This window comes from Dama dama, chromosome 19 (assembly GCF_033118175.1).
Source record: "Dama dama isolate Ldn47 chromosome 19, ASM3311817v1, whole genome shotgun sequence".
Lineage (NCBI taxonomy): Eukaryota > Metazoa > Chordata > Mammalia > Artiodactyla > Cervidae > Dama > Dama dama.
This window is the reverse complement of record NC_083699.1, coordinates 5888478-5957783: the sequence shown is the minus strand read 5'-3', so window position 1 is coordinate 5957783 and position 69306 is coordinate 5888478. Positions and strand designations below refer to the sequence as shown.

Genomic DNA, 69306 nt, shown 5'->3' with positions numbered 1-69306 from the left:
TCCTTTTCGTTCTGTCTACGAAGTTCTCAGTACCCTATGTACTTCTGATATTTCCACTCAGTGACACTTAAATTGCCATTTTGCCTCCTTCTTAACTGGGGTGAGAAGAGCCTTACCTGCCATATCCCAGAGGGAGAAGGGGGATCAGCATGTCTTCACCTGCCAGTCAGCATAGCTGAACAAGAACATCACATGGTCCGAGACTGTTTCTCCCTTAAAGTCCATTCTGCCTTGGTGGGCTTGATCAGGTGCGGATGAAAACACAGATGGGTTAAATATCTCATGTCCCAGGCCATCTCCGGAAAAGCCAATTCATACTCACTTCTGTTTCCCCCTCCTTCTAGCCTAACAATTCCGAGGGGGTCAAGAATTTCACAGCAGACGGGACACCTCCTAGGGGAGGGCAGAATACGAGCATACAAGGACCAGTTTCCTATCCTAAAAATCCCCTGGCGATCGTTTGGTAATAATTTTCCCCGAGACGGCATGGACACACCTCCTAAATGACCTTCACAAATTTCCTTCCTAAACCCTAGCACGCTCGCCGACTTGTGTACCAAGCAGTCGCCGCCTGCCTATTCCAGGCTCCTGTGGGTCCCCGCTCCTTCTAGTCCCTCCCAGGGGGGCGATCAGGCCCCTCTTCCACCCTGCTGGGTGGGTTCCTCCTCACCTGAGCGCTCAGTTCCCCTGCTGCCGTCCACTACCTGCTGACGTGAAAGGTCCGGGCGTTGAGAAGCAGAATCCTTCCAGAGGGGCGAGGCGCCTTCCCCACTCTAGGAGATTTAAGCTACAAAGCCTCGGGGTGGCCTCAAATGAGACCTGTCTCCTCAAAGTGAGGAGTTTCCCGGCCAATGCACCAAATGTTATAGCCACGCTTTCCGGGAAACAGACTCACTCAGAAGGACAATGCAGATAGTGGAGTGCAGTTTATTACACCGGCGGGCCCAAGGCAGAGTCTCCTCTTAGCCAAGGGCCCCGTCCAGCATTTGTGAAAATCTTTTATACCCCATGCGTACGTGTCTAAACCCACCACCTACCCCATGTGTATGTGTCTAAACCCACCACCTACCCCATGTGTACGTGTCTAAACAGTCAATAGTCAATAAGCCCGCAGTTACATTCCAACCAGTTAATAATCGATAAGCCTGTGATTACATCCTGATAGATACAAAAAAGTTTATGACCTGTCCAGAGACAGGGGTGATTACGGTATGCTTCCTCTTAGGCAATGAGTAGCCTGGATGTGATCTTCAAGATTCCCCTGTCTGGAGGGGGTCTTATCCTTCCATTGTCGTCCCCACAGGCACTAAGCAGAGAGTTCAGAGTCCGCTGGAGAGGCAGCCAAGCACAGCCAGCACGGACAGGCCTGAGATGGAGTCCAGGCCCTATGAATTCCTTCTTCAATACTTGAATGGTCTGTTGGTTTTCCCTACTTTCTTTAAGTCTGAATTTGGCAATAAGTAGTTCATGATCTAAGCCATGGTCAGCTCCGGCTCTTGTTTTTGCTGACTATATAGAGCTTCTCCATCTTTGACTGCAAAGAATATAATCAGTCTGGTTTCAGTGTTGATCATGTGATGAAGTCCATGTATAGAGTCTTCTCTTTTGCTGTTGGAAGAGGGTGTTTGCTATGACCAGTGAGTTCTCTTGGCAAAGCTCTATTAGCCTTTGCCCTGCTTCATTCTGTACTCCAAGGCCAAATTTGGTTGTTACTCCAGGTGTTTCTTGACTTCCTACTTTTGCATTCCAGTCTCCTGTAATGAAAAGGACATCTTTTTTTGGGTGTTAGTTCTAGAAGGTCTTATAGGTCTTTGTAGAACCATTCGATTTCAGCTTCTTCAGCATTACTGGCTGGGGCATAGTCTTGGATGACTGTGATATTGAATGGTTTGCCTTAAAAGACTCTTGCTCCTTGGAAGAAAAGTTATGACCAACCTAGACAGCATATTAAAAAGCAGAGACATTACCAACAAAGGTCCATCTAGTCAAAGCTATGGTTTTTCCAGTAGTCTTGTATGGATGTGAGAGTTGGACTATCAAGAAAGCTGAGCACCGGAGAATTGATGCTTTTGAACTGTGGTGTTGGAGAAGACTCTTAAGAGTCCCTTGGACTGCAAGGAGATGAAACCAGTCCATCCTAAAGGAAATCAGCCCTGAAAGTTCATTGGAAGGACTGATGTTGAAGCTGAAACTCCAATACTCTGATTACCTGATGTGAAGAACTGACTCATTTGAGAAGACCCTTATGCTGGGAAAGATTGAAGGTGGGAGGAGAAGGGGATGACAGAGGATGAGATGGTTGTATGTCATCACTGACTCAATGGACATGAGTTTGAGTAAGTTCCAGGAGTTGGTGATGGACAGGGAGGCCTGGTGTGCTGCAGTCCATGGGGTCACAAAGAGTGGGGCATGACTGAGTGACTGACCTGAACTGAAGCATGGAGAATGAGCAGTCAGTGCTCAAAATACCTGAAATCCCCATTGACTTTCAGGGAAGGGTTTTTAAAGGCAACATTAGTGGTGTGGGTTGCAGGGTGCCTGATAAGACTTTGGATCTTTTTTTTTTTTTTTGATTGGTTGCTGGCTGAGGGAGATACTTGGGTCAACATCATCAACCTTATGGTACCAACCAGTCTGAGGTTTATGTACTTGTGGTTAACAGTTTCCTAGTGTGGGAGTCTGGTGTCTGTAAAAACAATTTAGGAGGAACTTCCCTGGGGTCCCTTGTCTAAGTCTCTGAGCTCCCAATGCTGGGCACCCAGGTTCAACTAGTCAGGGGACTAGAGCCCATGTGCTGCACCTTAACCCTGGTGCAATCAAATAAATACACACTTATTTTTTGAAAAGCAACTTAGAAATGTGTTTCAGACAGGGTTATCATGTTCTGGGAGGCATGTTATCATGTTCTGTATCCCTGCTATATGGCTGATCTATTTTCTAAAGTGTTACTAGTTTCTGGCCCAATAGCTATTCTTTGTTGCTACATGTTCACATTTTCCAAATCATTACCTTTTGAAAATTGGAGTATAATTGCTTTACAACATTGTGTTAACTTCTGTTGTAAAACTAAGTGAATCATCTATATGTGCACATATATCCTCTCCCTCTTGAATTTCCCTGCCACCCACCCCCATCTGACCCCTCTAGGTCACTACAAAGCCCCAAGCGAAGTTCCCTGCGCTATACCGGAGGTTCCCACACGTGCATGGCAGTCCTATCCCCCAATTTGTCTCACCCTTCCCCCCGCCTCTGTGTACACATGTGCATTCTCTATGTCTGAATCTCTGTTCCTGCCCTGCAAACAAAGGTTCTCAAAGACCTTTATCAAAATAACACGCTTGGTAATAGATTGAATGGAATGATACCGTGTTGGTCTTGTGGGGCGAGGGGGAAATTCACACATGAAAGGACTTTGTGCTGTGTTCTTTGTTGTGTATTTCTACCCCACCTGACAACTTTACATTCATGCTTTCTCCTTTTCTTCAGCAGAGAGCAGAGGAGTCAATGGCAGTTGATAAAAATGAGGGGTTTTATTTACAAAGTCATTTACTGACTGTCATGTACTCTGATGATTATGGAGCACAATTAAGAGTCTCTAAGTGGAATAAAAATCTGTTCTTAAAAAAGAAAGAAAGAAAAAGTAATAAAAGTAATAAAAAGTAAAAAAAGTGATAAAGTATTGTATGCCATTATGGAGTTCATCTCTGGAGTACAAAAATTAACCTTGCAGATTAAACAACCAGATAAACTGGATAAAGGGGAGAAAAGGCTTGCAATCATATCAATTTATGTAGCAACCATATTAGACAAAATTCAGCAATTATTTTCTTGTCCCAGTGAAACTTCAAAACTTGAAGGAGAAGAGAATATACACACTGGTAAAAAGCAATTCCAAAGTACAGACCTAATATCAAACACTTAAATAGTAGACTTGATATCAAATAATTAAAATCTAAACACTGGAAAAAACATAAAAGTGTCCTTTCTTGCCACTCTTTCTTTCCCTAACATTATACTGGAGGTCCTAGGCAGTGCAATAAGACAAGAAATATGCATAAAAAGTAAGCAGATTTTTAAGGATAAGTATTCACAGATGGCAGGATTATCTACATAGAAAGTCATAAATATTTCATTGAGAAGTTTTAGAACTACTAAGCAAATTAAAGCAAGGTTTTGAAATATAAGATAGATAAATAAAAGCAATTGTGCTTCTATATTCCTGATATCAATAATAAGAAAATGAAAATTGCAAATAAAGTATTGCAATTTGTAACAGCCTTAAATATGAAATAAGAAGAAAGAAAGTGAAGTCGCTCAGTTGTGTCTGACTCTTTGTAACCCCACGGATGGTAGCCGGCCAGGCTCCTCTGTCCATGTGATTTTCCAGGCAAGAATATTGGACTGGGTTGCTATTTCCTTCCCCAGGGATCTTTCCAACACAGGGAACGAACCTCGGTCTCCCGCACTGCAGGCAGACTCTTCACCATCTGACCACCAGGGAAGCAGGAAATACCAAATCAGGTCAGTTCAGTTCAGTCGCTCAGTCGTGTCCGACTCTTTGCAACCCTATGGATTGCAGCATGTCAGGCCTCCCTTTCCATCACCAACTCCCAGAGTTTACTCAAACTCATGTCCATTGAGTCAGTGATGACATACAACCATCTCATCCTCTGTGGTCCCCTTCTCTCCCACCTTCAATCTTTCCCAGCATCAGGGTCTTTTCAAATGAGTCAGTTCTTTGCATCAGGTGGCCAAAGTATTGGAATTTCAGCTTCAGCATCAGTCCTTCCAATGAATATTCAGGACTGATTTCCTTTAGAATGGACTGGTTTGATCTCCTTGCAGTCCAAGTGACCCTCAAGGGTTTTCTCCAACACCACAGTTCAAAAGCATCAATTCTTTAGCGCTCAGCTTTCTTTATAGTCCAGCTCTCGCATCCATACATGACCACTGGAAAAGCTATAGCCTTAACTAGACAGACCTTTGTTGACAAAGTAATGTCTCTGCTTTTTAATATGCTGTCTAGGTTGGTCATAACTTTTCTTCCAAGGAGCAAGGGTCTTTTAATTTCATGGCTGCAGTTACCATCTGCAGTGATTTTGGAGTCCCGCCCCCCCCCCCCCCCCCCCCCAGTAAAGTCTCTCTCTCTTTCCATTGTTTCCCCATCTATTTGCCATGAAGTGATGGGACCAGATGCCATGATCTTAGTTTTCTGAATGTTGAGCTTTAAGCCAACTTTTTCACTCTCCCTTTTCACTTTCATCAAGAGGCTCTTTAGTTTTCTTTGCTTTATGCCAAAAGAGTGGTGTCATCTGCATATCTGAGATTATTGATATTTCTCCCAGCAATCTTGATTCCAGCTTGTGCTTCACCCAGCCCAGCGTTTCTCATGATGTACTCTGCATATAAGTTAAACAAGCAGGGTGACAATATACAGACTTGACGCACTCCTTTCCCTATTTGGAACCAGTCTCTTATTCCATGTCCAGTTCTAACTGTCGCTTCCTGAGCTGCATACAGATTTCTCAAGAGGCAGGTCAGGTGGTCTGGTATTCCCACCTGTTTAAGAATTTTCCACAATTTGTTGTGATCCACACAGTCAAAGGCTTTGGCATAGTCAATAAAGCAGAAATAGATGTTTTTCTGGAACTCTCTTGCTTTTTCGATGATCCAATGAATGCTGACAATTTGATCTCTGGTTCCTCTGCCTTTTCTAAAACCAGTTTTTGAACATCTAGAATTTCATGGTTTATGTACTGTTGAAGCCTGGCTTGGATAATTTTGAGCATTACTTTACTAGTATGTGAGATGAGTGTATTGTGCGGTAGTTTGAGCATTCTTTGGCATTGCCTTTCTTTGGGATTGAAATGAAAACTGACCTTTCCCAGTCCTGTGGCCAGTAGGGAGTGTTCCAAATTTGCTGGCATATTGAGTGCAGCACTTTCACAGCATCATCTTTCAGGATTTGAAATAGATCAACCAGAATTCTATCACCTCCACTAGTTTTGTTCATAGAGATGCTTCCTAAGGCCCACATGTTTTCGCATTCCAGGATGTCTGGCCTAGGTGAGTGATAATATCATTGTGATTATCTGGGTCATGAAGATCTTTTTTGTATAGTTCTACTGTGTATTCTTGACACCTGTTCTTAATATCTTCTGCTTCTGTTAGAATGTTCAAACTACCACAGAATTACACTCATCTCACATGCTAACAAAGTAATCCTCAAAATCCTCCAAACCAGGCTTTGACAGTACATGAACTGGGAACTTCCAGATGCTCAAGCTGGATTTAGAAAAAGCAGAGGAACCAGAGATCAAATTGCAAACACTCATTGGATCATAGAGAAAGCAAGAGAGTTCCAGAAAAACATATACTTCTGCTTTATTGACTATACTAAAGCCTTTGACTGTGTGGACCACAGGAAACTGTGGAAAATTCTTCAAGAGATGAGAATACCAGACCACTGACCTGCCTCCTGAGAAATCTGTATGCAGGTCAAGAAGCAACATGAACATGGACATGGAAGAACAGACTGGTTTCAAATCAGGGAAGGAGTATGTCAAGGCTGTATATAGTCACCCTGCTTATCTAACTCATATGAGAGTACATCATGTGAAATGCCAGGCTGGATGAAGCACAAGGTGGAATCAAGATTGCCGGGAGAAATTTTCTAGTAGTCATGTATGGATGTGAAATTTGGACTATAAAGAAAACTGAGTGCCAAAGAATTGATGCTTTTGAACTGTGGTGTTGGAGAAGACCCTTGAGAGTTCCTTGGATTACAAGGAGATCCAGTAAGTGAAACATAAAGGAAATCAGTCCTGAATATTCATTGGAAGGACCAATGCTGAAGCTCCAATAATTTGGCCACCTGATGCGAAGAACTGACTCATTGGAAAAGACCCTGATGCTTGGAAAGAGTGAGGGCAGGAGAAGAAGGGAATGACAGAGGATGAGACAGTTGAATGGCATCACCAGCTCCATGGACATGAGTTTGAGTAAGCTCTGGGAATTGGTGATGGACAGGGAAGCCTGGCACACTGCAGTCCATGGGGTCACAAAGAGTCGGACACGACTGAATGACTGAGGTGAGGCATAAATTTTAGAGAATGTACATAATAATGATATATAAGTTATGCTTCTGGGCTTCTGTTCTTGTCAAATTCATATTTATTCATTTATTTAGCAATGATTTTGCTTGTTTTATATAAACATCCTCTGCTTACTTTGCTATTTTTGGCTCAATAGTTTTGGTGCACGAGCTTAGTTTCTTGGCAGCATGTGGAATCATCCAGGACCAGGGGCCGAACTCGTGTTCCCTGCGTTGGCAGGCAGATTCTAAACCACTTGACCACCAGTGAAGGGAAGACCAATGACAGTGTTTGGGCTTCCCTGGTTGCTCAGGGTAAGGAATCTGCCTGACAATGCAGGAGATGGAGGTTCTAATCCTGGGTCAGGATGATCCCCTGGAGAAGGAAATGGCAACCCACTCCAGCATTTTTTGCCTAGGAAATCCCCTGGTCAGAGGAGGGTGGCAGGCTAGCATCCATGGGTCACAAGAGTCAGACACGACTTAGTGACTAAACTGCTACTGCAGCAACAACTTCATTCCTGCCATCAATAAATGGATCTTCTCCAAGGACCTGAAATCATGCTGAGTGAATCCTTTGTAATAAACAAGCACATATTTCTTCTAGCTGAAATAACATTTATCAAGCAAGGAAAATGAAAGGGATGTAAGAAACCTAGATGTTTTAAAATGATAAAAAATATCAGAAAAATAATACATTCTGAGAAACAAGAGTGAATCCACTCTGAGACTAATGTATAAAAAACATTCTTTGACAATAACAACAATGACATGCCTGTGGATTTAGGAAGACTGATCTATAAAACACACATTCTTAATGTGAATTCTTTGCAGGCTTTTCCTACAACACTGGGGTTTACATTTTTCTACATTGATCAGATTTTTACTACAGGTTTTCATGTAGCCAACTAATATACTGATTGACTGCACTCTAACCAACTTTAGTAAAAAGAAAAGAAAGTGTTCCATGGAATGTACCCTCTATGTGGTTATGCACCACTCGAACTCCAGAATTCCAAAGTCGAGTAACATACATGTGGCCATAATCTCTTAAGACATCATATTGACAAGTGATGACATAGGTCAGGGGTAAACCACGCAACTTGTGGTTATCAGCTAGTGAGGGTCAAGTGTCACATCCTGAATCCCTGGATATTTTTTAGCCAGCTCTGAACTACCATGAGTTGGAGTCTTATAAATGTGGCCTTTCTAAAACGTCTCAGGGAGCAAAGAACTCCAATGAACAAATTTGAACAGATGGGCTTGATTCCGGAGGAATGAGTTGTTTGGAAAGCATCTCTTTCTTAACTGACCTATCTGTAGTAAAATATTCACTCCAGAATCTGACCATGAGTGATTTAGACAGAACTGGTTACTGTGTATATTCTCAATATGATGGTAAATCGAAATCAAAATTCTGAAGAACAGGATATATTAAAGATTGGACCTTGAGTTTGATCTTGACATGTGGATCTTCTAAGACCTGAAAAATATTAGGATATGTTGATTGTATAAGTCATTTTAATGGAAAAAAAAACCACATTGCAAAAAAGGCATACTTAAATTTAAAAATCCTTAAAAATATAACATAATTTACACAGTTGGTAAAAGAATAAAAATATTACGATCAAGCAAATTTTAGTGGTAGATGTCCATAAACTAAATATAAATTTTAATTTTCAAAACAAAAATAATCAGGACTCTCTGCATAAACCTTGTTAAAGAATCTTTTATTATAATAATAATTGCATACTTATGTAACCTGCAGGTATTTGATCCTCTTTTTCATTATTAAGACTATTTTAAATATCTAAGTATGTCAAGAAGCATTGTGATGGGAAGGAGAGAGCTCTCATACTGAAGAGATGTTTGATCTTGAAAGAGTATAAACCATGTGAAACTATTAATTTTTAATTTTTTTCAGCACTGCTCTCTCTTTTCTAGGTCTAGTCCTTGTCTTTCCAGGAACAGTAAAATTTTATCGTTTTCTTCCAAGCTAATTTTCCTGCAATGTGCTTCTGAGCACAATGAGACAAAATGATTATTCTACCAGTCATAAGATATGTATCTAGTAACCCAAGTTTTTTTTTCTTTTTTGTTGCACAGTAATGTTTGGATAAATTAAAATTTTCAGACTTTCAAAAGGTTGTTTTTCCAAACACTACCAACTTTGTCTTGGATATACCTGAAGTGCTGGCCTATTTAATAGAAGGCAAACTGATGATCACACTGAAAAATGGTATTGCTCACTCATCATTCAGAGGACTGGCCAGGACATCAGCTACAATTTGGTAGTGGTAGTGTGCATCCAATTTTCAAGAGAAAACTTTTAATAACTACCCAATAAGAGTGATGTTTCTTCCAAGTGTTTTTGTTTACATACTTTTTTCAAAGTTAGGAAATTCTCTTCTATTCACCATTTCCTATTTGTTTCATCTTTATAGATGCTAAGTATTATCTGTTTAAACAGTTCATGCTTATTAAGATAACCATATGATTTTCTTCTTTAAATTGACTTCTGGGTCAAGCTCACTCATCGGAACTTCCAGGGTTTGATCTGACTGATTGATTACCCAACTCTCTGGGAAATCCAAAGTATACAAAATACCAACAGTGAGAATTCCTGCGTCCCATACAATATGCTGTTTCATTTGGGAAAACTGCATTAACAAAGTCTATTTTTGCCTGGAAATTCCTGCGGGGGGTACCCTTGGTGAGACAACTTCATGAAATTCTTATGAGAATAAAAGAAGCTTTAAATTAAGCCAAATTCACTGTAATCCCTAGCAAATTTCAACAAGGGAATCAGTGCTTGCAGCAAGAGGATGGTACCACATGTCTTCAAAATGAAAGGGTCTCTTAGAGACAAAGATGCCACTCTCACTGAGTACAGAAGCTTCCTGCCTGTCAGTTTCTGTTACAGGACTGAACGCTGCACAGTCTTCAAAAACACGACCCAGTCTGATCTCGGTATGGTGAGAAGATCCCCAGATCCTTGGTTTGTGATGGGCTGCTGCGTGGAGAACCAAACTTAACAGCAGTTTCTCGGTGTTCCTGCAAAAAAATGAGCAGCTTCCATAACTATGAGACTAGTGACCCACCAACCACCACAGAAAATCGATTACGTTAAATCTCTGTTCCCACAGAGGACGCCGCCACTGCAGGTGGTTCCACCTGTGTTAGGAAAGTTCAGGTTCAATTTTGCCATAGTTTTATATTCACTTTTAAGAAAAAGGATTAATAAACATTTCCTGGCTTTTTTTTGTTTTTTGGTTGTGAGGGAGCCTGAACGTGAGTCTGTTGGGAACAGCCGTCTCTTGAGGCTCGCTGTTTCCCAGTGAGAAAGTGTCGCTCACGTCGTGGACCCGCACTGTGAGTCCTTCCCTGCCCTTTCGGTCCTCCGTCTGGGGTTGATGTTCTTCCGCCTGAAATCATCCTCTTTAAAATCCAAAGCGACAGTAGGCTGGGCAGTGAATTCTCTTTAATTTTATTTGCAAAAATATGTCCTCATTTTGTCCTCGGATTAGAAAGATGTATTCATATTAGTCTTTTCATATATTGGTCTAATATATTCATATTAGTCATTTCATATATTGGTCTAATATATTCATATTAGTCTTAAATGTCTTTTCTCATGTTGCATTTTCTTTTAATCTAGCTGTTCAGTATTACAATTTTTTTCTGATCTGTCTTCCAATTTCTATATTGTATTGCAGTCAACATGATAACAAATATCTACATTGTAAAACCAAGAGCGAACTATGAACTTTGGATGATGATGATGATGTGTAAATTCAAATTCGTTAACTGAAACAAATGACTCACTCTGGGTGGGGATGTGGATAATGAAGACGGCTATGTATGTGTGACAGAGGGGAGTTTGGAAATTTTTGTCTTCTTCTCAATTTTGCCATGAATCTAAAACTGCTCTACAAATAATATTAAAGTCTATATTAAATGCTTAACTTTGAAGGCTAATATTTTTATATATTGAAGTTTTATTTCTTTATTTTTTTGAATAATCCATAATTTACAGCTTCTTCCATGAGCATATTTCTAAGTTTTAAAATATATTTTTATTTCTATTAAACAGATTCTACTAAAACATTTTTTCTAAGGATAATGTTTATGAATTGGGGTGATATTTTCCCCCTGTAACTAGTTCTTACTTTCCTCTTTGTCTATATACCTGCTTACCTTCAGCTTTCTATTGATTATTGAAATGAAAAGTTAATTTTTGGAATAAATTGAGACCTAGGATCAGGTTGCCTTCTCTCAGTAATGACCTATATTTGCTTCTAGTAAGATACAGACACATATTATAGTATGTTATAATATACAACATTCTGAATATATATTATGAATATACTCAGATTAAATAAAATATTTTGATTTCCTAATTATAGTTATTGCTATCATTTATTGATTTTCTTTCTTAAAAAATACTTATATACTATACAGGAAATTGTATCAGTATTTACAAAAGTATTAAAGTATAAAATTGTTCACCTCAGTGTTCCTCAAAATAAGTAAAAGAAAAAATACTTAAAGAGTGTATGTATAATTTAGAAGTAAGAATCAAAATTTTTTAGTAAAAGACAAAAGAAAACCCAATAAGTGAAAATGCTGGGCATCTTACCTGCTGGGTCATTCTTGCATCTAAATTCCCTCTAGTACTATCTCCAGAGATACCAATTCTCCCAGGATCTACACATCTTTCAAGAATTTTGGGGTGTAAAAAACATTTTAATGCAGTGTACACATCTTCAAATTGAACTGGAAAATGGCACTTTGGGGCTAGTCTGTAGCTGTAGACAGAAAAACAATCACTGATTTATTTACCTTTTAAATTAGTTTTATTTTTTATTTACTTTTTATTTTCTGTTGGAGTGCCCCAGGTGGTGCTAGTAGTAAAGAACCTGTCTGCCAATGCAGGAGACATAAGACACGCAGGTTTGATCCCTTGCCCTTCTCTGGGGGATCTTCCCGACCCAGAGATCAAACCTGCGTGTCAGCCAGTGGAACCTGGCTACAGTCCTTGGAGTCACAAAGACTCAGACATGACTAAAGTGACTTAGCATGCACATAGCTGGTTTACGTATTAGTTTCAAGTGTATAGTAAAGTCGTTCAGTTGTACATATATCCATTCTTTTTCAGGTTATTTTGCCATATAGGTTATAACAAAAGAGTATATAGAATATTGAGTAGAGTTTCCTGTGCTATAACCATTGATTCTTAGTCATATACTAAAATAAGGCAGGTACTTCTGATTCACAATCAGAAGTAAAATTTTGTTTTTATCAACAGGATACTTGTTGAAAAATGTATTTTTCCTAATCATAAAATGTGAGTGGCAATCTCTGAGTATCATTTTTATAATCAAAATTTAGAGTTTGAATGATCAATTTGGTTCAGTTTTGGGGGAAAACTTTCTAGCTGCTATCTTTTGCTAGCAACAAATATTTACAGAATGACTAGTTTTGGTAATTCCCATACTGTATTTAAAAAAAAAATCAGTCATTATTACTACCTGTTTCTCCAGAGTTATTTTCCAACTTTATAAAATTATTCCCATTTGACATAGTCTTTATTGCATTAGTCCATTAATTCTTTATTTTCTAAGGTTTAAATAGCTTCTCACAGAGAGTATATTCCATAGAAAATGTAAACCTTTTTCCCACTCTTTCTAAAGAGTGCCCTAAAAAAGACTTTAAGATAGGTTCTGTCTTACCTTTCATAGTTAACATGGTAATAGTTGCTTTATTCAATGGATTACTAGCTTCTAGGCACCATTCCAAGCACTGTTACAGGTATTATAACATTTAATCCCCATATAAATGATGAGTTTTGCAAACTGTTAATATTTAGAGTTTGCATCCTTTAAAATATCACACAGTCACCAATTTGCAGAATCTGCATTCAATCCCAGTTCTCTGGCCCCAAAGTCCACCTCCTTAGTACCCTACTAATTATAGGGGGAAAATCCAGAGCCAGTAGTTAAGTCCCCCTGATTCTGCAGCCTTGAACAACTTTTTAAGTCTTTGGTGTTTGTTTCTTTTTGATTTATGTGTATGTATTTTCTCTCCAACGCTGGACTGGACAGCCTCTGACATTAGATTTCTCTATTTATAGTCAGTCTCATCAGGGGCATGGATTAATTTTTGCCATAAAAGACACTCTATATAGCTGACTGTATGTTGATATGTAAGGCCTGTGGCCTAAAATCAAATGAACACAGCTCTTACTTGGTTGATGTGACAACTGCATCAATCTGTCTGCTGTCCATCTTGACAGAAGGTCAGAGGTATAATAATCTGAAATAAAAGAAAAAATAACGGATTACTAATAACAATTGAAAAACGGTACTGTTAAGAATAAAGTTTACCGTGGCAATATGGTAAATTTCTTCTCTTTATTGTGAAATACTAACAAAAGGAAAAAAAAAAAATCTGATCCTAGTTTCATGTTGATCAATGCACATATTCACATCTCAATAGAATGTGAATCATTCTCTTTGGTGATCCTTTCATTTGCCCTTTTCCATTTGAGAAATTTTTCAATTGCCTAGTCCAAATTAGCTTTGTTCACCTGCCTTTTATGCAACTGGTATGTAGTTAGAGGCTGGGAATGCAAATATGAAGAGATATATTCTCTGACTGTAAAGTGCTCACGTCAATGAGGTATACGGGCGCAGATACAGGTCAACAACAAAATTACAAAAGAAAATAAAATAGCTGCCTTAACAGAGGTGAGTGGGCAGCCCTGTTGAGATTTAGGGGAGAAATCTCTCATTAATCCTCCCAAGGGCTCTGGGTAGAATTTAGAAAGGAATTGAGTAAACGAGAGACTGCAAGTTTGTATAAATATTTTTCATGAGAATGTGTGTGTGTGTGTGTGTGTGTGTGTGTGTGTGAGTTGGGAATTAGCACTCATATAAGTACAAATCTAGCAAAATAGTTTAAGGAACAAAGCTTTCAGCATTTGGGCCCGTTTGAAAGACAAATCAGCCATGGTAAAAAAAGTTTTACTTTAGAAACCCAACTGTATCAACAGCAGTTAATAATACTGCCTATTCATTGTAATCTTGAAGCGGCACTCCCTTAATTACTTTTCATACAATCAACTCCGCATATATACAACTAACTTGCAGCCTCTCCACTGAAGTCTTCTTACCTCTCCTAGCGAGACGTGTTCCTCCTTTCGTGTGCTGGCAGAGCTTTTTGCCCTCAGATCTCTTTCACTATTCATCTACATCACATCATTCTGTAATTTCTGCTCTCATACAATCAATAGAATTGTCCATGAGGCATTCTTTAACTTTTCAGGATGCCTTTGGCGTTAGGTGTTGCCAGTGCCATCCTCTTTCCTGCTCTCCTCTTGTTTCTAGGCTTCTCGTGTCTCTGACCATTCTTAGCCCCACAGTATGGCTATCATCTCTTCCCGCACCTTTCGAAAATATTACTAGTTTCCTGCCAACACTCCCTAAGTCACCCAGCCGAGAACACTGGCAATCAGACTCCCTTCCAACCTGGGGAACTGGGGCACTGCTCTGGGTTCCACACTTTAGAAGGACTGTTTGGACTTCTTTGGTTCCTGCCTCACCCCAGGGCATAGACCCAGCAGAGCACAGTGGCATGTCTTTCCATTGCAAACCACACTCTCAGCACCTTGGACCTTGGGCCTGGAATAGAATCTTGCTACTTTTAATCCACAGCCCTATCCATTGTGATATCCTACATGTAAAAAAAAATTTACTAAAAGTCTTTTTAACATAAAAACAAAAGTATTTTTCTGAATACATTTTGATCTGGGAAAGGGATAGAAATGTTGCTGGGGGAAAAATAAGAAAGAAAACATAACTCATTATTTAGTTGTATGCTCTTAATCAGGAGATGATTTCAAGAAAGCAGACGATATTTTAACATTTAATTTTAAAAACTGAACATTTTTTGACCTCTATATGGTGCCGTTGGGAAAGCATACTTGAAATATAATCATTTGAGTCTTGAAGGATAAATAAGATATTTGCAGCAATATTTTAGTAAGCTCAAAGACAAAGAAACACTTTTATTTTCTAAGGAGCTTCATCTTCATTCTGGAAAATTCATAAGTTCTATCAGTGAGTGGTAGGATCAGAAACTCTCATAATTTTTGTAACATAAATGTTTTAAAATCCAAATGTTAATAAACATTTATTTAGGCTGAGATTTCAAAAACTCCATTAATTCATGTTGCTTGAATGAAATCAGTCTCAGAAGCAGAAACATGATATTTAACTTATATATCATAGTATGAGAGTAACCATTTATATTATATGAAGTGAATCTTCCAAAATATCACCCTTATCATTACTACCCAAACAGCAACCACCACCATGGATATAAAACAATCCCCTTCTTAATGATTTTGGCTTCCATTAGCGCACATATATATGGACACAATGTTGTTAAATGTTGTATCTTTCACAGTTACATTTCCATCTGGTATTGGTGAAATGCTTTGAAAGCCTGAAAAGAATGCCATGACTCCATAAATTGGTTTAGCCCCAATATTTCAGCACACAGGGCCTAAAATAAAACAGACACACACATCTATTCTAAATGCAAAAGGTGTTTTTGATCCAAGGAGTGCACATTAATATTCAATATAACACTGAAAGTTTTAGTTACAATCTTTCAAAAAATCTGTCATGATACCACCAGAAGATATATAAACCCAGATGCTTTATTACTATATGATGTTTTCCCATAAGTGACAGTAATTCTTTATTTATACATTCATCCAATAAGAATATTAATATGAAATATATAACTCTGTATTAAATACTGTCAATGAGTAGGAGAACCAAGCAAACTCTTTATTCTCAGAGCCAAAAGAAGGACTTAAGTTATAAAAGGACATCCTAATACAAATATGGGCAAAATTCATTGGAATAGTTGTAAAGATGCTGGTGAAGGAAAAAGTTTTTATTTGCAGTTGAACTGAGACTTGAAGAGAAAGTAAAGTTTTGGATCAGCTGAGAAGAAGGCTTTTAGGCAGATTGAACGAGCTTAGCCTAGAGAAAAACAAAAATGTGGAGATAAAGAAATGCAGGTCATTTGCTGTTCTATACGTCCAGAGTCTATGAAGATGAGTGAGAGGAAAAAATCCTGAAGAACAATTTAATCCATTCCCTTCTCCAGGAGCTCTTCCTGATCCAGGGATAGAACCCCAGTCTCCTGCATTTGCAGTAGTTTCTCTATCCTCTGAGCCACCAGCGAAGCCCCCCCACCCCCAAAAAATATATATATACATATTAAACACAAATCCCCAGAAACTATGATAGACATATTAATAAATTCAGCTTGGTTAAAATTAAGAATTTATATTTTAAAAATCTTATAAAGTAATTGTAAAGACAAGCTACAATGTGAATAATGGTATTTGCAAGACTTTTATTATGAAAGTGCTAGTTTTTAGAATATATAACAAGCTCATAAAAATGAGAGGTAGACCAACAGTTCAAGAGACAGAAGACTTCAGTGGTTGTCTCTTCAAAGGTCTAGACTGATTGGGACTCTAAGGAAAAAAAAATTCATTTTTCAAATATATAATTCATAAAGAGTAGTATATATAACAAGATGGGCTTCCCAGGTGACGCTAGCAGTAAAGAATCCACTGCCAAGGCAGGAGATGCGAGAGACAGGGTTCATCCCTGGGCCAGGAAGATCCTCTGGAGTAAGAAATGGCACCCCACTCTAGTATTCTTGCCTGGAAAATTATATGGGCAGAGGACCCTGCCAGGTTACAGCCCATGGGGCCACAGAGTCAGACACGACTGAGTGACTGAGCGTACACATGTATCAGGAATTATAAGAACAAAAGACCTAGTTCTCCAAGAAGACACAGCCATCTTAAAATGTTTAGGTGTATAGTAGCAAGTTTCATAATGCAAGAATTGGGAACTGAAAAAAAACTGAAAGAAGAAACAGAAATATCTGAAATTATTAGTTGCAAATTGATACTCCAATCTTATTAACTGGTAAAGCAAGTAAATAGGAAAACAATCAGCATATAGAAAATTTGAAAAATGCTATCAACCCAACAGAACTAATTGACCTATTGAGGGCATTCCACCCAATGACAACAGAATAACATTCTTTTCAACTGTATGCAGAACTTTCACAATGATGCACCACATGACAAATCTGGGAGACAATCTCAACAAGCTAAAAAGGGTTAAAATCATACAAAGTATGTTCTCTGTCCATAGTGTAATTAGTATAATTAAATTACATTAAATATAGCTAGTATAATTAAGTTGCAGTAATAAAATTAAATCAAAAACCCAATGATTTTGGGGGAATTGTTTATATTTGGAAGCTAAACAGCATACTCCTAAATAACTCATTGATTGAGGAAGTTATCTCTGGACAAACTGAAAAAAAAATCAACACATTTTGAAGACATTGAAAATCTTAGCATATCAAACTTTGCAGAAAGCAGACTTCAGGAAATGTATAGCTTTAAATTCATATATTAGAAGAGAATAAAGATCTTAGGGATGTGATCTAAGCTTCCTTCACTAAGAATTTGGAATTAGACTAGCAAAGTAAACCCAAAGTGTGTAAGAAAGAATAAGGGAAAACAAAGACCAGAAATCAATAAAAATGGAAAATAAAGAAAACTAAAGATGTATTCCTTGAAAAGAAACCATAAAATTGATTAGCCTCTAGTCAGACTTATGAGAAAAAAAGAGAAGATGCAGTTTACCAATATCAGAAATTCGTGAGGGACATCATTTTAGATGCCCAGGCTCATAGACATAGTAGGCAGCAGTCAGTATGTGTTCAAACCAATTGGCCTGGCCACCCAGTGAGCATGCAGTGTAAGGCATAGTGGGACCATGACTTGGAAAACTATAAGACACTGAGGAAAGAAACTGAAGATGACACAAACATGGAAAAATACACTGTCCTTACGAATTAGAACTGATATTGTTAAAATGACCATATTACCCAAGTCAATCCATAGAGTCAATGCAATCCTTATCATACTACCAAAAACATGTTTCAGAGAACTAGAACAAAGAATTCTAAAATTTGTATGGAAACACAAAAACACCTGAATAGCCAAAACAATACTGAGGAAAAAGAACAATGCTGGTGGTTATCATGCTCTCTGGTTTCAAACTATACTACAAATCTACAGTAATCAAAATAGTATGGTGCTGGCACAAAAATAGACCCATACATCAATGGAATAGAATAGGGCTTCCCATAAATAAATCAACACTTATATGGGCAATTAAACTATGACAAATAAGGCAAGAATATACAATGGGGTAAAGACAACCTCTTTAACGAATGGTGTTGGGAAACCTGGAGAGCTACATGCTAAGAATCAAACTGGACTACTTTCTCACACCAAAAAAGGAAAAAAGATAAACTCAAAATATATTAAAGACTTAAAGACCTAAAACCATAAAACTCCTACAAAAAAAGCATAGCAGTATACTCTTCAACACTGGTCTCAGCAATATTTTTTTATTTTGATACGTGTCTTCAGGCAAAGGAAACAAAAGGAATAATAAATAAATGGGACTACTTCAAGTTCAAAAGCTTTTGCACAATGAAGGAAACTATCAACAAAATGAAAAAATCTGTTTACTGAATGGTAGAAGATATTTGTAAATTAAATAACTACTAAGTGGCTAATATCAAAAATATACAAAGATTATTAAAAATTGTGATCTTATGTTTCTCAAATGCACCTATTTTCTCTTTTAATTATATGTATTAAAAATGAATAAAAGTATAGATTTTGTTGACTTGAGAAATGAATTTATAGAAAAGCAAGCCAAAAAAATCTTGTGATCAGTCAAAAAGATTATACACTAAATTGTTATTATTCATAGTAATACATAAACTACATCAAACTGTATTTATTATACACACATTGTAATTGATACAAGTTGACAGATTAAGGTTAGACTATTTTGTTTCCGTAATGAAGCATATATATAAACCATTATTATGAACACTACTGCACCTACAAACACTGCAACAAAGCTGGTAGTTACAAAAGGAGAGGCATTTGATACTTCTTTAGCTTTGTGCAAGCAGTTTCAGGTCAACAGGATGGGACTTGGCCATTGCATATACATGGATCCATTCTCCCTCAAACTTCCCTCTCATCCAGGCTGCCACATAACATTGAACAGAGTTCCATGTGCTATATAGTAGGCCCTTGTTGGTTATCCATTTCAAATATGTTTAAGCAGTATGTTTGAGATGGACATGTGAGTCCAACTTTTAAAGTGCATTTATTTCTCATCTTAATATACAACTTGCTTTTCAAATTCTATCTTGGTTAATGTATAATCTTGATTGATAGGTTGCTAGATAGCTCCACTAAATAATATCAGAAATGAAGATGCCCTACATGAAGATGCCACACATTAAAGACATGTGTCCTTAATCTAACTCTGCTGGTTTTAATGTAAATAAGTGTTTCCTCTGTTACTGTTCTGCTTTATAGAAAGCAAGAAAAAGAACTTGGATAACCACCCTTTTCTGTGTTGTCAAAGGAATTCCTGAATAAAGGGTAAGTGGTATAAGAGAAATAATTCTAATTTATAGAACTACTTACCCAGGAGAGAATTAAAAATGCTGTGCTTCACGATACTTCTGAGGCTAATTTTCTTAAACAACCATGGACATTAAGTAACACTGACATCAGTCTAACTGAATATTCTCTCCAGTTAGATCATCAAGGAGACTTGCATAGAGACCAATAGATCCACTAGTACTACATAGCCATCTAGTTTTCAATTCTTAACGACCACAACCATTGTGGAGTATGCTGTTTCACTCTTTAGTTCTTAAAAACGTTTTCCTCCTCTGAAAATAATTCAGTGAATTTCTTGCCTGGCATGTGTTGTCTGTCTGGTAATTAACTCAGCATTAAACAAATTTTCTCACCCTACTTATTTAACTTATATGCAGAGTACATCATGAGAAACGCTGGACTGGAGGAACCACAAGCTGGAATCAGGATTGCCGGGAGAAATATCAATAACCTCAGATATACAGATGACACCACCCTTATGGCAGAAAGTGAAGAAGAACCTAAAGAGCCTCTTGATGAAAGTGAAAGAGGAGAGTGAAAAAGTTGGCTTAAAGCTCAACATTCAGAAAACTAAGATCATGGCATCTGGCCCCATGACTTCATGGCAAATAGATGGGGAAACAGTGGCTGACTTTCTTTTTCTGGGCTCCAAAATCACTGCAGATGGTGATTGCAGCCATGAAATTAAAAGGCGCTTACTTCTTGGAAGGAAAGTTATGACCAAACTAGACAACATATTGAAAAGCAGAGACATTACATTGCCAACAAAGGTCCATGTAGTCAAGGCTATTGTTTTTCCAGTGGTCATGTATGGATGTGAGAGTTGGACTATAAAGAAAGCTGAGTGCAGAAGAATTGATGTTTTTGAACTGTGGTTTTGGAGAAGACTCTTGAAAGTCCCTTGGACTGCAAGGAGATCCAACCGGTCCATCCTAAAGATCAGTCCTGGGTGTTCATTGGAAGGACTGATGTTGAAGCTGAAACTCCAATCCTTTGGCCACCTGATGCAATGAGCTGACTTGTTGGAAAAGACTCTGATGCTGGGGAAGATTGAGGGCAGGAGGAGAAGGGGACAACAGAGGATGAGATGGCTGGATGGCATCACCGACTCAATGGACATGGGTTTGGGTGGACTCCGGGCATTGGTGATGGACAGGGAGGCCTGGCATGCTGCGGTTCATGGGGTCGCAAAGAGTTGGACACAACTGAGGGACTGAATTGAACTGAAGTGAACTGAAACAAGTTTTCATATAGTCTTTGTTTTATTATTTGTCAGAAGAGAAAAGTCACTGGACAGGATTAAATAGCAGGAAAATGTTTAAAGATCACCTGTCACATTTCTGTATCTCTATGTCTCTCTTTTTGCTTTAACAGTTTCTTTCTTAAGATACATACTTCAATTTTAAAAGCATTATGATGAAAATTAATAAGTCACAGTATTAGATATAATAGAAATTGCAGACAATAATTCTCTTATCAAAAAGAAAATCTTTCTCAGATAAAAGTCGATATGTAGAAATTAAACTTCATCATTAAAATTCGTTCTTTTTAGAAAAATTTCTTGAGGAAACTGCATACTGTTTTACATAATGGCAGTACCAGTTTATGTTCCTTCCAACAGTATATTAGGCTTCTCCTTTCCCCGCATTCTTGCTAGCTTCTCTCTCGTCTTTTTAAAAAATCACCATGCTAACTGGTGTGAGGTGATATTTCACTATGGTTTTGATTTGTATTTCCCTGATCATTAGTGCTATTGAGTACCCTCCATGTAATTTTTTGTACTTCCCTGATGATTAGTGATATCAGGTACTTTTCATGTAATTTTCATGTGATTTTTAATGGAAGAACTTTTCATATATTGTGATATGGGGAAGTCACCCTGTGTTATACATGATTTGGCTGAACTTTATGCCAAGTAGAACAGTCTGTCTTATGACCTGTCAAACATTCTTCTGCTTTAACCAATTTTTAAAACAAGAATGCAATTACCAAACTCTTTAGAATGTCCACCTTTGAAGATAGGAATACATGACCCCTTCTTCTGTCACTAATGCTAGTACTCCTTTGATGATGAGGTTTTCTTCCTAAACACCAGTGTCTTGCTGACTCACTATATACATGCTATACTGTCTCTTTTGAAAGCTTGAAGGAATCTGTTTTTGTTGCTTGCTTGTTCTGACAATATAAACCTCGGGTTCAGGCATCCAGAATGGAACCAGATGGCTCCATTTGTTTTTGCTTGTTCTTGCTTCTCATTGTGAATGGGATTTTGGACATGTTTCTGCATAACTGAAAACCTGAATTTTCCAAACTATGTAAACTTCAAGGACAGCACCAGCCATTCTCAAAACATCATCTGCTAGTGTTACCAAACATGGACTTGGGTATGCTCACTCAACACACAGCAAAGTCAGTCTACTGACACTGGATTGTGGTAAATGAAAGTACAGCATTTATTGCAAATGTCAAACAAGGAGAATGGGCAGTCTGTACTCAAAAGACCTGAACACCCCAATGGCTTCTTGGGGAAGGTTTTTTAAAGGCAACGTTACAAGAGTGGGTTGCAGGGTGTCCGAGAAGCTTTTGGATCTTTTTCTGATTGGTTGTTGGCTAAGGTTCCTATTTTGGGAGTCAACATCATCAACCCTGTGGGGCCAGTCAATCTGAGGCCTATGTGCTTATGGTTCATACTTTTCATCTGTGGGCATCTGGTGTCTTTAAAAAAACTTAGGAATATCTTTCAGACATTGATATCTACTGGCAGCAGACTAACAGTCCTTCAAAAGATAAATGGATAAGGAGGATGTGGTGTATATATATATACAATGGAATATTATATATATTATATATAATATATTTATATATATAAATATATAACATATATTTATGTTATAAATGTATATAATAATATATTTATATATAAATGCATATATTAAATTTATTTATTTAAATATATATTAAACAATTAAATATATAAGATTAAACATATTAAATATATTATATAGATTTAGTAAATATATTTATAAATATAATACATAAATATATTAATAATATTAATAATTAATCAACAATTAATATTATATTATTATTGATATATTAATGTTATTATATATTATATAAAATTGTAGAATACATAAATATATTTAATATATTTTAATATGATTATTATTAATTATATTTATATGTATATTTATAGTAATTTATATTTATAGAGAGCATATTAAAAAGCAGAGACATTACTTTGCTAACAAAGGTCTGTCTAGTCAAGGCTATGGTTTTTCCAGTGGTCATGTATGGATGTGAGAATTGGACTATAAGGAAAGCTGAATGCCAATGAATTGATGCCTTTGAACTGTGTTGTTGGAGAAGACCCTTGAGCGTCCCTTGCACTGCAAGAAGATCCAGCCAGTCCATCCTAAAGGAAATCAGTCCTGAATATTCATTGGAAGGACTGATGCTGAAGCTGAAACTCCAAATCTTTGGCCAGCTGATGGTAAGAGCTGACTCATTTGAAAAGACCCTGATGCTGGAAAAGATTGAGGGCAGGAGGAGAAGGGGACGACAGAGGATGAGATGGTTGGATGGCATCACCAACTCGATGGACATGGGTTTGGGTAGACTCCAGGAGCTGGTGATGGACAAGGAGGCCTGGCGTGCTGTGGTTCACGGAGTTGCAAAGAGTCGGACACGACTGAGCGACTGAATTGAACTGAACTGATTCTGAACAGTGTGAGATGGTACCTCTTTGTCATTTTGATTTGCCTTTGTCTGATAATGAGTGATGTTGAGCATCTTTTCATGTGTTTGTTAGCCATCCGTATGTCTTCTTTGGAGAAATGACTGTTTAGTTCTTTGGCCCATTTTTTAATTGGGTCATGTATTTTTCTGGTATTGAGCTGCATAAGCTGCTTGCATATTTTGGAGATTAATTCTTTGTCAGTTTCTTCTTTTGCTATTATTTTCTCCCATTCTGAAGGCTGTCTTTTCACCTTGTTTATAGATCCCTGGGTCGGGAAGATCCCCTGGAGAAGAAAATGGCAACCCACTCCATTCTTGCCTGGAAAATCCCATGGACTGAGGAGCCTGGTAGGCTACAGTCCATGGGGTCGCAAAGAGTAAGACACGACTGAGCAACTTACTTTCACAGTTTCCTTCATTATGCAAAAGCTTTTAAATTTAATTAGGTCCCATTTGTTTATTTTTGCTTTTATTTCCATTACTCTGGGAGGTGGGTCATAGAGGATCATGCTGTGATTTATGTCAGAGAGTGTTTTGCCTATGTTTTCCTCTAGGAGTTTTATAGTATCTGCTCTTACATTTAGATATTTAATCCATTTTGCGTTTATTTTTGTGTATGGTGTTAAAAAGTGTTCTACTTTCATTTTTTTACAGGTGGTTGACCAGTTTTCCCAGCACCACTTGTTAAAGAGATTGTCTTTTCTCCATTGTATATTTTTGCCTCCTTTGTCAAAGATAAGGTGTCCATAGGTGTGTGGATTTATCTCTGGTCTTTCTATTTTGTTCCATTGATCTATATTTCTATCTTTGTGCCAGTACCATACTGTCTTGATGACTGTAGCTTTGTAGTAGAGTCTGAAGTCAGGCAGGTTGATTCCTCTAGTTCCATTCTTCTTTCTCAAGATTGCTTTGGCTGGTCGAGGTTTTTTGTATTTCTGTACAAATTGTGAAATTATTTGTTCTAGTTCTGTGAAAAATACCATTGATAGCTTGATAGGGATTGCATTTACTCTATAGATTGCTTTGGGTAGTATACTCATTTTCACTATATTGAATCTTCTAATCCATAAAAATGGTGTATTTACCCATCTATTTGTGTGATCTTTGATTTCTTTTGTCAGTGTTTGATAGTTTTCTATATACGGGTCTTTTGTTTCTTTAGGTAGATTTATTACTAAGTATTTATTCTTTTCATCATAATGGTGAATGGAATTGTTTCCTTAATTTCTCTTTCGTTTTTCTCATTGTTAATGTATAGAAACACAGGGATATCTGTGTATTAAGTTTATATCCTGAAACTTTACTATATTCACTGATTAGCTCTAGTAATTTTCTGGTGATGTCTTTAGGGTTTTCTATGTAGAGGATCATGTCATCTGCAAAGAGTGAGAGTATTACTTCTTCTTTTCCAATCTGGATTCCTTTTTTCTTTTTCTTCTCTGATTGCTATGGGTAAAACTTCCAAAACGATGTTGAGTAGTAGTGGTGAGAGTGGGCACCCTTGTCTTGTTCCTGGCTTTAGGGGAAATGCTTTCAGTTTTTCAACATTGAGGATAACGCTTGCTGTGCTTTTATCTATATGGCTTTTATTACATTGAGATATGTTCCCTCTATGCCTGTTTTCTGGGTTATTTTTTTTCCCCTTTATTTGTTTATTTATTTTTTCAGTGGGTTTTGTCATACATTGATATGAATCAGCCATAGATTTACACGTATTCCCCATCCTGATTATTATAAATGGATACTGAATTTTGTCAAAAGCTTTCTCTGCATCTATTGAGATAATCATCTGGCTTTTATCTTTTAATTTGTTAATGTGGTGTATCACATTGATTGATTTGCAAATATTAGAGAATCCTTGCATCCCTGTGATAAAACACACTTGGTCATGAAGTATGATCTTTTAAAATATGTCGTTGGATTCTGTTTGCTAGAATTTTGTTGAGGATTTTTGTATCTATGTTCATCAGTGATATTGGTCTGTAGTTTTTTTGTGTGTGGCATGTTTGTCTGGTTTTGGTATTAGGGATTTTTGAATGCTGAGTTTTAAACCAACTTTTCCACTCTGCTCTTTCACTTTCATCAAGAGGCTCTTCAGTTTGTCTTTGCTTTCTGCCATAAGATGATGTATTCTGCATATCTGAGGTTGTTGATATTTGTCCCAGCAATCTTGATTCCAGCTTGTACTTCATCCAGCCTGGCATTTTGCATGATGTACTCTGCATATAAGTTAAATAAGCAGGGTGACAATACACACTCTTTACATACTCCTTTCCCAATTTGGACCAGTCTGTTGTTCCATGTCTGGTTCTAACTGTTGCTTCTTGACCTGCATACAGATTTCTCAGGAGGCAAGCAAGCTGGTGGTATACCCATCTCTTGAAGAATTTTCCACAGTTGTGGTCCACACAGTCAAAGGTTTTGGCATAGTCAGTAAAGCAGAAGTAGATGTTTTTCTGGAACTCTCTTGCTTTTCTATGATCCAGCGGATAGTGGCAATTTGATCTCTGGTTCCTCTTCCTTTTCTAAATCCAGCTTGAACATCTGGAAGATCTCGGTTCACATACAGTTGAAGCCATACTTGGAAAATTTTGAGCATTACTTTGCCAGTGTGTGAGATGACTGAAATGGAGGGGTAGTTTTTACATTCTTTGGCATTGCCTTTCTTAGGAATTGGAATGAAAACATATTTTTCAGTCCTGTGGCCACTGCGGAGTTTTCCAAATTTGCTGGCAATTTGGTTGCAACACTTTCACAGCATCATCTTTTAGGATTTGAAATAGCTCAGCTGGAATTCCCCCATCTCCACTAGATTTGTTCATAGTTATGCTTCCTAAGGCCCACTTGACTTCACATTCCAGGGTGTCTGGCTCTAGGTGAATAATCACACCATCCTGGTTATCTGGGTCATGAAGATCTTTTTTGTATAGTTTTCTGTGTATTCTTGCCACCTCTTCTTGATATCTTCTGCTTCTGTTAGGTCCATATTATTTCTGTCCTTTATTGTGCCCATCTTTGCATGAAATGTTCCCTTGATATCCCTACTATTCTTGAAGAGATCTCTAGTATTTCCCAGTTTAATGTTTTCCTCTATTTCTTTGCATTTATCACCTAGAAAGGTTTTCTTATCTCTCCTTGCTATTCTTTGTAACCCTGCTTCCAGATGGGTATATCTTTCCTTTTCTCCTTTGCCTTTAGCTTCCTTTCTTTTCTCAGCTATTTGTAAGGTCTCCTCAGACAATCGTTTTGCCTTTTTGCACTTCTTTTTATTGGGGATGATTTTGATTACTGCCTTCTGCACCATGTCATGAACCTCTGGCCATAGTTCTGGAAATTTGTCTATTTGTCTATCAAATCTAATCCCTTGAATCTATTTGTTACTTCCACTGTATAGTTCTAAGGGATTTGCTTTAGGTCATACCTGAATGGTCTAGTGGTATTCCCTATTTTCTTCAATTTAAGTTGAATTTTGCAATAAGGAGTTCATGATCTGAATTGTAGAAAACTAACCAAACTGATCACATAGACCGTATCCTTGTCTAACTCAATGAAGCTATGAACCCTGTGTGTAGGGCCAACCATGATGTGTGGGTCATAGTGGAGAGTTTTGACAAAATGTTGTCTACTGGAGAAGATAATGGCAAACCACTTCAGTATTCTTGCTTTGAGAAGAATGAACAGAATGAAAAGGTAAAAAGATACAACATTGAAAGATGAACTCCCCAGGTCAGTAGGTGCCCAATACACTACTGGACAAGAGTGGAGAAGTAACTCCAGAAAGAATGAAGAGATGGAGCCGAAATGAAAACAATGCCCAGTTGTGGATGTGACTGATGACAGAAGTAAAGTCCAGTGCTATAAAGAGCAATATTGCATAGGAACCTGGAATGGTAGGTCCACAAATCAAGGTAAATTGCAAATGGTCAAACAGGAGATGGCAAGAGTGAACATAGACATTTTAGCAATCAGTGAACTAAAATGGGCTGGAATGGGTTAATTTAATTCAGATGACCACTACATATACTACTGTGGGCAAGAATCCCTTAGAAGAAATGGAGTACCCCTCGTATTCAACAAAAGAGTCTGAAATTGCACTTGGGTGCAATCTCAAAAATTACAGAACGATCTCTGTTCGTTTCCAAGGCAAACCATTCAGTATCACAGTAATCCAAGTCTATGCCCCAACCACTAATCCTGAAGAAACTGAAGTTGAACAGTTCTGTGAAGACCTACAAGAACTTCTAGAACTAACACCCCAAAAAGATGTCTTTTTCATCATAGTGGACTGAAATGCAAAAGTAGGAAGTCAAAAGGTACCTGGAGTAACAGGCAAATTTGGCTTCAGAGTACAAAATTAAGCAGCACAAAGGCTAACAGAGTTTTCTCAAGAGAACACACTGGTCATAGACAACACCCTCTTCCAACAACACAAGAGAGGACTCTACACAACCTAAATGTTAACAAATGAATGGATCAAGAAATGTGAAAAAAAAATACACATATTTAGCCTTTACAAAAGGAGATCCTATCATTTGCAAAACATGGATGAATCCGGAATGCATCATGCTGAGTAAAATAAACCAAAAGAAAAAGACAGATACTGCATAGTACCACTTATATGTAGAATTTGTTTCTTTATTTCTTTTAAGCCAAACTGACAACAGTAAAGTGGTGGCCAGGGACTGACATGGGTGGAGGAAATAGGGTGAAGTTGGTAAAATGGTAGAGACTTTCACAATAGGATGAATATAAAATGAATAAGATCTGAAGATATAATGTGCGAACAAGATCACTATCGTTGACACTTATACAATTGAAATTAGCTGAGAGAACTTAAATGTTATCATCCAAAAAAAAAAAAAGGTAAATAAATGTGTGGGTGATGCATGTTTTAATTAAGGGAGGGAATCCTTTCACAATTTATATGCTAGAGATCAAGAAGTTGAAGTTCTGAGTAGGGATCAAAATAGAGAAAGCTAGTTACAGCATAACCTATGTAATAAAGGTATTTATGTTTAAAATATAATAAGCATATCATGTTTATAATCATAAAGATAAGATCATTGAAACCTACACGGTTGCAACTTGTATGGTCAAAGGTAAGGTTATTCTTGATGCAATAATTTCATTTATAATAAAGGCCTGTCAGTTATATACTAGGGCTGTTATTTGAATTAAATTACTGATAAATATAGAGATCTAAGCATAAATTTTGGCATCTTGGAGGTCTTCATTAAACTGCAATGTTATCATTACTATTATTATCAATATACATATTATTATTAAAATTACAGTAAGAGAGGAATATAATCAAAATTCATGCCCAGGGAATTTCCTGCCTGTCCAGTGGTTAGGACGCTGTGCTTTCACTGCAGGGCATCTGGGTTCGACTCCTGGTCAGGAAATAGAATCCCACAAGCCATGAGGTATGCCCCCCCCCCCCCCCCCAAAAAAAAAAAATTCATGCCCGGATATATATCACTTCACTCATGCCCTATTTAAAACAATTTACTCTTTGGTGCTGCCTAAATTGCTGGATTGAAATATGAAGCACAGCAATTTAATGCATGAACCCTAAAAAACCACTGCTCTAGCAAAGTAGGTGGCAATATAGAAAAGGCCAAGAATAACCAGAGCAGAAAGTATAGTAGAATAAAGGCATAATCAACTATGAGAGTCAAAATCTTCTTGACTGTTGGAGGATTATTAATCCACTAAAAAGTAGAGAAAGAATTCTAATCAGAATTCTATGAATTAAAGGAGTATAGCTTTTACACGAATATGTTGATTTTTCTCCCTACTCTTCCACCTGAATCATTCTCTCTCTTCTAGATAACACACACTCTGTAAGAAGCAAGCAAGTCAGGCTTTAAAGAGCGAGCTGATGGGGAAAATCTTCCTCCTCATCTGGGTGAAAACACTGAGGATAGACAAGCCCTGTTCATGGGGTGAGTATGCTATGAAGCAATGTTAAGCGCTAGGAAAAAGGACATGTTTCCCTTACATGGATCTATCTGTACACTAGGGAACAGAAAAAGGAGATTAAAATAATGGCACAGCAGAGCATCATACACAACACTGTAAAAATACAGAAGAGATTGTCAGTGAACTAAATTCTTGACTTTTTTTCTGACATTCACTTCTATTCAGCAAGGCAGGAGATGTGTATGATTTGCAAATTATTAGCCATGAGGAAGTTTCCAAAATGTTTGTGGAAAAGCTTTTGGAATTTAAACTAACTAAATCTAGGCTCTTATTTTTCTGTGACTTAATTAAGTGCTAAAATTTAAATAAGTTTCCAATAGCAAATTAAGGAGTTTTTTTCACATGCTTAGAGAATGGTTGTGATTTGAAGAAACTATGTGATTCTCACCAAATTCATCTCAGGTTTATTTTTGTTTTTATTTTATTTTAATTTTTTTCCCTTTTTTCCCCCCCTTTATTTTTATTAGTTGGAGGCTAATTACTTTACAATATTGTAGTGGTTTTTGCCATACATTGACATGAATCAGCCATAGATTTACATGTGTTCCCATCCTGAACCCCCCTACCACCTCCCCTTCCCCCCATCCCATCCCTCTGGATCATCCCAGTGCACCAGCCCCAAGCACTTGTCTCATGCATCCAACCTGGACTGGTAATCTGTTTCACACTTGATAATATTCATGTTTTGATGCTGTTCTCTCAGATCATCCCACCCTCACCTTCTCCCATAGAGTCCAGAAGTCTGTTCTAAACATCTGTGTCTTTTCATTAATACCAATCTTTCTTTATAAGGATTCAGTAATCTGCTCTGAAATATTGTGGATATTGTAACAGATCTCATGGAGAGAGAACACCATGAACAAAGTGGTTGCATTTACTCCCCTTGATCTTCTCACTCCATCTAGTAACAATACCTTGACCTCAAGCAATCTGTTTATCAAATAGGCTCTCATTAGTTGTTGATGGACCAAAGGGATTTAGCTAAAGCAATATTTACTGCTTCAGAAAGACACAAGCGAACATGACATAAATTATGACACATACACATAAGTCACTTGAAATAAGGCAATATTGCAAAGTAGTGTCTCAACCTGGCAGGGCCATGGGTTGTATGATGGGAAGCAGGAGAGAATTGTGAGTTAGGAAGTGGACAGATCAACTACTTCTTCCATGGACTGGCCCACATGGCTGTAGATCAAGGAACATAAAAAATCTTGGGAAACATCTTTCCCACAGTCAGGATTTTCATTTATGTCAGGCTGCAACCTCTGAGTGTCAAGACCTGGAACAATTGCATGAAGAAGAAATAGTGAATGCTATCACTGTTCTTTGCAAGTCTCTCAGTTTTGCAGCTTAGGAAATGTGATGAGTGCAGTGGGTTTACAATATGAGGTAGTATCTATGCTTCTCTGAAAAGAGCATCAAAACAGGCTGAACTCTGATCTGCGCATCCGTACCTTTACAAATTCAACTCTATCAAAGTACTTGGCATGCTTTAATTATTTTTCAAATTTATTTTTAATTGCAGGATAATTGCTTTACAATGTTGTGTTGGTTTCTACTGTATAACAACATGAATCAGCCATAAGTATACATATATCCCCTGCCTCTTGAACTTTCCTCCCACACCCCCCATCCCACCCATCTAGGCCATCACAGAACACTGGAGCTCAGAGCACAGAGTACAGAGCTCCCTGTGTTATATAGCAGCTTCCCACAAGCTATCTATTTCACACATGGTGATGTATACATGTCAGTGCTACTATCTCAACTCATGCCATCCTCTCCTTCCCCCACTGTGTCCACAAGTCCGTTCTCTACACATCTCCAGTCCTTCTCTGGAAATAGGTTCCTTTCCTTGTGCTGTGCTCAATTGTGTCTGACTCTTGGCAACCCAATGGACTGGAGCCCCTCATGCTCCTCTGTCCATGGGATTTTCCAGGCAAGAATACTGGAGCAGGTTGCCATTTCCTACCCCAGGGGATCTTCCTGACCCAGGGATCAAACCTACATCTCTTACATCTCCTGAACTAGCAGGAAGATTCTTTACCACTGTGCTACCAAATAGGTTCATCAGTGCCATTTTTCTAGATTCTATATATATGCATTAATACACAATATTTGGTTTTCTTTCTGACTTACTTCACTCTGTATAATGGGCTCTAGGTTCATCCACCTCACTACAACTGACTCAAATTCATATCTTTTTATGGCTGAGTAGTATTCCTTTGTATATATGTACTATAACTTCTTTATCCATTTATCTGTCAATAGACATTTAGGTTGCTTCCATGCCCTAGCTATTGTAAATAGTGCTGCAAAGAATATTGGGGTGCATGTTTCTTTTTGAATTATGTTTTTTTTCAGGATGTATGCCCAATAGTGGAATTGTTGGATCACATGGTAGTTTTATCCGTAGCTTTTTAAGGAATCTCCATACTGTTCTCCATAGTTGCTATATCAATTTATATCCCCACCAGCTGTGCAATATGGTTCCCTTTTCTCCACATCTTCCCCAGCATTTTATTGTTTATAAATTTTTTGATGATGGCCACTCTGACTGGTGTGAGTTAACACCTCATTTGATTTGCATTCTCTAACAATGAGTGATGTTGAAAATCTTTTCATGTGGTTATTGGCCATTTGTATGTCTTCTTTGGAGAAATGTTTGTTTAGGTCTTCTGCCCATGTGCATGTATATTTTGGAGATTAATTCTTTGTCAGTTGCTTCATTTGCAATTAATTTCCCCCATTCTGATGGTTATCTTTTCATCTTGTTTATAGTTTCCTTTGCTGTGCAAAAGCTTGTAAGTTAAATTAGGTCCCATTTGTTTATTTTTGTTTTTATTTCCATTACTCTAGGATGTGGGTCAAAGAGGATCTTGCTTCAATTTATGTCAACATGTTCTGCCTATGTTTTCCTCTAAGAGTTTTATATTTTCTGGTCTTACATTTAGATCTTTAATTCATTTTGAGTTTACTTTCATGTAAAGTGTTAGTAAGTTTTATTTTATTCTTTTACACACAGATGTCCAGTTTCCCCAGGACCATTTATTGAAGAGGCTATTTTTTCTCCATTGTATATTTCTTGCCTTCTTCATCAAAGATAAGGTGCCCACAGGTGCATGTATTGATCTCTGGGATTTCTAGCATGTTCCATTGAATTATATATGTTTTTGTGCCAGAAAAATACTGTCTTGATGACAGTAGCTTTGTAGTGATAGACTTTATAGCTTAGCCCCCAAGATGATAGCTTACACCTTGTCTCAGAATCCTGGACGCGTCCCCAAGATGATGGATGAAAGCGTATGGTGTTCCACTGGATTTGTGGTCTCTGAAGGAGAAGCTTTAACTCCAGGACCAAAGACAGTCTAAATCACCCAGACCTTTGTGTTGTAGAAATTTTATTAAAGTAATAGTGACAGAAAAATCTTCTGACATAGACATCAGAAGGGGGTAGAAAGATTACTCGTCTTGCTAGTTTTAAGCAGGGAATTATATACTTTTCTGTTAGCTGTTGAGAATAGAAAAAAGAAACGCCTCAAGACCAAGAGAGTTGCACCAGGCTTCTCTCCCACAACATACATATCTGCACAAGGGGAGTCATCTCTGGACAAAACATCTCTGGGTGAGACATATTGTATAAGTCTTAAAAAAAAGCAGAACTCCAAACAAGACACATAGTTTCATTAACATAGCTTTAAAAAAAAAGTTTTCATGAATAAGATGTATTTTTTTTGCAGGGGAGGGGGTAGTTAGTAGCTCAAGGTTGGAAAAAAGTCACTTTCAGGTGGAACCCATTGTCATCATAGCAACACAGGATTAAAGGAGCCTCCTAAATCCTGACTAAAGTTGGATCGAAGGAATGTGGGGAAAAAACAAAAAAAGGTCTGCCACTTGCAGCTTTCTCCCTCCTGTGGCTTGGGGACCTCTGGCCTCCCTAGGAGACCTGCCTAGCAGTTAACCCTTCCAGTAGTATAGTCTGAAGTCAGGCGGGTTGATTTCTCTAGCTCTGTTTTTCTTTCTCAAGATTGTGGGTTTTTTTTTTTTTTTTGCTATTTGGAGTCTTCAGTGTTTCCAAACAAATTGTAAAAATTTTTTGTTCTAGTTCTGTGAAAAATATCATTGATGATTTGATAGGGATTGTGTTGAATCTGTAGATTGCTTTGGGTAGTATATTCATTTTGAGAGTATTGATTCTTTCAATCCAAGAACATAATATATCTCTCCTTCTGTTTGTATCATCTTTGATGTCTTTCATCAATGTCTTACAGTTTTCTGCATACAGGCCTTTTGTCTCCTTAGGTAGGTTTATTCCTAGATATTTGATTCTCTTTGTTTCAGTAGTGAATGGGATTGTTGTCTTAATTTCTCCTTCTGACAAGATAGTATACCTAGAAAACCCTAAATTACTAGAGCTAATCAATGAATTTAGTAAAGTCACAGGATATAAAATTAATACACAGAAATCACTTGTATTTCTATAAACTAACAACAAAAAATCTTTTGTTTCTTTTCTAAGAAAGAAAAATTAATTATTCTCTTTCTTCTCTCAACAGAGACTTAACACTGAGAGCTTGTTTTATGGCCACATGCCCAATCTCAAACCCAGAAGCTGGTGCAGAGTAGCCGTACAGTACATGCTTGTTCAATAAATAAAACTTTCTTTAACTGCAAGGGAATTACAATGCCTCTTTCACAAAGAATTTAAAACTCTTTTCAATGTTTGCTTTCTTTTTAGTATCTTCTCTAATAATATGTTGTAATTACACATATAATGAAATATTCAACTATAAACAGGATAGTAAAATGTATATGGAATATATCTAAATATGTAAGCAAACATTTAAAATATACTCCCAAATGTTTCTTCTGAGCCCAAGATAACTTATTTGAAATACCCACACTCTGCACTTAAATGTACATACATTATTTATAATTCAATTTAAAGAGAAAATGTGTAAAAATAAACTTTCTAATAAACTGTATCCATAATAAAAATGAGTTAAGAAGAATCTATATCCTTTTTATTAGAACTATAAGAACCACAAATGCCATTTATGTAATTAAACTTTTTCTAGTATAAACATTAAAAAAGTAAAAACAACTTAAATTAATTTTATTAATATGCAATTATCAATATAAAAATACTAAGGTATTTTTCTACCAAGACTTCATAAAATTATGATTGCAACTATAGAATCATACATGCAAATTTCTTAAGAATACTTAACAGTTTTAAAATATCAAATTTTGTAGAATGCACTCAAATTTTGTCAAAATATAAAATGACCATATAAAAAAATAAATAAATAAATAAAATGACCATATCAAAAGAAAATGACATCTCAGCAATGGCAGATTAATTTCTTTACTATATGTAACATTGTTACAAATTGATAATAAAAACAGCAGTGACAATAGATATAAAGAGAAATATTATGAACTGCTATGGGAAAATAAATTAAATATGCCATAAATATCTCACACATTATGGCAAAAAATGCAAATTAGTCCCCAGTATTTGTTTTCTTTAGTCTTCATGCATTTAATTCTCTCTCAAATCTTCCATATCTTTCTCTCTCTCTTTGATGTACTCTACTTCTTTATACCTATCTGTTGTTCTAATATCCACTTCAGTTGAGTTTGATATGTTGTTAAAGCCATCTTTTAGGTTTTAATTTTCAACTGTTAATCTTCCAAGTAGTCAAGAATAATGGTGACCATGTAAATTTTAAACATAAAGAAATATCCTCCCAAAAAACCATACAATTCATTGAGTATAACAAATATTACTACACAATCTCAAACTCCAAATTACCTGTAAATAGAAAAGTAAGCTCTACATTACATCAGAATTATTTATAAAGCTCTTGTCAAAACTTTACAGAGAATGGGAAATTGGAGAGTATGTATGAAAAAACTACACAAAAGAGAATAAAATGAAGAGCCTGAGACTGAGGTACAATTACCCACTTCTTCAAAAGAGAAAGAATATCCCAAAGTTGAAACTTCTGTGAGTCATAGTAGATGTTTATTGTTGATGTTCAGTCACTAAATTGTGTCTTATTCTTTGCAACCCCATGGACTGAAGCACATCAGGTTTCCCTGTCCTATAATACTTCTCAGCAGTTGCCCAATTTCATGTCCATTGAGTTAGTGATGCTATCTAACCGTCTTATCATCTGCTGCCCTCTTCTCCTTTCACATTCTGTCTTTCCCAGCATGAGGGTCTTTCCCAATGAGCTGGCTCTTTGCATCAGATGGACAAAGTATTGGAGCTTCAGCTGCAACATCAGTCCTGCTAATTAATATTCAGGGTTGATTTCCTTTAGGATTGACTGGTTTGTTCTCCTTGTAGTCCAAGGGACTCTGAAGAGTCTTCTCCAGCCCCATGATTCCAAAGAATCAATTATTTGGCACTCAGCCTTCTTTATGGTCCAACTCTTAACATCGGTAATGACTACTAGAGAAACCATAGCTTCGACTATATGGACCTTTGTCAGCAAAGTGATGTCTCCGCTTTCTAATACACTGTTTAGGTTTGTCATAGCTAGCAAGCATCTTTTAATTTCATGGCTGCAGAGACAATCCTCAGTGATTTTGAAGCCAAAAAAAATAAATCTGTCACTGCTTACACTTTTTTTTAGTAGATCATAGAACTTACTAAAATGAAGAGACTTAATAAAATATGTACACTGCTCATTTTGGTTGAGAACTGGGGAGGAAGAAGAAATGAAACAGAGAGGGTTTATAGGTCAGGGAGTAATGTGAAAAAGAAAGGATAATGTTGGTAAATATTTTCTAACTTTTCTTCTTGTTTATATGAAGTATAAAATTTTTCATTAATTTCATATACTTTTCTAAATTTTAATTTTCTAAACACCTTTTTGCATATCTATTTTAATATTTTTTAATTTGGTTATCTTAAATTACCCAAGTCATATGAAACAATAATAACTTAAGTCCTTTCCAGTTGTTTTATCTTTAAATTTTATTTTCTTATCTAATTGAGATGGATAGGATCTACCCAGAAAATGAAATATAGTAAAGGTAATGATATTCATAAATTCTATTTAATTCTGATATTATCATGAAGTTAATTTTGGATTATAATAATTTATTTAGCATATAAAGCTCCTATTACTATTACATGAATATTGTTTAAAGGTTAAAAAGTGAATATGAACTTTTATTTCTCTTTGAGATATTTAGAGATAAGCATATGATTTTTCTCATTACTATTAACAAAGATACTGAATAATTCCTTTATTCCTAATATTAATATAAGCACTTCTTAGTCATGATATATTGTTCTTACACTCTGTTAATGTATTCTCTTTGCTTATATGTTTTTAGAATTTTTCATAGCTATGCATAAGTAAAATCAATCTGTAGGTTCTCCTTTTCTACTATCCTTCTAGTTTTGATGTAACTATCTCATAAAATGAATACAGAAATGTTTCCTTTTTGTGTCTTAGAATTGCACTTTTAAAGGTTTGATACATTTTCTCCTTTAGATCATCCCAGGAACACTACTTTTTTCTGATCAGTCAGAATTCTTTTTAAATTTCTGGTATGGTAATGTATATTGAAAATATATTTTAGATTCAGTTTATTTTGCTGTTGGATTTTCCCCAGTGGCTTAGTGGTAAAGAATCCACCTGCAATGCAGGAGACACAAGAGACATTATCTTAAATCCTGGGTCAAAATATTCCCCTGGAGGAGGACACAGCAACCCACTCCAGTATTATTGCCTGGAGAATCCTCATGGACAGAGGAGCCTGGCGGGCTATAGTCCACGCAGTCGCAAAGAGTAGGATACGACTGAGTGACTAAGCACAGAACATTCATTAATTTTTATCTGGTGTATTTTTCTTCTCAATTAGGATATATAGAGGCCCAGCAATCCCACTGCTGGGCATATACACCACGGAAGCCAGAATTGAAAAAGTCACATATACCCCAAAGTTTATTACGGCACTATTTACAATAACTGAGACATGGAAGCAACCTAGATGTCCATCGGCAGATGAATGGATAGGAAAGTTGTGGTTACATACACACAATGCAGCATTACTCAGCTATAAAAAGGAACACATTCAAGTCAGTTCTAATGAGGTAGATAAACCAGGAGCCTATTATCAGAGTGAAGTAAGTCATAAAGAGAAAGATAAACACTGTATATTAATGACTATATATGGGAATTAGAAAGATGGTACCAATGATCCTACAGGCAGGGCAGCAAAGGAGACAAGACGTGAAGAGCAGACTTTTGGACTCAGTGGGAGAAGGCGAGGGTGGGGTGATTTGAGAGAATAGCACTGAAACAGGTACATTATCATCTGTAAACTAGATGACCAACGCCAGTTCGATGCACGAAGCAGGGCACCCAAAGCCAGTGCTTGGGACAACCCAGAAGGATAGGATGGGGAAGGAGATGGGAGTGGGGTTCAGGATGGGTGGGACACATGTACACCTGTGGCTGATTCATTTTGATGTATAGGAAAAACCATCACAATATTGTAAAGTAATTATTCTCCAACTAAAAAAAAAAAAAAACACTCAACTCTTGAACTAGCTAAGTAAGCAAACAAATCAAAAAGAGGTGGGGTGGGGGGAAATTTTTGCAGCCATTGAAAGGATGAATTTGGAAGTGTCCATTACCCGGTCAATTGCAGATTGAGTCTGTGGTAGAACTGAAGTGTTGCTATCCAGTGGCATCCTTTGGGACTTGCAGTAAGCATGTTTTTGTTTCCTTTTCTCTATATTTTGCTGTTTCAACATCTGAGGTCTTTCTGACCATGGAGGGACTACCCTTCTCAGGCTCAGCTAATGGATAGAGATAAGCCACCAACTTGCCTGTGAGCACATTTTTCATATGCAAACCAACCCATTCAGAACCCATTCCCTTAAAGTCTCTTTATCTTAATCACCCCAGGGCTTAATCATCTAATCACCACAGGGCCAAGTACCAGCCAGAGACAGCCCCTATACCCAACAGTGCCCTGAAATTATTCAAATTAGCCGATCCTAAGCTTGCTTACCCTGCCTTGCCTATATTCTTTCCCATGGAAACTGCAGTAAAGCTCTGGTCCACATTTCCCTCTGCTCTCTCTGCATCCTGATCGACTCTGGTGCTTGCACGTGTGGTACCCCCATGGAGTGGCATGACTCTCGCGACACCTGTGAGAAGCTCTTTTAATCGGCAGTCATCCCCTGATCTCTTTGCCATAGGAGAATAATAAAATTTATGTTTTAAAGTCAGATTATAGATTCAAAACCTACCTTGTAAAAGAAAATTGCTTTCCGGTATCTGGGCTATGGGACAAATAGCTCCTGACACAGAAGGCGGCCTGATAACCTAAGACATGTGCTACTTATTGTCTCACTTACAATGTCAGAGAAATCTCAAGTAGGAATCTCAGGATTTGTGCTTTATGAACACTTTTGTCCCCGAACTTTCCTCTACTTTCCCCCTCAACCCATTCATAATTTAGAAAGAGTCATCGCATATTTCATTTAGCAGTTTGAGGTGTATGTACGTAAAAGTTTTCTTCAGACATCTTGGCTACTGCCCTAGTGAAGACAAAACTTCTTGGGGGACCGTGAGAAGAGGAGTAACATGTCTTTCATTTTAAAAAAGGTCATTCTGTTTGATATCTTGCAAATTGATTCTAAGGATTCAAAATGAAAAATGAGAGAGAAATTATAATTCCATTGGACTATTTCCAGCAAAAATTGATAGTCATTTAGATCAGGGTGTTAGCAATGGAAGTAAGAATAAAAAAAGGTTGGATACAGGATATATTTTCGCTAAGAGGATTTAATAATGATATCTGTGACAGAAAAATTAAGGAGACAAATAATAGTGAGTTCTTGTTTATTTGTTTTGGTTTTACTTTACTTTTGTTTGTTTTTGCCCTGAATAACTGGAAATAAGGAGTTGCTATCTGCAGACATGAGAAAGATGAAGATCAACAGTTATTTGACAAAAGATCAGAAATTTAAGTTTGAGGTATTTATTTAAATCCAACTGGGATTGTAAAGTATGTATATGGATGTATATGTATACCTAATCTGGAGTTAAGAAGGTTCAGACCAGAGATGTGGATTGGGGTTTCAATTTACAGATTATTGAAAGCCATGAGACTAGCTAATATCACCAGAGAAGAGAGTACGGGTTTAAAAACAAACAGCAACAACAAAACCCATATGCAGAAGCACTCCACTAAGAGATCAAGAAAAAAGACAGATGAGAAAATGGAATAGAGAGCAAGAGACAGAATCTGGGATGTATACAAGAAAGTGATCATAATGAGTGACTGAAGAACTAAATCTGAATAAGGAAGGAAAAATACATGCAGAATGAGGAAATTTAAAATGCTGATATAATTCAAGTACATGGTAATTAGGAGTATTAGTGACAGTGACCTAGAATGACAGCAGGTTACAGTCAGATAATAGCCTCTTTGATACTGAGATTATAGGGTGCAGTTTCGGTTAGTAACAAAGTCTAAGGCATGGTCATAAAAGCAAATGGTTTATGCAGAGTAAAAGCCAACATTATCAGGGGGAAAGAAAGCCAAACAATTTACAGTCCACACTGTTAGTTGTATCATCTATATAGATTTTGAAATCCCCAATTGTAATAGTGGAGATAGCGATGGAGACTTTAAAGGTGAAATCTTTGAGACATTAGAGTCAGTGATGCAGAAGTTGGCAAGTGACTACATAATGGAAAGGTAACTGATGATAGAGTCTACTATCATGATACGGGAGGCTGTAGGGAGAAAGAATAGTCTGGTAGCATTAATGAACAAGGAAGATACTTATGGTTTGATCAATGTGGGAGGGAAAATAGAAGCCTTGTCCTCAATTAAGTACTACATCTCAGATGACAGTTAATGGAAGGCACAGATAAAATCTTACGGATATCTGTTCATGATGATCCAGGAGTTCCAGAGAGCTCAGTCGAAGATTATAGGAATTGAGAAGGGGTTGTGGAAAGGGGAGAATCAGGGACAGGGAATACATTACAGAGATTAGAGGGTGAGAAATGAAAGTGATTAAGAGTGAGGACTGATGTAAAGAGGGGTAAAGATCAGTTAATGACAGCCAGTTGTCCCTTTGCCAGTGATCTTCCCAACGTAGGAATTGAACCAGGGTCTCCGCATTGCAGGCAGGTTCTTCACCAACTGAGCTATCAGCAAAGCCCAAGAAGTCATCAGGACACCAATAATTTTTCATCTTATTGTACTTGGTAAAAACCAAATGTGAGGATTTGGATGGACTTTTGCAATAGGAAACTTAAGCTGAGAATAGAGAATTCTTTTGTTGTTGTTGTTGCCTTGTTAGTTATTGATCCCTCCCTCTGCTATAACTTTAGGCTGGAAATCTAAGGAGACACATGCAACTGACATCAATTTGTTGCATCATTATTATTTATATAGCTTTAAAAAAGTACTTTGTGTCGTATGTTATGTCCATATTTAAACATATCTTTCTATTCCAAATTAAGACTATATTCCCACCTGCTAATTAACATACATTGTTTTGATTTATGGGTAGGTGGTTTGAAGGAGGTAAAAGAGTGGGACATACAGATACAAGTAAAAAAGTCCTCTTCAACTGAGTACACAAATATTACACAAGTATCCCAATGGTGCTCCATTTGGAACCATAAGTATGATTCATTTATACTTCTGTCTCATGTAATACATGACCACAAATATTCCTATGTATTTTCCACAAGTAATTTAAAACATTTATGCCTACAGAATTTGTGACCTAACTACTAGTTGTTTACTTAATTCCCTCTCATGGTTTTACGTGAAAAAAATAAAAAAATCTTGTTCAGGACGTTGTGCCCAGGTTAAAAAAAACATTACTCCTTAAGCAACCTTGGCAGCTATGTGTGTCCACATGAAATACAGTTCTGTAAAATGAAACATAAAATGAGACGTGTACCAGGTAGGACTTGCAGAAATGCTATTGTTTTTCTTGATAAAAACAGAAATGAAAGCTTCCGATTTCCCATTCCCCTAACCTGCCCCTCTTTCTGCCTGATAATAGCTCAGGAGGAATGGAAAGAAGCCTTGATTTCTGATGATTGGGAGGAGATGCCATACTAGCCCTGAGCTGCCTCCCTCAGTATTTCTCCAAAATTATCAAACATTACATAATATATGGTCATTACTGTTTATTCACCAGTCTATGCTATAGACTGAATGTGTCCCCCAAGTTTCCTACATGGAAACCCCACCTTCTCTGTGATGGTATTAGGAAGTGAAGTGAAGACTGTGAGAAGCAATTAGGATTAGGTGAGTTCATGAGCGTGGAGTCCTCATGACTGAAATGAGTGCCCTTATAAGAGTCATAGAAAAGCCTGCCCCCTCTGTGTTCTTTGTCACGGAAGTCACAGTTGGCAATGCAGAAGACGGCTCTCTCCAGAATCTGACCATGTTGACACTCTGAACTTCCAAAACTGCAAGCAATAAATTTCTATTGTTTTATAAGCCACGAACACTATAGTTATTGTTGCAGCAGCCCAAATTGACTAAGACAGTCCAATAACATAGCTGTTTTATTTGTCAGCCTACTAACCCCATATAGACAACAGGACTTTCAGAGATCAAAATTTTCAAATGGGTTTTGTGATTTCCTCTATGTCCTGGGCTTCACTCATTGCTGCTACATGTAGAGTTACTGCCTCCCACTTAAATGCCCCTCATTTGTCACAAGAAGAGAGCTGCTTTTTCCTAAAATGCCTATGAGATCATTGGCACTGATTCTGGTATCTGAGCACAGGAACAAGTTTGCATTAAGAAGTGAACTTTGCAGTGATAAACAAATGATGTTGCATTGAGGCAAACACTTTGAAAAAAGAATTGGCAAGAAAATATGAGCGCCTATAAGGCAGCATTTCAAGACTCCAAATCCATGCCAACTGAAGCTCTAGCATTTCACAAACCAGATGTATTCCTTTAAACTTTCTTCTCAATAGTAATACTATTAGACAAAAAACTAGGGCTATAAATTAGAGTTATGAGAAATGAGTAACAGCAGCAAGAAAAAATATAGAATATAAATATTAAAGTACACAGATGAGTAAACAACATTTAGAATAAGGGATAGAGAAGAATCTGCTGAGTTAAAAAGACAAACAAAGAAAATACAATGGTTATGAGAACTTTAGAAAGGTCAGAGATAATCAAATATCAATGCAAACACAACCTTTTATCACTAATTTGTTTTCTACTCTGAGGTTTATATATTTTTATGAACCACTGTTCAGATATTTTACTATAAATTTTCACTTAACCAACTCAAATACTGATTTTCTATTCTATATCCAATTTTAAACCCACGATAAACAAGTGCTCCATGGAATCCATCCTCAATGTGGTTATGGGTCACCCTAACTCCAGCATTCTGGAGTCTGGTGACGTACATGATTCCATCATCTCTTAATACATCATATTGACAGGTGATGACATAGGTCAGGGGCAAATTACGCAATCTGTTGTCATCAGCCAACAAGGGAGCCGCCCTCACATCTAGAAACCCTGGATACTTTTTAGCAAACTTAGAATTACCATAAGTTGGACTGTTATAAAAATGCCCTTTCTTAAACTTCTCAGGGAGCAAAGAACTCCAATTAACAAATCTGAACAGATGACTTGATTCCACCGGTACATGTTGATTGAAGAACATGGCTTTTTCAAGTGATCTGTCCGTGGTAAAGTATCCACTCCACAATTTGACCACGAATGATTTGGTCAGACCAAGAAAATTTGAGTTTTCCCGATATGATGGTAAATCCAGATCAAGAGACTGAAGGGCAGGATAAATTAAAGACTGGGTCTTGAGCTTGATCTTGACATCTGGGTCATCTATGAGCTGAAAATAATTTACAGTTGATCAAATAGTAATTTCATTTAAAAATATATTTTTAATTTAAAAATGATAACTGGTATGAGTTAAATTCAGAATCTCAAAAAGATAATCAGAAACAAGAAATATATCTCAAAGAACATTCCAGTTTCATTTATATCTAAGACTAGGTGTATTACTTAAATACTATGAACATAAACAGTGATAGAACCCAGGTCTCCTGCATTGCAGGTGGTACCATCTAAGCCAACAGGGAAGCCCCCTACTTTTCTTATGGATGGGGAAAAAGACCATCTAATCTGTGATTAAAAAGCAAAATATCTACTCTTACAGCCAAGAATGGCAATCAGAGGAAATTGATATATTTTAAATAAAGATTTTATATACATGCTAGTATATTAACAGAGAGTCCCTTGAACTGTAAGATGATCCAACCAGTCCACCCTACAGGAAATCAGTCCTGAATATTCATTGGAAGGACTGATGCTGAAGCTGAAACTCCAATACTTTGGCCACTTTGGCCACTGATGTGAACAACTGACTTATGGGAAAAGACCCTGATGCTGAGAGGAGAGGAAGGCGGGAGGAGAAGGGGATGACAGAGGATGAGATGGTTGGATGGCATCACCAACTCGATGTACATGAATTTGAGTAAGCTCTGGGAGTTGGTGATGGACAGGGAAGCCTGGCGTGCTGCAGTCCATGGGGTCACAATGAGTCGGACAAGATGGAGTGACTGAACTGAACTGATACCAACAGGCAGTAACATTTAAGGAGATCATGTCATTAGGAATTCTAATTCAATGCTGACATTAAACAAATAAATCCTGGGTAAAAGTTTAATTGATTTTAATGTTTAAGTGTTTCAAATATTCAGGTTAGTGCATTAAGACAACTGTATCTATAAATTAATATGCATATATTTGGGGTGTACTAAAATTTTTCCATCAATAGGGTGCATAACCCAAAATATTTAGGAACCAGTAATACTGAGCATGGGGCTTCCCTGATGGCTTGGATGGTAAAGAACCTGCCTGCAGCGCAGGAGACCCAGGTTTGATCCCTGGGGCGGGAAGATCCCCTTTAGGAGGGCATGGCAGTTCACTCCAGCATTCTTGCCTGGAGAATCCCATTGACAGAGGAGCCTGGCAGGCTGTAGTCTATAAGGCTGCACAGAATCAGACACAACTGAAGCGATTCAGCAAGCACACACACAATATTAAGCATTACATTTTAGGAGATGTTCCTATGTACATTTATTTGGTTCCCACGTTGAAATGGCCCAGGATGTCTCAGAGATTAGCTTCTCTAAGTGTGGTCCCTAGATGACTAGTACTCAAATCACCCAGGGATTTGTTAGAAATGAAAATTCTTACAATCTAGCCCAGACTCACTAAATTAAGTTGGGAGGAACCAGCTATGTGTGTTTTGTCATCTTTTGGGTGATTCTGATGCAAGGAAAAATTTGAGCTCCACTGGTGTAGGTCATAAACAGTAATTATTGAAGCCATATGCACTCTGGTGATGCTCAGAGTAAAGTATAATGGCTAGATGAAGGTCCTGAAAGTTTCTGAAAACTTGATATAGAGTTGAAGAGAGGACAGGACCCTGACATTCTTTCCTTTGATATAAATATGACATTTTACTCACACACGGACACACCCCCCCACACACAGGCCTGCAAAAGCAAATGGCAACAATTTTTACTTTATTTCATTTAGATCACAGGAATTAGAACTAGTTAGTAGAATAAAATATTTAAAAGTTCATCACTAGATTATTTTATGTAAAAATAATTTCCAAATTTAAATAACCAGTTCAGTGTTTTATTTCAGGTAAAATTAACACATTCCATTTATCTTGGTACCTAGAATGAAGAATGCTGTTCAGATCAGTACAAGAGTGGTAATTATTAAATGGCTTCCCAGGTGGTACAGTGGTAAAGAATCTGTCTGCCAATGCAGTAGACACAAGAGAATGTGGGTTCCATCCCTGGGTCAGAAATAGCCTTTGGAGTAGGAAATGGCAACCTGCTCCAGTATTCTTACCTGGAAAATCTCATGGAGAGAGCTTAGTGGGCTACAGTCCATGGGATCGCAAAGAGTTAGATGTGACTGAGCGACTGAACACACAATTATTAAATAGATAGCTCACAGGTGACTGACTTAGTGAGTTAAGAAGACATACAAAAATACATTATATTTGACCAATTAATTAAAACTTTACAGATAGCCAAAGTCTTTGACCTGTAGATTTAAAAAATAAACAAATCTATATTTTATTTTAAATTTTTAATGGAGTATAGTTGACTTACAATATTGTTTTAGTTTCTCTTTACAGCAAAGTGGATCAGTTTATATATATATATATATATCTCCACTCTTTTTTAGACTCTTTTCCCATATATGCCATTGCAGAGTATTAAGTAGAGTTCCATGTGCTATATAGTAGGTCCTCATTAGTTATCTATCTCATATGTAGTATTCTATACCAATCCAAATCTCCCAATTTATTCCCTTTATTCCTCCTGGTAGCCATAAGTTTGTTTTCTACATCTGTGAATCCATTTCTGTTTTAAAAAATTATACTTTATGGTTTTATAGTTCAATATAGCACATATATGTAACAGCATAAGGCAGAAATGTGAAATGTAATAAATATGTTTAAGGGTCAGGGAATTCACCATACCCTTGCACACCCTTCTTCCTCTCTAGTAACCATCAACCTTCATTTTATTACATTCAATTTTGTGTATTTCTTTAAAATTACATTAGGCATAATATTAATGCAATTAAACTGGGTAGGGCTTCCTGGCAGAGGGATAAAGAATTCGCCTGCAATGCAAGAGATGCAAGGACATAGATTTGATCCCTGCCTGGGTCAGAAAGATCCTCTCAAATAGGAAATGGCAGCCTGCTCCAGTGTTCTTGCCTGTAGAATTCCATGGACTGAGTAGCCTGGTGGGCTATAGTCCATGAAGTCGCAGAGTCCGACTTGACTGAGTACACACACATCTATTCCTAGGTAAGCAATAATTGTTAGTGTGACTTTTAAAAAATTATTTTTGTACATGAGATATGATTTTACTTCCTTGATCTCTCAATGTATTGAAACTTATTTTTATAAAATATACTTTTCTTTGCATTATTAACAGCTTGGTCATGGTATGTATATAATATGTATTTTTCTAATATTTTATTCATAATAATATCTTAGTTTTCTGAGTGTAATTGACCCATTGTTTTCCTTCCTGAAATTGTTCTTGTCAGATTGATCATAAAGATCAAGATTCTTTGAAAATAACTGGAATGTATACTCTTTTCCTATTCTTAGGCATATATTTTGTTTATCTGGAATAAAATGGCTATAAAATGGCTCAGATTTTTCTTTCTTGTTCTGTCTGTTTTGCAAGTTATATTTTCTTGGAATTTGTCCGTTTAATTGAAATATTATAACACTTTAATTTCAAAGTTCTTCAAAAAAAATTCTTTCAAGGATACAATATACATGTTTAACTCTTCAAAGAATAATTCTTTTCCATATTGAAGGGCCTGCAGTGTTGTCCTGCTCTCAATTTTGACGTTAACTAGTTGTAATTAACTTTTATTTTTCCTCATTATCTTCGAAGACATTTAAAAATTGTGTTAGTCTTCTAAACAGGACTTTTTTGCTTTTTGTTCACATCTTCCATAAGCTCATTTTGATTATCCTATTTTCTGTTCTTGTCATTATTACTATCTTCCTTCTATTTTTTAATTTGATTTTTTGGGTCAAACGTTCATCCTTCTTTCTTTGCTAATATATGCTTTTGAGGAAATACATTGTCACCCTGCTTATTAAACTTATATGCAGAGTACATCATGAGAAATGCTGGGCTGGAGGAAGCATAGGCTGGATTCAAGATTGCAAGGAGAAATATCAATAACCTCAGATATGAAGATGACACCACCCTTATGGCAGAAAGTGAAGAAGAACTAAAGAGGCTTTTGATGAAGGTGAAAGAAGAGAGTGAGAAAGTTGGCTTAAAGCTCAACATTCAGAAAACTAAGATCATGGCATCCAGTCCCATCACTTCATGGCAAATAGATGGGGAAACAGTGGATACAGTGGCTGACTTTATTTTTCTGGGCTCCAAAATCACTGCAGATGGTGACTGCAGCCATGAAATTAAAAGACACTTACTCCTTGGAAGAAAAGTTATGAACAACCTAGACAGCATATTAAAAAGTGGAGACATTACCAATAAAGGTTTGTCTAGTCAAAGCTATGCCTTTTCCAGTAGTCATGTATGGATGTGAGAGTTGGACGATAAAGAAAGTTGAGCACCGAAGAATTGATGCTTTTGAACTGTGGTGTTAGTAGAAGACTCTTGAGAGTCCCTTGAATTGCAGGGAGATCAAACCAGTCCATCCTAAAGGAAATCAGTCCTGAATGTTCATTGGAAGGACTGATGCTGAAGCTGAAACTCCAATACTTTGGCCACCTCATGCGAAGAGTTGACTCATTGGAAAAGACCCTGATGCTCGGAAAGATTGAAGGCAGGAGGAGAAGGGGACAACAGAGGATAAGATGGTTGGATGGCATCACCGACTTGGTGGACATGAGTTTGACTAAGCTCTGGGAGCTGGTGAAGGACAGGGAAGACAGGCATACTGTAGTCCATTGGGTCACAAAGAGTTGGACACGACTAAGTGACTGAATTAAACTGATTAATATAATAATAACATAACTGCACTGATATTTCAATGTTTGAAATACATGTATTTAAGTGTAGGATATTTTAAAAAATCAAATAAATCTGAGCAATATACCTGTTGAGTCACGGCTGCAGCTAAATTCCCTCCAGCACTCTCTCCAGAGATACCAATTCTTTCAGGATCTACACTGTACTTGTCAAGAACATCTTGGCTTAAGAACCACTTTAGTGCATTATAGACATCTTCAAATTGGCTTGGAAAGTGATGTTCAGGTGCTAGTCGGTAGCTGTGGGCAGAATAACAATGTTCTTTAAGTCAGTTATTGTTAATCAAAAAATGTCATGGATGTGCATGCTCTAACCTATAAATCAAAAGTAATATTTTTCTTTAGCAACCTCATATTTTAGGTCATTATGAATTCAAAGACATCTTAATCTTTATGATTGTGCTTGACATGAAGGTTTTTACAAATGCCATTTTTATATAAGTAAAATCTTGAATGACAAGCTTGGACTAGATTAAAAAGAAAAAAAAAATCCCTGGTGATAACTTCCTGAAACTAAACTTCTCCCAAAATGTTATTTTCTTTATAGTCATTACACCTTATTAGCAACCAATAAATAATGAACAAATCATAGGAATTATTCTATTCCAGTTTAATCTAATGATCAAGTTGGCATATGCAGGGTTCACTATTTTTTTCATAGTTTCTCCATTTTTCTAGTCATTCCCACTGGGTTTCTTTTCTACTGTTGGTCATTAACCTAGAATGTTTTTTGAAACTAGATTTTGTCTGAATTCCCACATGTTACTTGGTGACTAACTTGTTTTAAGGGAGGATTAGCCCGTGAAATGGAGAGGCAATGGCACCCCACTCCAGTACTCTTGCCTGGAAAATCCCATGGACGGAGGAGCCTGGTGGGCTGCAGTCCATGGGGTCGCTAAGAGTCGGACGCGGCTGAGCGATTTCACTTTCACTTTTCACTTTCATGCACTGGAGAAGGAAATGGCAACCCACTCCAGTGTTCTTGCCTGGAGAATCCCAGGGGCGGGTGAGCCTTGTGGGCTGCCGTCTATGGGGTCGCACAGAGTTGGACATGACTGAGGCGACTTAGCAGCAGCAGCAGCAGCCCATGAAATATATACTAATTTCTTTAAATATATCTTATTGGTTAATCCTCAAAAAAAAAAAAAAAAACACCGTATAATATACAAAATATTATGACTCTCAGTTTACACATGAGAAAACAGATCTAACATGATATTTAACTGGCAGCCATCCAGTTGACTCTAGCACCAGGTTTTGAACCTCATTTTCTGACTCTGAAGCCCTGCTAATTAAGAGTAGGCTAAAAGTCATTGGAGGTCCTTTGTCCATGAGATACAATAGTTAGACTTTATTATAAAAATTTCTTGACTTGCTCTTTTTGATCCCTACTTGGCCTAACTATAAAAGTCTTTTCTATCTGACTCTTTTCTGGTCATGCTCAAACTTACTTTTTCTATTCCCATCCTCTCAACTTCATTTGAACACTCCTGACATAACCAAGGAATGACCAAGACTGCTGTGAGCATCTGACTGGACAAGGCGTCTGGCCAAAAACCACACGATCCCACCGTGTTCTTACTTGGTTGAAATGACAACAGCATCTAGTATAACGGCTGTCCGTCTTGATAGAAAGTCAATATCAAAGAACGCTGAAACAAATGAAAATAAAATCAGAGACTGACAGATGAAGGGTGTTCCCTTCAGCAGAAAGCTTACTACTCTACCTTGTTCCTCAATGAAATGTTCTGGGAAAAATATTTCTAAAATTTCATCATAGCTACAGAACATAAATTCCTCTATTCAGTGGTCCTTTCACATATGCCTCATTTTCACACTAAATATATTAAACAAACTTCATTCTCTTCAAGATTAATCTCTGTTACCTTCATTTAGCAGCTGTTATGTGTTGAAAAAATTGACACAGAAATATTAACTCCCTGATACTTGGGAAGTCACTGTCTACTGAAGACAAGTATAGGGAGGGATAGCTGTATAGGCAGACAGGAATACTGCGAAATAGTAGTTGCTTTAATGGAAGAGCGTAATAAGTGCTCTCTGGAAATAGTATTAGATGCCATCAAAACTGCCAGAGGAAGATAAAGAGTAAAGGGGAAGTAGGGAGAGCTGAGACCTGATTTATACATTCCTATTTTCTAAAAGACAGACAAAAAATGTGCTTTCTGGGGTTTGTTTGTTTGGGTTTTTTTTTTTTTTTTGGTCATGTATACAGGATTGGGATGGACCACACGTGTTTGCTACCAGGCTTGGGTAAATCCTCCCTGTTGCATATAAGAAAAATTTAAGAACATCGAATTGAATTTGTCAGAAATAGGAAGAGAAAGAAATCATAAAATGCTAAAGGGCAATATCAAGATACAAAGTTGCTGCAAATGTTCCATCAAGTGAAAGGAGGAGTACAAAGCTGGGTGTTGACTATCCTTAAAATGTCAAATATACACTAAGTTTTAAACTTTTATTTAACACTTGCTACAAAAAGTTGTTGTCAACACTTCTGTTTACTGAGTCCAATTCCCTCCTACTTCTTCTAGGTGAGACAAATCTCATTCCATCCTCCCCCTCTCCACATTTCCTCAACATCTTCATGTTCGACTTATAAGCACATTCACAGGCCTTCCATAGATAAATACGAAACATATATGATAAAAAATATATTTATACATACATAAAAGTTTTTATAAGTAAAATTATATATAATAAATTTATGTATTATATACAAAAATGCATCAAATAAATTGAAATGTACATGTGTCCTATATAAAATAAAAATAAAATACCTTTTTTCAACTCTGTGCTTCTTTTCGATCTAACGCCTTCCTTCTCATTTCCTTCACAACAAAGATTACTGAAAAACTGGCATCACCATCTCCACTTCCTCATTTCTCATCTACTATTCAACTCACTTCATTTTGGTTTTCACCACAATGTTCCATTATTTCTGCAATTAACAAGTTTAATGCTGTATTTCTAAGTTCATAAAATTCTTTTCCCTCTTACCTGTTATCTGCTATAGCTTTTGATATTGATTATTCCTTTTCAGAAAGAGATTTAATATAATTCCTTTAAACTATTAATAGCATAGGTCCAAAGAATTAAACTTCAGACAGCTGAAGTGTTCTGTTATCTGTGATAATGTTTAACATATGTCAAAGTCAGCATCTTAATAAAATGTATGCTAGGTGATAAACTAAAAGTCTCAACAAGAGGCTCATACCAGCACTTCCCATACACCAACCACCACCATGAACATAAAATAAGCCTCTTCTTAGTGTCTCTGACTTCCGTTTTGGTAAATATATACGGACAGGAACATTGTTGAAAGTTGTCTCCATCACAGTGACATTTTCATCAGATGTGGGTGGGACTTCTTGAATGCTCATGAAGAACCCTGTAATGTCCATGGAATTACTGATTCCCAACAGTTCAGCAAAGTGACCCTAAAATAAGAGTGAAGGGGAAAAACACATCAAGGTTACAGATATCAAATGCCAATGCTGTTAATGACCCTAGAAGGATGCACATGTGTTCCTAAAGGTCCTGCGTCACACTGTCACAGGCGAATCTGAAGAGGTTCAGAATCTTTACCACAATAGTTGGCCTCAGATAAAAAAAAAAGATAAAGAATTATTAAAGTATTACAATTTGGCAGATTTTATACTTTCTACTTTGAGTACAAAGATAAACAAGGTAAGTTCTCTATATAAGTTCAAAAGTCAAGTGAGAGAAATGGATACAAAGTCATAAAACAACATAACCAATGTCTCATAGACATATAGAGAGAACTCTGGCAGAGTTCAATAAACTAGATGCCTGATCGTAAGACCTGGGGAGGAATTTTCAGATATTGGCGAACTCTGATATGAATATTCAAAGGGGAAGAAAAATGTGGCCAACCAAAAAGGAAATCTCACCAGAGGCCGGAACAGACACAGGGACATTCCTGTGTGAGAGAAATGCAGGTGATTTACTAAACCATGAAGTAGTAAAGCTAGTAAAGCTATTCTAACAAAGTATGATTGACAAAGGATACAGTTTAGAGGGAGTTTTCAGAAAAAAAGAATGTTTAAGACATGTGCTGGAATTACCTACCAGGACCAGACTGGGCAAAGTGGAGGAAGCACCTTTCTTAAGAACAGCTGACTGCCTTGCCCTCTTATGTAGTTGTTCCTGAAAGTGACTTTGGTTCAAGAGCCTCGATGTCTGCTAGGGGAACTTGTTCATCTCAAAGTGCAGTTCCTGACTAATCGGGATGACACCATTGCCCCATCTTCCCCACCTGAGCTTGGGAATAGCGAATGGATGGCTGGGCAGCTCTTGTAGTCTCATGAAGACCACACAGTGCCCACTTCACACTTGGGAAGGAAGCTCATGCAACTACTTGCTGTTTGAAGCTATGAGTCATGCACCCTGGCACTGGGGTATTCTGTTCTTGAGAGTTATTTGAATGAAATCATGGCTTCTGACCTTCTGCTATCCTTCTGCGGAGAGGTCAGCCTGGCCCAGAGTCTGGGCACATGGATGGTCTAGGCAAGAGGGCTCTTGAGGCTGCTGGGACCACCTCATTGGACCAGTTGCCTATCCTAAGGAACCATCCATTGTAAGTTTGCGCCAACACCGTGGTATCCAGCTGTGAGGACTGGAGAGGAGGTGAAGTTGGTCCACCATGGCCTCCGGACCCTCCTCAGAGAGAAGTGCTGGTGAAACATTTCACAACTCTAGCGTGTCTGACGGAGAAGGCAGTGGCACCCCACTCCAGTACTCTTGCCTGGAAAATCTCATGGACGGAGGAGCCTGGTGGGCTGCAGTCCATGGGGTTGCGAAGAGCCGGACCGGCTGAGCGACTTCACTTTCACTTTCATGGATTGGAGAAGGAAATGGCAACCCACTCCAGTGTTCTTGCCTGGAGAATCCCAGGGATGGGGGAGCCTGGTGGGCTGCCGTCTCTGGGGTCTCACAGTTGGACACGACTGAAGCGACTTAGCAGCAGCAGCAGCAGCAGCAGCAGCGTGTCTGAATGAGACCCCAGATTCTCCAGAAAAATGTTCCCACTTGCCTTTGGAAAATATTTTATTCTTGCCCTAGTTTAGTAGCAACTGCCAGCATCTCAAACCAGCCACTGAAACTCGTCTGTGGTGTCCGTCCTCCTCCTCCTACAACTGCCCTAGACCTCAGACCCGTGTAGTCTGAGCAGCCTGCCTCTCATCCCTGCTGTCTGCTGTCACATTCTCCAGGTCTTCTCTAGTAAGTATTTAAAGGGAAACCTCCAGCTTTCCCGCTGCCTCCTGGAGATGGGCCCATAAGGGGACAAGGGGAAGATTACCATCACAGGTAAAGGAGCCTTGCTGTCCCAGCCCATGCCCTGTGAGCCCAGGCCCACAAACTGCATAAAATGGAGTGTTGGTGGCTGTGTACAATAAATGCCAAAAATTCGGTTGTGGTTTCATTACAAAAAAAAAAAGACGTGCTGAAATTAGATAACTGACCTCTTTAAAGATAATAATGCCCTTGTTACCAATGTTAAATGACATGTTAATGCATGAAATATAGTAGCAAAATAGTTATTTAATGTAACACCTGTAATAGTCCCCATTAAGGGAGAGGTTTGTGAGGTGAGTAGTTAGGACTCTGCGCTTTCACTGCAGTTTGCACAGGTGTGATGCTGGGAAAGATTGAAGGCTGGAGGAGAAGGGGACAACAGAGGATAAGGTTGGATGGCATCACCAACTCGATGGACATTTGTTTGGGTAAACTCCAGGAGCTGGTGATGGACGGAGGCCTGGCGTGCTGCGGTCCATGGGGTCGCAAAGAGTTGGATACAACTAAGTGACTGAACTGAACTGAACTGATACCGGGTTGGGGAACTATAAGGTTAGTGCAAAAGTAATTGTAGTTTTACACTGTTGAACCTTGCCACTTGACACTGGAATATATTCTTAAATAAATGTTGTTACATTATACACAATTTTAATGCACATTTCTCTCTTTATGCTTTTTTTTTTGCTAATGATTTATTATGTGTTGTTTATTTTATATTTATTTTAGACTATAGATATGATGCTAGACAAAAGCAAATTCAAGCAACTTTTTTTAATTTGAGTTCAAAATCAGTCATAAGCAGTGGAGACAACTCACATGAACAACGCGTTTGGCTCTGTAAATGCTAACAAGCATATGGTGGAGTGGTGGTTCAAGAAATTTTGCAAAGGAGACGAGAGCCTTGAAAATGAGGCGCATAGTGGCTGGTTATTAGAAGGTGACAACAACAACTGAGAGCAATAATCAAAGCTGATCCTCTTGGAAATACACAGGCAATCGCTGAAGAACTCAACGTCAATCATTCTATGTTCATTTAGCATTGGAAGCAAATTGCAAAGGTGAAATCTTGATAAGTGGGTATCTCATGAACTGACCGAAAATTTTAAAAATCATGGTTTTGAAGTATCGTCTTCTTTTATTCTACAAAACAACAATGAACCATTTCTTGTCTGGATTATGATGTGCAATGGAAAGTGGATTTTATGTGACAACCAGCAATGACCACCTCAGTAGTTGGACTGAGAAGTTCCAAAACACTTCCCCAAGCCCAGCTCGCACCAAAAAGTGGTCATGGTCACTGTTTGGTGGCCTGCTGCCCATCTGGTCCACTATAGCTTTCTAAATCCTGGTGAAACCATTACATCTGAGAAGTATGCTCAGCAAATTGATGAGATGCACCAAAAACTGCAACGCTGGCAGCCAGTACTGGTCAACAGAAAGAGCCCATTTCTCCTCCATAACAATGCCTGACTGCACGTCACACAAGCAACACTTCAAAAATTGAATGAATCGGGCTATAGGGTTTTGCTTCAACTGGCATTTTCACCAGACCTCTCACCAACTGACTACCTCTTCTTCAAGTATCTTGACAACGCTTTGCAGAGAAAACACTTCCACAACCAGCAGGATGCAGAAAAATGCTTTCCAAGTGTTCGTTGAATCATGAAACATAAATTCTGATGCTATAGGGATAAAGAAACTTATTCCTTGTTGGCAAAATGTGTTGACTGTAATGGTTCTTTTTTTTTTTTTTCTTTGTAATGGTTCTTATTTTGATTAATGAAGATGTGTTTGAGCCTAGTTATAATGATTCAAAATTCACACTACAAATTACAATTACTTTTGTACCAAAAGTATTCCATAAGCTGTGTGGCAGTGTCAAAAATAAAGGGGGAAAAAAAAAAGCACAGTGCTAGAGGTATAATTAATGCAAGATGCTTGTGATATAATTTCCAATCTTTACAGACTATTACTAAAAATAGACATTCACATAAATAAACTCTAATAAAAGACAGATCAAAAAAGGAACTTGAATGGCTGCTCAGGTAGAAAGAGAAGACAGATCAGTTCTGAAAAATAAGAAAGTTTCTGATGGATGCACTGTTTGATTTCAACCTGTTGAATGTGAAAAATTATAGTTGCTTAAAATTTTTAGATTTATTCAGACAGGCAAAACAATTTGATCAAAGGCCTAAAGAAAAGAAATTTCAAAGGTGTTCATGAAAACCATTTTATCTGGAAGCTAACTTGCTTGGTCCATATGGTTGAAATTATAGTGGGAAGCTCTGTTGACACTACAGTATGGGGAGCTACTTTCAGAACACAGTGTCTATGTTTCTTTTGTAAACATATCATCAAGCAGCTTAATGTGTTCTAACTAGCCAACAACAAAATAAATGATATCCATATATGATATATACATATATATCATTAAGTAAAATGATCAAAGAAATGCTAGATCTCCTCAATTTCCAATGAGGTTATGTCCTGGTAAATTCATTGTAAACTGAAAATGTTGTAAGTCAAAAATGCATTTTAATATATGTAACCTACCAAACAGGCTTCCCAGGTGGCTCAGTGGTAAAGAATCTGCCTGCAAATGCAGGAGACAGGGGTTTAATCTCTGGATCAGGAGTATCCCCTGGAGGAGGAAATCCACTCCAGTATTCTTGCCTGGGAAATCCCACAGAAAGAAGAACCTGGCGGGTTACAGTCCATTAGGTCACAAAAAAAAGCCAGACAAGACTGAGCAACTACACACACACAACCTACCAAACATCTGCTTAGCCTACAGGGGGGCATAATCATCTAACACAAAACTTATTTTACAAGAAAATACAGAAATGGTGTAATTTACTGAATACTGTACTGAAAGCGAAGAACACAATGGTTGTAGGAGTAGAGAGTGGTGTAAGTATGTAGGTTGTTTACACGCGTGGTCAAGGGGTTAACTGGGAGCTGCGGCTCCCTACTGCTGTCCAGCATCATGACAAGGAGTTGCCCACATATCTCGTGCCTGGGAAAAGATCAAAATCAAAGTACACAAAGTACAGTTTCTACTCTATGTGTATAACTTTTGCCCCGTCATAAAGTCAAAAAAATCATAACTCAAACCATCATTAATCAGGAACTGTCTGTACTTAAAACAGTAATTTAATTTTAAACAGTGGGCATTGTGAAACATAACCTGTGAGTTAAGCTGACCATACTCTATTATAATTTTCTAATTAATGTATTGAAAGGTCATTTCCAGTTATTATTCTATATTATCTAGTCTGATGTCTCTGATTAATCTGATCCAAAATAAATAGTATTATAATTTGTACATACGTTGTACTCAGGAGTTTTAACTAGATACTCCTGAAGTTAAGAGGTTAGTTATAGTCAAAAGAAATGGTAAAAGTTGTCATGTAATCAATAAATAGATTGATGAGATATAGGTAGGTAGACAGATAAAAAGATATTAAGAGCTTTTAATATATATTCACTTATATATAATGTGCTGCTTCTGCTTAGTCAGTTAGTCATGTCCAACTCTTTGCGACTCTGATGGACTATAGCCCACCAGGCTTCTCTGTTCGTGGAGATTTTCCAGGCAAGAATACTGGAGTGGGCTGCCATACCCTCCTCCAGGGGATCTTCCCAACCCAGGGATCGAAGCTGGGTCTCCTGCAGTGCAGGCAGATTCTTTACCACTGAGCCACCAGGGAAGTCATATAATGTGCAACCCATATTTATACTGAGTTAGGCATTTATACCCATATCTAATCCATGTCCAAATATGTGTTCAATTGTGTCTCAATATTCATATCTCTATTTATGTCAATGAAAACTCAATTAACCATCAGTTAAGAAGAAAAAGAGACTTTTTATTCGAGCCAAATTGAGGATGATAACCCAGGAGACAGAATCTCAGAAAGGTCTGAGAACTGTTCTGCTAACTAGAAGTCAAAGACACAGTCATATACATTTTTGAGCAGAGGATCATGCATCAAAATGACATACTGATATTTTACATAAAGCTTACCAAGGATACATAGTCCAAGTAAGCATATATGGAGGGTGCAGTAAGTTATCATGACCCCTTACAGAATTAGGAGAAAATGTTATCCTTTTAAGAAGTTATGCTGGTGGCTCAGTGGTAAAGAATCCTCCTGCTAACGCAGGAGACAGGGGCTTCAGGGAAGATCCCACATGCCATAGAGCAACTAAACCCATGGGCCACGACTACTGAGCCTGTGCTCTAGAGTCCAGGAGCCACAACTACTGAAGCCCAAGCGCCCCACAGCCTGGTTGCACAATAAGAGGCCATGGCAGTGGGAAGCCCACAAACCGCAACTAGAGAGTAGCTCCCACTTGACGCAACTAGAGAGAAGCCCACGCAGCAATGAAGACCCAGCACAGCCAAAAATAAATAAAGTTATATCGAAAAAGAAGTTGCATTGCTAACATCAGAAGAAAGGAGATAGAGATAAATAACTATACTTACAGTTGTTTTTAATCTTTGCCAGGTATTACGCTTTCCATTTGTGTAGCAATTCAATTCTTATGAAAACCTGGTCAACAGTAACATATTCCCAGATTTTTCAATTGAGTATGTTGAGGTGGGAGAGGTTAAGAGGCATATTTATGACTAGTCATACAATAAGTGCTACGTGTGGGACTCAAGCCCCGGTCTGATCCCTGGAGCCAGGTGTCATGCCTGACCGGACAATACGCTGTCCCATATCGGCCATCATTGTGAAATGCCCATTGAAGAGACAGCGTGGCAGTGGATACAGTGTTCAAGGATCCCTTAGTATTCACAGAACTTCCATGGGTGTGAGAGACTGGGCAGAGAGACTGGGCGGGAACCCAACTCAGGGCGCCTTGGGCCCTGCTCAGGGTCCAGAAGAATGTGGTGGTTCCCACGGCCTCCTGCATGCCCCAGCCCACTCATGCTACACTCGGTTCAAGTAGCACACAAACATCCCTCCTCACTGGTGCCCAGCCGCTGTCCTAAAGAGATGCCAGAAGATAGACTCACAAAAAGCACCACCTTACTGCTACAGCTGTGGCCAGAGAAGTAGCACGTCATGCAGGTGAAAGTGAAGTGCAGATGCTTAGTCAGTGCCTGACGAGCTCAGAAGATCAACTGTTCTATAGCTATACGGATATTCCAAGTCTTCTCCACATTCTGGTCACCCCTTCCACACACACTGACCTTGCCCCCAACACCGTGGTATCCCATACCTGTTCCTCCGTGCTATACACAAGGGGTAGAGACTCTTACTTCCAGTGGACCATTTTCCATCCCCTTTACTTTTCAGTGTCAAATGTGGAAGCAATTTTTAATTATTTTAAATATTAACATAGAAAGGTGATAGTCAGGTCACAAGCATTTATTTACTTAACTTTAACAAATTTAGAATTCCTATGACCTATGACATAAAGTGTCCACATTTTCTCCCCCAAAAAATTTATGTTAATTTAGCTGGCCCTCTGGCTTTCAATCAAAGTTAAGTACATAAAATACAAGGCCTCTTTCAAAACATAAATCACTAGACTCAAGTATCTTATCTGCAAAGAATAAGATTATTTAGTTTCAAGTTAATATTTTTAAATGATAGGAGAATGGTATATGTTATACAAGTTAAAGATGAGTATTTATATGAAAATAGGAAATCAACCTTGAATATTCATTAGAATGACTGATGCTGAAAGCTGAAGCTCCAATACTTTGGCCACTTGATTCGAAGAGCTGACTCATTGGAAAAGACCCCGATGCTGGGAAAGACTGAAGGCAAAATGAGAAGGGAGCAGCAAAGGATGAGATGGTTACATAGCATCACTGACTTTAATGGACATGAATTTGAGCAAACTCTGGGAGACAGTGGAGAACAGGGGAGTCTGGCGTGCTACAGCCCAAGAGGTTGCAAAGAGTTGGACGTGACTTAAGAGACTGAACAACAAAGTAGTTGTCATTTGTGTGTAAGAAAGTACTAAGTATAAAAAAATTATACGTGACTTTGTATTTTCACAACTTTTTAGAGTTTACTAGGAATTGTAACATTAATAAATACATAGCAAAAGACTAAGTCAGCACTGTGCTACAATTATTGCCCAGTGTCCCTGGAGTCTGAATTGAATAACAAGGGTTTTAGTTTCTTTGACTATTTGGTGAAGTGTGAAGCAACTAGAGCAGTAGCTTATGGACATACCTTCTCAGATTATCTTTTTTTCTTTATACTGACTCTATACTCTGGGAGAAATTTTTTTTTCACGTTAATTCTTTTTTCTTTTTTTTTTTCATTTATTTATATTAGTTGGCAGCTAATTACTTTACATTGGAGCAATTTTTTATGTAAATTTGAAATATCAAATGATAGAGAGGGAAAATTCTCACTAATGCAGGAATTTATATACCTCAGTGTAAGGACAAAATGTTTTATACATCTTAATCAATCATACAAGGATCTATCACCTAAATATATATATAAAACTGAATTTCTGTTGAGAAAACAGTGCCTATGCCATTGGCTGCACCTAGTCAAAATTCTGCATATTATTTGTGGTTACTCAGCAGTTTGGAAACTCAAAGGAGTATTTATTGGGTTTCAAAATGTTCATCCTTTGGAGGTCAACCAGTGATATCTTTGAGAAGGCATAGCAGCTAAAAGAAGTAGAAAGGGTTGGAAGAGTCAGTGACAAATGGAGAAAAAAAAGAATAGAAGGCAATAAAACTAACAAATTTTTTAAATAGCCTTAAACCTAGGAAGTTTCAAAGTGTCCCAAAGCAAATAAGTAAAATCTTATAATCTGGTGTAAGGGTGGAAAATGCTTTCACAAATGTCTATAATCCCAAACTGGGTACAGGTCTGAAAATGTTATTTGATTGCCATGTTATTTCTTATCAAGACTAAACGCAACCTCAGAGTCATTTTAGAGTCTCATATTACCTTTCAGAGTAATGCTGAGCAATCTATCAGAGTTGGCATTTTAGTAAAATATATTTGCGATTCCTATTTCAGGAGATAATGCTGCATCACCAACTAGTTGATAGTTGATTGTATTCAATGATTTTCATTTATCTTCATCATTGGCATGTCAATGTATGACAAAAACCACTGCAGTATTGTAAAGTAATTAACCTCCAACTAATAAAAATAAATGAAAAATAAAAAAAAATTTTTAAATTAGAATTACCATTCTTTAACTTATGCTTAAGTTGATTGGTAAAGAACAAAGTAGTGTCAGGTGGCATTAAAGTCAAGCAAAAGTTTTGTTTTTTTCTTCTTGGGATGAGGAAAATGATAAAAAAAAAAAACAAAAAAAAAACCTGGTTACTTCTTTAACATGAAGTGAAGTGAGTGATGGGCTTTTTAGAGATTTTCATAAGATACTATATTATATGGCAATCTGATGTACTTAGCAAATTAAATATTTTCCTTAAAAAAAAGAAAAGAGTGGGAGTCTTATGGTAAATCTACATTTTTTTTCCATCTGTATGAAACCACATAATTCAAGGGGAAAGAAAAAGATAAATAATTTAAAAGATAAGAGTTACTTCTGGGCAATTTTTTAGTATAGCAATTTGTCCCAGTAATCAAGCCTCATTATGTTTCAGTCATTGATCATGGTGAGTCTCTTTCATTATTGGAGTAAATATCCATTGTTTTTTATTAGAAATTTATAAATTCATACATACATAGTGATAGGCACTCTTAAGCAAAAATACTTTAAGAAAAAAAGTCTTGACCCTTCCACCATTCTCCAGTACATTCTTTTAAGTTTGTCAAAGAAAAGCCATCTCATTCAAATAGAAATAATCAAAAGGTATATGCATAACATTCATGAAAAAACAAAAACTCATGCAAGGTACTATGTTTTATAAGAAAAATAATAATAGCCTCTGACATATGAAGAAAACAAGTTTAAAAATAATTGGCACAAGGTAGATGAAATAAATCACACAATGCTTCAGAACAAATAATGTAAGAATAAAGATCACAAAGCAGAAGTACAAATCTTTAAGGAAGGTATAGGAAGATATTTGAAGATAATCTCTAATTGAAAAGAAGAAGTGATTGAAAAATGGTACTGGTAGAAATCAGAAAAGGAATAAGAAAAAAAGACAAAATAATTTCAGAAATAAACACTGAGTTATAAGAAACTCAAGCAAAGTGTTATATATGATAGAAATGAGAAAAACAAATAAAAGAAAATTGCAAAAGATTAAGTGCTATAGAGAAAATGATATTTTTTCCAAAGACAAACAAGGACTCATGTGTACATAAATGTATACACACACACACACACACACACACACACACACACACATAATTAATCCACATAATAAAAGAAATCAAAATGATCAATCAAAATCAACCAAGAATAACTTTTAAAAAATGACTTGAAGCTATATTCCACCAAAACTGACCCAAACCCAGTAACATGTACTATAAAATTACTAAAAATGGTCAAATCACTAATAAGAAAAATAAGACAAGCATTGCACTTATTCAGAGCCGCATTAAGCTCCAGAAAAGTGTTGAAACAACTAAAAAAATATATGCAAGAGATGTTGAGCCAAGGGTTTAATACCCAGACTGTCTATGAATTGTTTTTGTTTTGTTTTTGCGGCAGGGAGGCAATTCACTACAAAGTTAAAAGAGCGAACTATATGGCTTTATTTCCAAGTAATTAGCCTCATTAGAAAAGAACCACAAGTCTTTGAGGACGACCTATGAATAGGAGGTAGCGAGCCAGCCATGCAGGATCCTATCACTCAGCAACTAAACCCTTCCATTGGAAGCCATGTTCCTTGTTTCCCCTGGGAAACCAGCTGACTTGTTCACAGGCATTTCAGTAAGAAAGGATTTGCACATTTGAATACAAGGTTACTGTATCGAATTCTGTAACTAATCAGTGTTGCTCAATCCCACCATTTCCGAAGTTCAAAACGCTTCATTCTTGCACCACTCACGCCATGAAACTCACAATAAGACTTTTTGTCTTTCTTAGCCAGTCTATTTTGTCTTCTAGTATTTAAAATAGAAACTCCTTGACTACTCCCTCCATATTCATTCTGCATTAAGCAATAGATACAATATTAAAAAGGTTTTAAAACCAGCAAGCAAACTTTGAGTAAAATTTCCAAAACAGCAGAAATTATTAAAAAAAAATAAAAAAGATAATTATTTTCTCCTGACTAAACTTCTAAACATTCAGAGTCAATAAAAGTTTATACTTACCAAATGTGTAATAGTTTTCAAACACGTTGTTACCCACATTAATTTCCATGGCTCCTCAATATTATCCGGGAGAGGTGTGTAAACATAATATGCCCCAAGGGCCCCCACAATCAGAAGCAAAATCATCTTTCTTCCCATGATGTTTTCCAACTGCACGTTCTACTTGGCAGCAAAGGAAATACACTTCTGAAATATTTGAATGCTGAAATTTCACAACAGCTTTTGGATTTATCAAAAAGTGTTATCTAACTTCTTAGACACAAATTCCATTGGTCTGATTGTCATTCTGCAAGCTGCTGGGAAATAATTAACTCAGAAAAAGTACAAAGAACTCTGTGAAACCTGTACTCATATTATCTGCAGGTTCTGTCAAGTACAACAGCCTTATAATGTTGCTAGGCAGTCAGTAAACAAACATTTTTTGCTCAGTTACTGGTTGCAGAGTACTTTAACAATTAGAGAAAAGGCCACAGGAAGTACAAGAAACCCAGTGTATGCTTCAAATAACAAATCTCAGCGTGGGGGAGAAAAAATATGTTTAAACTATTGACAGCTTTTACAAAGTATGATAGACATGGTCACTTGTATCCTACATTACTTTTACCTTCTTGCTACAAATAAAATTATTAGCAAAAAATGCTAAACAGGTTAAATTTATACAATTTTTTCCAATGCAACATAAAAACTTATATTCAAACAACTTCAGTATAGGGCACAATTCAGATTTTTTTAAAAAGGAAAGGAAACAGGAAAAATATTTCAGCACTTTAAATCTTCATACAAGTTTTGCAGTTTTGTGTTTACCTTTATCCATTCAGCATGGAATCCCCTGAATTTGAGATCTTTTAGCAAAATTAGGGAAAGCTTTGCTGGTGGTTCAGACAGTAAAGAATCAGCCTGCAATGTGAGATACCTGGGTTCAATCCCTGGGTTGGGAAGATCCCGTGGAGAAGGGAACAGCTACCCACTCCAGTATTCTAGCTTGGAAAATTCCATGGAGAGAAGAGCCTGGCAGGCTACAGTCCGTGGGGTTGCAAAGAGTCGGACATGACTGAGCAAGCAAAGTTAGAACACAGAGAAGGTTCTTCTTATAAAGAACTGTGCTCTGGCTTTGTTGTTGTTGTTGTTGTTTCCTTGATTATGAAATCATGGAGACAGCTAACAGGTTTTGAGCATTTAATCTGTACCCCAGGCAACGTACTAAAACAAATCTCAGTGTCGCTGTTGCTGTTGATCAGTCACTCAGTCGTGTCCGACTCTTTGTGGCCCCCTGGACTGCAGCAGGCCAGGCTTCCCTGTCCTTCACCATCTCCCAGAGCTTGCTCAAACTCATGTCCATTGAGTCGGCGATGCCATCCAACCATCTCATCCTCTGTGGTCCCCTTCTCCTCCTGCCTTCCATCTTTCCCAGCATCAGGGTCTTTTCTAATGAGTCAGCTCTTTGCATCAGGTGGCCAAAGGATTGGAGCTTCAGCTTCAGCATCAGTCCTTCCAACGAATACTCAGGGCTGATTTCCTTTATGATTGACTGGCTTGATCTCCTTGCAGTCCAAGGGACTCTCAAGAGTTTTCTCCAACACTACAGTTCAAAAGTATCAATTCTTAGATGCTCAGTTTTCTTTATAGTCCAACTTTTACATCCATACATGACTACTGGAAAAACCACAGCTTTGACTAGGTGGACCTTTGTTGGCAAAGTAATATCTCTGCTCTTTAATATTCTGTCTAGGTTTGTCATAGCTTTTCTTCCAAGGAGCAAGCATCTTTTGATTTCATGGCTGCAATCACCATCTGCAGTGATTTTGGAGCCCAAGAAAATAAAGTCTCTCACTGTTTCCATTGCTTCTCCATCTATTTGCCATGAAGTGATAGGACCAGATGCAATGATCTTCGTTTTTTGAATGTTGAGTTTTAAGCCAGCTTTTCACTCTCCTCTTTCACCTTCGTATTGACGTGTACTCACGGAGGACTGCTCTGGCTTCACTTTTTCCAGGCTTGCCTCCAGGAGTACACATTAATACCTCACTTGTCCCAGTCTTTAATTAGTCTCAAGATTGCAGATAAGCAAATAAGTAGGTCATACAAAAACAAGTAGCAGGACTTCCTTGGGTGGTCTAGTGGTTACAAATCTGCTTGCAATGCAGGTGACAGAGGTTCCACCCCTGGCTAAGGAAGTAAGACCCCATAAGCCATGGGGCAACTAAACCCATGTGCTACAAGTAGTCTGTGAGCTGCAGTGAAAGATTCCGCATCATGCAATGAAGATTCCACTTGCTGCAGGGAGGACTGGATGCAGCCAAATGAGTAAATAACAAAAATTTTAAAAAGCAAGTAGCAATGTCAGAGATGTTTACTCTTCACTGGATATCCATGTGCCCCTGTGATTTTCACATCTTTTCTTTTATAGTGAAGTGAAATTATGGAAGAAGCACTGGTCAAATGGACTGAAAAGAAAGTTATGTGTGGCACTCCCAGAGAGATGTAATTAAGATCCATAAGACCTGGAAACTATCTTTTAAAATGGTAACATCACAAAATACACATAATTTGGACTGTTAAATGATCCAAGGGTTCACGTCCTCAAACTCCATTAAGAATTTTCTTGAGAAGCAATTAAATTTCATGCTAAGCTTAAAGTACTATATGACTTAATATCATTTTAAATATATCACTGTGTGCTCATATCAACACTGGTATGTAAGAACTAATACTATGAAAGACTTTTTTTTTTCCCAGGGTCACATCATTTATCATTTTAGCTATCATATCCAAAGCTATCATTTTAACCTAGATCTGCAGGCTTTGAGGTCTTTATCCTTGACTCTCTGCAAACTAATGAGAAGTGGAAATACATAGGAGCTAGTTATGTCCATGCAGTATCACTGTTTAATTTTATTTGAACAATTTCCTGAACTTTCAGAACTTGCATCTCTCTTTAAGTTAAGTCGCTCAGTCGTGTCCAGCTTTTTGCGATCCCGTGGACTGTAGCCCATCAGGCTCCTCCGTCCACGGGATTCTCCAGGCAAGAATACTGGAGTGGGTTGCCATTTCCTTCTCCACCTACCTGTGTCTGTCTTTTCTAACTTGACCCTCGGAAAGTGCTAACACTAGCTTCTCTTTCCATACTCAGTGTCATCTGGGACACAGATTTACTTTGGGAAAACTGAGAGGATATTGATATCGGGGGCATCAAGCCTAAAGTATAACTAACACTACAATTACTTGACAAGGTATCAAGTCTGTTTGCTGCCTATCTTGACAAAAGATCATAGTTAAAAAGTGGTGCTGGCATGAAAAGATGCTCAACATCATTCACTATCAGAGAAATGCAAATCAAAACCACAATGAGGTACCATCTCATGCCAGTCAGAATGGCTGCTATCCAAAAGTCTACAAGCAATAAATGCTGGAGAGGGTGTGGAGAAAAGGGAACCCTCTTACACTGTTGGTGGGAATGCAAACTAGTACAGTTCACTATGGAAAACAGTGTGGATATTCCTTAAAAAACTGGAAATAGAACTGCCATATGACCCAGCAATCCCACTGCTGGGCATACACACTGAGGAAACCAGATCTGAAAGAGACATGTGCATCCCAATGTTCATCGCACACTGTTTATAATAGCCAGGACATGGAAGCAACCTAGATGCCCATCAGCAGATGAATGGATAAGAAAGCTGTGGTACATATACACTATGGAATATTACTCAGGTACAAAAAAGAACACATTTGAATCAGTTCTAATGAGGTGGATGAAACTGGAGCCTATTATATAGAGTGACATAGGTCAGAAAGAGAAACACCATACCGTATACTAATGCATATATACGGAATTTAGAAAGACGGTAACAACAACCCAACATGCAAGACAGCAAAAGAGACACAGATATAAAGAACAGACTTTTGGACTCTGGGAAATGATGAGGGTGGGGTGATTTGAGAGAATAGCATTGAAATATGTATATTATCATATGTGCAATATATCACTAGTCCACGTTCAATGCATGAAATAGGGCACTCAAAGCCAGTGCACTGGGACAACCCTGAGGGATGGGATGGGGAGGGAGGAGGAAGGGGGGCTCAGGATGGGGGACACATGTACACCCGTGGCTGATTCATGTCAATGTATGGCAAAAACCACTACAATACTGTCAAGTAATTAGCCTCCAATTAAAATAAATAAATTAATTTTTAAAAAAGAAAGTAAAGTTTGGCATTAAAAAAAGAGAGAGAGAAAGAAAGAAAAGAGTAGTCTCTTCAACAAATGGTGCTGGTAAAAATCCGATTTCTTCATGTTAAAGGGTGAAATTGGACATATGTATGGAAATAAGTATCTTATTTGATACACAAATATCAACCCAAAATTGATTAAAAACTTAACCATAAGACCTGGAACTGTAAAACTCCTAAAAGAAAACATAGGAGAAAAACTTCATGACATTGTTTTTCTCAATGATTCTTTTGAGATTTGACATCAAGAGCCAGGCAGCAAAAACAAAAATACACAAGAGGGACCACATCAAAATAAAAATCTTCTACATAGCAAAAGAAATAAACAACAAAATAAAAGAACAGCTTATCAAATGGGAAAAAGAAATAGTTACAAACCACATATCTATAAGGGGGTTCATGTCCAAATTACATAAGGAATTCCTACGAATCAGTAACAACAATGAAATAAAGGATCCAATGAAAAAAGCAGCACACACTTTGACCGGATCTCTTGAACAGGAGCCCAATAATGACAGGAAATTTGCTATATCAGAATAACACATGTGACAACCCTAGGAAAATACCAACAAATCAACCCATTTGTGAACCTGGATATTTCTGCAATATTTTAGCTCTCACTGGGTCAGAGTAATGCCTACATCTGCCACTCTTGCAACTGTGTATAAGGTTCCAGTATGTCCTTGAAAATGCCTTTGAAATTTAAATACTAGCTAGAATATAGAAGTTTATTGTCTATGAGTATACTAGTTGCTAACATTTAAATGATTCCACAAAAAAGAAACTCAAGGCTTTTCCTATGTGTTTGGAAAAAAATACAATATTTTCTGGTTTAGGAGCAAGTGATTCCATTAATCACTTACTTGTTTTTCTGATTCCCAACAGTCTAATTTTCAACGAGCTCTTACTAGATATTGGGGATCAAAGAGGCTACCAACAAAATTAATTATATTTCCCACAGAAAGACTCAGGATAAGCCTGATGTAAAACATACAGTTTATCACTGCAGACATTCAAGAACAAGACAACTATTAACATTTTATCCGTGTACTTCTCACTGTAAAGCCCCAAAGAAAAGCAGAAGAGCATTACAGAAGACAAAGGAGGGAGTCTGGTTGGTGATTTTATGAACCGCCCCTAAGTAACAGCTTAAGTAAACTAGCCCTTGTTCTATACACGCAGTGCCCACAGACATATATCTCTGTTAAAGCTTTCACATTTTATTCTACTTCTTTGTCTCTCTTTCTGTCCTTGTGGATGTGCCTCTCTCGTCTAAACTGTCTCAGGAGTTACCACTGGAAGTCTTGCATCCTGAGAAACTTCTCAGCATCCAGAAAACCAGGGATGTCAGTCATCATAACAACGACTTATCTTAACACTTTCTTTCATGGTTACTTGCCTAACCCCTGGCCCAGGCATTCAGTGCTCTTTTTTTTAAAATAAATAAATAAATAAAATTTTCTCTAAAGGTGAGAACATTTAGATTCTTTCCTTATTTAAAAACAGCTTAATTCTCTTCTGGTTGAATGCCTGATTATTCTCTAACACTTCTTCCAAAAAGTTTAAATTGCTTATAAAAAGTTTCTAAACATGTAAAGTTATATGTAATATGTTGAGCTTTACTAGCGTGTGAGATGAGTAAAACTGTGCAGTAGTTTGAGCATTCTTTGGCATTGCCTTTCTTTGGGATTGGAATGAAAACTGACCTTTTCCAGTCCTGTGTCTACTGCTGAGTTCTCCAAATTTGCTGTCATATTGAGTGCAGCACTTTCACAGCATCATCTTTTAAGATTCTAAATAGTTCAATTGGAATTCCATCACCTCCACTAGCTTTGTTCGTAGAGATGCTTCCCAAGGCCCACTTGACCTCACATTCTAGGATGTCTGGCTCTAGGTGAGTGATTATACTATTGTGATTATCTGGGCCATGAAGATCATTGTTGTACAGTTCTTCTGTGTATTCTTGCCACCTCTTCTTATCTTCTGCTTTGGTTAGGTCCATACCATTTCTGTCCTTTATTGAGCCCATCTTTGCATGAAATGTTCCCTTGGTATCTCTAATTTTCTTGAACAGATCTCTAGACTTTTTCATTCTATTGTTTTCCTCTATTTCTTTGCATCAGTCGCTGAGGAAGGCTTTCTTATCATTCCTTGCTTTTCTTTGGAACTCTGCATTCAAATGGGTATATATTTCCTTTTCTCCTTTCCCTTTCCCTTCTCTTCTTTCGATAGCTGTTTGTAAGGCATTCTCAGACAACCATTTTGCCCTTTTGCATTTCTTTTTCTTGGGGATGATCTTGATCACTGCCTCCTGTACAATGTCATGAGCTTCCATCCATAGTTCTTGAGGCACTCTTATCAGATCTAATCCCTTGAATCTGTTTGTCACTTCCACTGTACAGTCACAAGGAATTTGATTTAGGTCATACCTGAATGGTCT

At 37.4% G+C, this 69306-nt stretch overlaps 2 protein-coding genes across 2 annotated transcripts; both read right to left on the bottom strand.

The window, feature by feature from the left end:
- Positions 1-9989: 9989 nt before the first annotated feature.
- On the bottom strand, positions 9990-13410 carry LOC133073860 (arylacetamide deacetylase-like). Its single transcript, XM_061167851.1, has 3 exons — positions 13340-13410; positions 11733-11901; positions 9990-10147 (listed from the first exon to the last, which is right to left on the bottom strand). Exons 1-3 carry the CDS (start codon positions 13378-13380, stop codon positions 10037-10039), a joined length of 321 nt encoding a protein of 106 aa, XP_061023834.1. The 5' UTR covers positions 13381-13410; the 3' UTR covers positions 9990-10036.
- Positions 13411-38148: 24738 nt separating this feature from the next.
- On the bottom strand, positions 38149-62900 carry LOC133074173 (arylacetamide deacetylase-like). The gene is made up of 5 exons (XM_061168138.1): positions 62637-62900; positions 51302-51524; positions 49649-49718; positions 48135-48306; positions 38149-43329 (listed from the first exon to the last, which is right to left on the bottom strand). The coding sequence occupies exons 1-5, from the start codon at positions 62772-62774 to the stop codon at positions 42733-42735; spliced, it is 1200 nt and encodes a 399-aa protein (XP_061024121.1). The 5' UTR covers positions 62775-62900; the 3' UTR covers positions 38149-42732.
- Positions 62901-69306: the final 6406 nt, after the last annotated feature.

What these genes read in the sequence shown, in the direction of transcription:
- LOC133073860 (XM_061167851.1), bottom strand. Translation starts at nt 13,380, where the DNA reads ATGGACAGCAGACAGATTGATGCAGTTGTCACATCAACCAA. An exon ending in GCAGTTGTCACATCAACCAA is followed by an intron (nt 11,902 to 13,339) that starts GTAAGAGCTGTG and finishes TTCTGTCTACAG; the next exon opens with CTACAGACTAGCCCCAAAGT. An exon ending in ATGCAAGAATGACCCAGCAG is followed by an intron (nt 10,148 to 11,732) that starts GTAAGATGCCCA and finishes ATTTTTTTGCAG; the next exon opens with GAACACCGAGAAACTGCTGT.
- LOC133074173 (XM_061168138.1), bottom strand. Translation starts at nt 62,774, where the DNA reads ATGGGAAGAAAGATGATTTTGCTTCTGATTGTGGGGGCCCTTGGGGCA. An exon ending in TGAAAACTATTACACATTTG is followed by an intron (nt 51,525 to 62,636) that starts GTAAGTATAAAC and finishes CTCTTATTTTAG; the next exon opens with GGTCACTTTGCTGAACTGTT. An exon ending in GCTGTTGTCATTTCAACCAA is followed by an intron (nt 48,307 to 49,648) that starts GTAAGAACACGG and finishes TTCTGCCCACAG; the next exon opens with CTACCGACTAGCACCTGAAC.